Source organism: Molossus molossus, unplaced genomic scaffold (assembly GCF_014108415.1).
Source record: "Molossus molossus isolate mMolMol1 unplaced genomic scaffold, mMolMol1.p scaffold_m16_p_2, whole genome shotgun sequence".
NCBI lineage: Eukaryota > Metazoa > Chordata > Mammalia > Chiroptera > Molossidae > Molossus > Molossus molossus.
In genome coordinates, this window is record NW_023425355.1 from 10089355 (window position 1) to 10150302 (window position 60948).

General features: G+C 36.2%; 1 protein-coding gene across 3 annotated transcripts; it reads right to left on the reverse strand.

Moving 5' to 3' along the window:
• Positions 1 to 12555: 12555 nt before the first annotated feature.
• On the reverse strand, positions 12556 to 54597 carry LOC118636201 (charged multivesicular body protein 1b-2). Of its 3 annotated transcripts, XM_036271242.1 has the most exons (10): positions 41064 to 41117; positions 40192 to 40244; positions 39810 to 39907; positions 37599 to 37745; positions 37153 to 37221; positions 36966 to 37073; positions 32483 to 32526; positions 27308 to 27380; positions 26839 to 26895; positions 12556 to 12640 (listed from the first exon to the last, which is right to left on the reverse strand). In XM_036271242.1, the coding sequence occupies exons 2-9, from the start codon at positions 40223 to 40225 to the stop codon at positions 26851 to 26853; spliced, it is 618 nt and encodes a 205-aa protein (XP_036127135.1). In that variant the 5' UTR covers positions 40226 to 40244; positions 41064 to 41117; the 3' UTR covers positions 12556 to 12640; positions 26839 to 26850. The 3 variants fall into 3 exon arrangements, with proteins under 3 accessions (XP_036127135.1, XP_036127134.1, XP_036127136.1); XM_036271241.1 differs by lacking the exon at positions 12556 to 12640 and having other exon boundaries at positions 26276 to 26895; XM_036271243.1 differs by lacking the exons at positions 12556 to 12640; positions 40192 to 40244; positions 41064 to 41117 and adding an exon at positions 54453 to 54597 and having other exon boundaries at positions 26845 to 26895.
• Between the last annotated feature and the right edge of the window lie 6351 nt (positions 54598 to 60948).

The following is a 60948-nucleotide window of genomic DNA, read 5'->3' on the forward strand; positions in this document are numbered from 1 at the left end:
TCTGGAAACTAACAATAAAGCCAAGAGTAGAGTAAAATCTCTCCCAAGGTGGAAGCTGTGAGGAGTAAGGAGTGGGGATGAAGATGATGCAGGCTGGCAGGTAGAGTCAGGAAGGCAGAATGTTGATGTCAGAGAATCAGACAAAGCTGAAATGGCCACACACAGTGCTATATACTAAGAGAAATGTCAAGGAACAAAACAGAATCGAGTCCAAGGAGGTCAGATAAGGGCAAAATGATCAAACAAATCCAGAACTAAAGTAAACAGAGAAGTAGAGAGTAGGATAGTAAGACACAGAAAACAATGAGGTAAACTTTGTCTCTGAAAAAAAAGTGTTCTCTGTTTTAATCTCACAGATGCACAGGGGAACCTGGGCTCATAGATGCCTGCTGCTCCAGAGTGTCTAAGCCAGGGGTTAGAATTGGATCACTGAATTTAAAATATCTGAATTACAATTTAACAATTTAACAATTTTAAATATCTGAATTACGTAGCTTTTATTTTCCTGCAATGCACATCTTTTCTTATTTACCACATTTTTCCTCCTCTCCTCCACCAACTCCTACTTGGGCTTTTGCCTAGCCTTTACACATTATATTACCTGTTTGGGCTCCTGAAGGCATTTTATTTTGTAATCTCTGGCCTAAGGCCTGCTGGTGGAACATTCTTCTTTTGAATGAAGGCAAAAATGCTAGGCCTCCTAAAATGTTCTTAAACTCATTTCTCTGGGAAGACAATGTGTGAGCTAATATAAACCAGAGTAGACTGCATCAGGTTTTATAGTAGTTTATATCCTAGTAATTTGACGGAACATATTATTACACACATACATAAGTTATATGTATTTGAACATATATGTACAATATCAATATGTTAAGAATTCTGGGAACAGAAGGATGAGTATACGCTGAAGTCGTGAAAGAAGGTTTCTTGATGGAGATGAAATATAAATTGGGTCCTGAAGGGTAGGGAGGGTTTAGATTCGGGAAAAAGAATTGAAAGGCATTATATTAACTTGAACCATCTGAAATTGCTAGTATTGAACACTTTAGACATAAAATAAGAAGAATTTCATAATGTTCAGTCTAATGAAATAGTATTATAAAAGGCATTTAAATAGGGAATTTGCATTGCTATAGTGGAAAGGGCTTTTGGGGAAGAGAAGGGGATAAAATTAAATGGTTAGGAGGTAGTTAAATTAAGGAGAGTCCTATACATCAAGCTAAGTAGTATGGGCTTGATTATAGGAAATAGAAACTATTGTAAGCTCATTTACAGAAAAGTTACAGGATGAAAAAATGTCAGTGTTTTGATGGGGTAAGATGTTTAGTTTGAGGCCAGACAAATAGATGATCATAATCTCTCATGATACAGAGTGTTAATGTTTGCAAAAGCTCATTTGCATATATTTTGGGGCAGTGACACTCATTTACCATTACCGAGTTTTTGCCTTTCTTTAGAATCCTATTTTCCAACATCATTTACAACTCTTCAGAGGCAGTGAATGTACTTCTAAGTAATGATGACATCAAATTTTTTAACTTAAATAACAGCAAATGGAATAATTATTTAAATGTGTTTACCCTTTCAAATTAAATCACTTGACAGCATGTAAGTATATATGAAGTGAACTTACATGTTGATTAGAGGAGACCAAATGAGCATGCTTAGGTCTCAATCAAAGACCTGCTAGGCTGGTTTTGACCTTTATACATTTTTAATTGCCTAAGTGATTTTATACCCATAATTAATTATGGGTTAAAGTAGGAAAACTAGGAACATATAGCAACTTACTGAAAAGCACAAAACAGCAATTTTGAAAATATGCCTCAAGATTCTATTCACCAGATATATAAGTTGCACTCATCTGATATTCCTTTTTTTTATTGTTGAAAGTATTACAGATGTCTCCCTTTATAAAGATTCTTATACAACATATCAAGATAACTCTAATACCTCAGAAATCAATATAAGAGAGAAAGTTCGGTAAAAATCAGATATTTTATTTTTTCTTCATAGGAATAAAGACCACCTACATTATTTGGAAGTGTTGACCTAAAATCTTTCTTACCTCATTATTTACTTCATTTTATTTTATTTATTGATTTTAGAAGGAGAGGAAGAGAGAATTAGAAACATTGATGAGAGAGAACATGGATTGGCCACCTCCTGCATGCCCCCCACTGGGGATCGGGCCCACAACCTGTGCATGTGCCCAGACCAGGAATCGAACCAGTGACCTCTTGGTGCATGGGTCGATGCTCAACCACTGAGCCACACTGGCCAGGCTCAGTATTTACTTTAAAAACACCAAAATTTTCTTAATAAATCAGTTGATTAAAAAACTTAGCAATAATAAGCATCTGATGTTTGGTACATTCATTATTTATTATTCAAAGCAGTCTAAATTTATTAGACACATTGAAATTTTTATGAAGCTCCAAAAGCTAAAGAGCCCATGCTAATGTAGAAAATATAATTTTTATGTGTGCAAGAACTATTGTCAGATGCCCATTGCTATTAATGTAACAAATTCTCCAGTAATATATTTCCACAAATACATAATATTTCTGAAGGCATCATTCCATGGTTAAAGGAAGTGTGAGAAACATTACAAGATAAGAAAAGTTGTAAGATGAGACCTCTGATGGTTCTAATCTAGTATTTTACATGTATTCAATTCTAAAGCCAAAGGTATGCTAGTTTTGAATGTATTCACAAATCTTACTTTTATTTACTTAATTTACATTTATAATTATGTATCAATTTTAAAGGGAAAAAGCTAATGTTTCCTTACATAAAATATAATTGCTTTCTTTTAAATTAGCTAAAACTATATTTTATATACAAATTTTTAAATGTTTATTTTTATCATAAAATAACTCCTGATTAAAAATGAAATGATTTTTAAAATAAAAATATATTTTTTTCTAAAGAGGTTCAAGAGAGTAAATGTAATTTTAAAGTTTACATACAGGTTGCAAAACACTATTTTCAAAGTCCTTCAGTGAATTGAGAAATTGCCTTCTAAAATAAATTATTTTGATTATCCATTCTTAAGGCAGAGAACAGTTGTTGTCCTGCACACATGCTTGCAGAATTTCAGTTTATTATCCCAAGAACTGTATTGGCCACACCCAGCAGCCTGCACTGCTGCTAGGCTGTCTTCTTCAGATTCTTTTTTTGAGTGCTTTTAATGGGTGACTCATCTGGAAGCAATTATTTGAGTAAATGATAGCCATATTTCTAACTTCTGTGTACAACTAGTTTTAAGGCAAGCCTCCACTTTTTCCTTTTAAAAATTTCAGGCTAGTTATTAGTTTTTAAGAGGCCTTCAAACTTAGGGAAATAGGCTCTCTGGTAATTCACTTAGTCTACCTGCCAGGTCAAATTCCTAGTTTGCACAACTTTCCCTCACCCTGCAATGACAGAACCACAGCTGCTAAGGCATTGCCCTTTCAAAGGCATCTAAGTCACAGCTGTTTTCATGCTCATGTTTTTCTCATATATGTATCTGAAGTTTCATTGTGCCTTTTTAAAATCTCATTATTCTACATGGTCTATCCGTGTAACAGGCTAAGTGATAATCCGCAGCCTTTGAACTATACTATGTAGTAAGCTGCTTTCTCAGCTGCTATCTCACTGAAGCTTCACAAAGACCCTGCATGATAGGCAGAAGGATGATTAGTCTTACGTTACAGAAGAGAGGATGAGAGTTGAAGAAAATCACTCTTTGCTGAGTTCTTCCCATAGGCCAGGCTCTTTACCAGGTGTTTTATATACACAATCTTAGTGTGAAAGGTACAAGAAACTCCATGTCCTACTTTGTAACCTTTGAGTCTATGATTATTTCAAATAAAAAGAAAAATAAACATAAAGAAAAGCATCAATAAATTTGACTACATCATTATCAAACACTTCTGTATGACAAAAATATAACATTCTTAAGTTAAAATACAAGTGATAGTATTGAAAAATATTTGCAACATACATGATAGAAAAAGGATTAGTGTCTAGAATATATAAAGCATTTCTACAATTCAATAATAAAAAGTGAGATATTCTAATCATAAAAAGACATCTTTAAGGTTGAGGAAAATCAAATGATAAATGTCCACATGAAATAAAGTTCAACTTCATTAGTTATCAAGAAAACACAAATTAAAACTACTTTTTTCAGCAAGCAAGTTGGCAAAAACAGAGTAGACAGAAATGAGTACTCTCAAACACTTTGGGTGAGTATAAATTTGAACAACCACTTGGGAGTGCAGTGTAACAGTAATTATTACCTGTTAAAAGTATATTTACAAAGACATGTGTTACCACAACAAACAAAGTTGTACCTATGCACAGGGAGACATATGGAAAGATGTTCAGCATTATTGGCAATAATAAAAAATTTGGAGCAGCCTAAATGTCCAATAAGCAGGGGTTTGATAAATAAAAAAAAACACAATTTATCTATACTATAGACTACTATAAATCAGCTAAAAAATCTAATGATATGAAATGATTAAGATGGTTAAATAGACAATAGATTGATAAATAGCATATATATGCATACATATATACATATGTACATGAATAAAAAATAAACTACAGAATATATTTGGTATGGTATCATGCAATCACACAAATCATATGCTTTTTCTATGACTATCTAAAAGTGTATGTAAATGCATAGTAAATGGTTTGGTAAGATACAAACCAAAAAAAGAGAGAACTAGGACAAATATTGAGAAAGTAGGGATGAAAAGGAGTCTTATTGTTATGTGTAAATATATTAGTTTTCCCAGGAGAATATATGCATACATTAAATGTGGAGCTACAAAAATAATAAGCTACCCATAAAACCAGTTACACCTGGGTTTGAAAACCCAGCTATTCAACTTACTAGCTATGTGAGCTTAATCAGGTCCCTTACATTTCTGAGTCTCTACTTTTATGTCTATAAAGTAAGGTAAAAATAAGAATGACCTTGAGTTTTAGAGAGTATATAAATAAGATAATGACACATAGTAGACATTCAGTAAATATTAACTACTGATAGCACTTTCATTATTATTTCTCTAAGAACTGACCTTGGCCTCCAGTAAATGCTCTGATCTGGTGGTTTAGTCCTGTCAACCACCTCCCTGTCTGAGACTCCTCCAGCCATCCTTCCCTATGTTTGTAAAAAACCTTATAAGAAAACCAACGGAAAGCATTAATCTCTTCATGGCAGAGGGTAGGTTAAAGTTTTGTCCTGTTTTGTTTTAATAAATGAAGATATTACTGAACTCAAGGGTGATCTACTCTCTCTCCAACGCTGCTTTGCCTTTGCCTTTTTATCATCTGTGCTTCGGATGTGCTTCTCTGTAAACAACTAGGAACAAGCACTGGACTAAATTCAGATAACCTAGGTTAGATTTATTTCTCTGTAAGTAATGACTAAAAGAGATTAGACAATTGTTGAAGCTCTTTGTTTGTAAAAGGGACAAATTCCATCCCATTTTCTTTATCTGTAGTGAAAAATCAAAGAAAAATGAAATGAAAGTGCTTGTCCACTGTAAAGACCTATACAAAGGAAATATTATCATATTGATTTTATTGCCTTTTAAAAATGATTAACCAGTGGTTACTTTTAATAAATAACATATAGTTATTTAATAGATAATTTAATGTCAAAAATAATAATTTTATTTCATAATTAATTATATATGGATGGAAGAAAAATATTTGACTGGAAACATTTTCTGTATAATTTCTCCTTCACCAATATCTCTGGGAAGCTAGGTATGGTTCCATAAGGTCTCATCCCATTCACATTGTACTCAGAATTGCCAGCCATTGTATCCAGGAAAAGCTTATCAAATGTAGGTCTTAAAAAAATTATCTTTACTCTTGAGAATAGACTTTATATATTCCATTTATTCTATCCTCAAACATAGCTCCAATTGTAATGATGTTAATATTAGGCACCAAAACACACCATTTGCCTTTAAAGCTTTGTCTATTCAAATGAAATTGTCAAGAATAACTGTACTGCGGAGAACTGTTTTTCAATGTTTTCTTACCTCCCGTCACCCTGAAAGGAAATCGTTGCCAAAGTAGCAATTGGAACATAAACCACTAAATATAAAGGAACTTTCAATGTCATTTTAAGCCCTGGCCGGTTTGGCTCAGCGGTTAGAGCGGCGGCCCGCGGTCCCGAGAGACCCGGGTTCGGTTCCCACTAAGGGCACATACTTCAGTTGCAGTTTGTCCCCGGCCCTGGTTGGTCGTGCGGGTGGCAGCCACTCGATGTGTCCCTTCACGTCGATGTTTCTCTCTCTCTCTCCCTTCCTCTCTCTCCCTCCCACTCTATCTGTACAAAAAGTGGAAAAATATCCTCGGGTGAGGATAAAAAAAATAAATAAAAAAAAATCAATGTCATTTTAAGTTAACAAGCTCTGAAAATGAGTAATAGTGATAAGATTTGAGATCATCTTCTGCTTCAAAGTTAAATAGAAGAAATACTGTGCCTCAATAATGACAGAACTGATATGGGCTATGTGTGTTTATTTGGAATATTTATATAACTTTATCAAATTCTTCATGGGTGGCCAAAAACTTAGAAGCAGTAGATTATAGTTAAGTGCTTGAGCTCCAGAGCCAGTCCCCCAAAGAGTTCCACACCAAGACACATAATTAAAATGGCAAAGTTAAAAGACGAAGAGAGAATCCTAAAAGCCACAAGAGAAAGACAGTTACCTACAAGGGAGCTCCCATAAGACTGTCAGCTGATTTGTCAACAGAAACATTTCAGGCCAGAAGAGACTGACATGAAATATTCAGAGTGATGAAAAGTAAGAACCTAAAACCAAGACTACTTTATCCAGCAAATGTGTCAATTAAAATGAAAGGAGAAATATAGAGCTTCCAAGACAAGAAAAAGCTAAATGAGTTTCCACCAAACCAGTATTATAGGAAATATTAAAGGGCCTGCTTGAAGGAGAAGAAGAAAGAAGAAAGAAGGAAAAAGAAGAAGAGAAGGAAGAGGAGGAAGAGAGGAACACAGTTAAAAGAATAAAATGGCAATAAATATATACCTATCGATAATCACTTTAAATGTAAATGGTTTAAAAGCTCGAATCAAAAAAGATTGGATAGATGAATGAATGAGAAAACAGAACCCATATATATGCTGTCTATATGAAACCCAACTCAGAACAAAAGATACACACAGACTAAAAGTTAAGAAATAGAATAATATATTTCATGCAAATATAAATGAGAAAAAAGCAGGGGTAGCAATACTTATATCTGACAAAAGAGACTTTAAAACAAAGGCTATAGTAAGAGACAAATGAAGAAACTGCATAATGATAGAGGGAGCAATCTAACAAGAAGATATAACCCTTGTAAACATTTATGCACCCAACATATTTATGCAACCTAAATATGTAAATCAAATATTTATAAACCAAAAGGGAGAGATTAACAGTAATATAGTCATAGTAAGGGACTGACACCTGATTGACATCAATGGATCGATCTTCCAGACAGAAAATCAACAAGGAAACAGCAGCCTTAAAGGACGCACTAGATCAGATGGATTTAATTGATATCTTCAGAGTATTTCATCCAGAGCAGCAGAATATACATTCTTTTCAAGTGCACATGGAACATTTTTCTAGCATACACTATGTTATATGTTAGGGCACAAAACAAGTCTCAATAAATTTAAGAAGACTGAAATCATATCAAGGACTTTTCTTCAGTCTATAACTGGCCATACACACACACACACACACACACACACATTTATTGTTAATAGTATTTCAGATATCCTCCAATTCTCTCCCCTTTACTCACTTCTTCTCAGCCCCTGTTCCACCCCAGGCCTTCACCACACTATTTTCTGTGTCCATTGGCTATGCATATATGTATACAAGTTCTTTGGTTAATTTCTTCCCATCTCCCATCTGAGATATGTCAGTCTGTTCCATGCCTCTATGCCCCTGTATCTATTTTATTCATCAGTTTATTATGTTCATTATATTCCACTTATAAGTGAGATAATGAGATATTTGTCTTTCTCTGAGTGGCTTATTTCACTCACCATAATGTTCTCCAGGTCCATCCATGCTATTGCAAAGGGTAAGTAATCATTCTTTTTTACAGCTGAATAGTATTCCATTGTGTAAATGTACCACTGCTTTTTTATCCACTCATCTACTGATGGGCACTTGGGCTATTTGCAGATCTTAGCTATTGTAAATAACACTGGTATAAACATAGGGGTGAATATATTCTTTCTGGTTTGTGTTTCAGGCTTCTCATGATATATTCCTAGAAGTGGGATCACTGGGTCAAAAGCAGTAGTTCCATTTTTAATTTTCTGAGTAAATTCCATACTGTTTTCCATAATAGCTGTACCAATCTGCATTTCCACCAGCAGTGTACTAGAGTCCCTTTTATCTACATCCTTGCCAGCACTTGTTTGTTGGTTTATTGATGGTAGACATTCTGGCAGGTTTGAGGTGGTATCTCATTGTAGTTTTAATTTGCATCTAATGAACAGTGACGTTGAGCATTTTTTCATGTCTATTGGTCATCTGTATGTCCTCTTTGGAGAAGTGCCTATTCAGTCCTGTGCCCATTTTTTAATTGGGTTATTTGTCTTCCATTTGTTGAGCCATATGAGTTCTTTATATGTTTTAGAAATTAACTACTTATCAGATGTGTCACTGGCAAATATGTTCTCCCATACAGTCGGTTCCCTTTTCATTTTGTTGATGGTTTCTTTTGCTGTGCAGAAGCTTTTTAGTTTGATATAGTCCCATTTGTTTATTTTTTTACTTTGTTTCTCTTGCTCCAGAAGATGTATTAGCGAAAATTCTGCTTTGTGAGATGTCTGAGATTTTGTTGCCTACAGTTTCTTCTAGGATTTTTATGGATTCATGAGTCACATTTAAGTCTTTTACCCATTTTGAGTTTATTCAAAATGGATAAAAGAACATATTTACCAATGACACATCTGATAAGGGGTTAATATTCAAATGATCCATTTAAAAAATGGGAAAAGGACCTGAATAGACAGTTCTCTAGAGAAGACATACAGATGGCCAATAGAATTATGAAAATATGCTCAATGTCTCTAATCATCAGAGAAATGCAAATAAAAACCACAGTGAGATATCATCTCATACCTGTCAGAATGGCTACTGCCAATAAATAAATAACTGTTGGTAAGGATGTAAAGAAAAGTGAACCCTCATGCACTATTTGCAGGAACGCAGATTGTTACAGCCACTGTGGAAAGCAGTACAGAGTTACCTCAAAAATTTTAAAATGGGTCCTAGCCGGTTTGGTTCAGTAGTAGAGTGTCAGCCCGTGGACCAAAGAGTCAGGGGTTCGATTCCAGTCAAGGGCACGTACCTCAGACTGACCCTGGTCAGAGTCATAAGGGAGGCAGCCAATCCGTGTGTCTCTCTCACATCAATGTCTTTCTCTTTCTCTCTCACCCCTCCCTCCCTCCCACTCTGTCTGGAGATAAATGGAAAAATATACCCGGGTGAGGATTTTTAAAAAGGTGTTTATTTTTTAAATGGAACTGACTTATGGCCTCATGATTCCACTTCCAGGAATTTATCTGAAGAAACCCGAAACACTAATTCAAAGGAATATATGCACAACATATAATTATTGCAGCATTATTTACAACAGTCAAGATTTGGAAGAAGCCCAATTGTCCATCAGTAGATGAGTGGATCAAAAAAATCAGTGGCACATTTACACAATGGAATACTACTCGGCTGTAAAAAAATAAGAAAAGCTTACGCTTTGTGGCAGCATGGAGGGACCTAGAAAGCATTATGCTAAGCAAAATAAGCCAATCAGAGAAAGACAAGTACCATATGATTACACTCATATGTACAATTTAATGAACAAACTGATCCACCAAGCAATCAGAGACACACTCATAGATAGAGAGCATGCAGATAGCTGTCAGGAAGGGGCTGGGTAGGCAGTGTGGAGGGATTGAGCAAAAACAGAAATAAATAAGAAGAAACTCATGGCCATGGACAACAGTGTAGTGATTGCCAGTGGGAGGGGGAGGTTGGAAAGTGGAGGAGCATATAGGGGAGATAAATGCTGATGGAAGGAGACTTGACTTGGGGTGATGATCACACAATACAGTGTACAGATTCTGTATGATAGAATTGTGCCCCTGAAACCTGTATCATTTTGTTTACCAATATTACCCCAATAAATTCAATAAAAAGGAAAAACATGAAGATGTGACTAGGGAAGAATGGTCAGAGATACAATACTGCTGGCTTTGAAGATGGGAGAAGGGGTCCTGACCCAAGGAATGAAGTTGGCCTCTAGAATCTGGAGTAGAAAAGGAAGTGGAATTTCCCCTAGATTCTCCAGAAAGGAACAGAGCCCTTGATGTTAGCCTGGTGAGACCTATGTCCTACTTCTGACCTACAGAAATTTGCAGTTGCTAAGACAGAATATTTGGGTAAAAATTTCTCTTAACATCTCTGAACTCCTGATCCTCCCATCTCTATTCACAAAGATAGATCCAATGTTTACCTGAAGATACTCCGACTGCACCAAAAGGAGTAGAATGAATTTAGATTCTCAAACAAAAAAGGCAAGATGGTCTTTTACCTCCTTTCTTCCCTTACTTATCTTTAGTCCTGCAATTCCCTATCCATTACTAGACCACAGCCAATATCCAGCTTTGGGCATTTTCATGACTAATTCTTCGTTTGGAGACAGTCTCCTCCTGGATTTCGAAAGGCCAGCTTGACTAGAATCTCCCTTTTTGTTTAGACTTAGTAAATACCCCCAGTAATATATTTAGAAGTTATTTGTTTCAACTTTGCTCTTCCTCTGGTAGGAGTTTCCATTTAACTAGTAAGAAAGAGGCACCCAGGGAACAGAATAGTTACATTTCTCACTACCCAAGGTCAAATGCCTGTGCAGCACTTTTCAAACACAGCCATTTCCTCTCTTTACTAAACTCGGGGAGATAACGGAATAAGAACATTCTCTTTTTCAATATCTGCCTGGAAGCCAATACAACCCCTTCCCAACAGGGCTAGCTGCAAGGTTAACTGCTGGAAAGCAGCTATGAACTAAGGGAGACTTTTGAACTGTTAGCATAGTTTCTGTCCCTCTACCAACCTCCATTCCTTCCCCGCCAGCCAACCCTGCCCTTCCATTCACACATTTTCTCTTCTCTCTTATCCCTCTTTGGCTTCCTTTCTTCTATCCTAGGAGTTAAAAGCTACTTGTTTTTGTCTAGATGAAAGTTTACAATCGCCATCTACTGGTTATAGGATTTAAGTACAGGTTATGGCTGTGTATTCATGAGTATTTGCATGCTTGATTATTGTCCATCTCTATGAGGTGATTATTTTCTTTGATTGCACAGTTCAAATTGTTTCCTACAAAAGTAAACTTCTGTTTATCAAGTCTCCTTTCCCATAGAATGTGCTTCTAAGAGATTTTAAAGGTACAATTAGTAAATTATAATTTACTAAACCCCTTCAAGTAGAGAGACTCTGTTCATCTCACCAAGTGCCTGGCCCACAGTAGGAATTTAGTGAGTATATTTTGAACAAATATATGTCGACTTAGTCCCTTGACACAGAAAAAAATCCTCTCTTTCTCTGTGTGTGTCAGTATCAACTGGCTTTTGCAATATGTAGCCGCCTAACTAGATTCTTTTCCTTTATTCCCTTCCCCTCTAATTCATCCTACGTTTGTTGTTAGATTATTTTTCCTAATATTGAGCTCTTTATTCATGGCAAATCATTTTTATGTCTCCAATTACTCTTCATTTCCCACAGAATGAGGTTCAAAGTTATTACACTGACATTCAAATCCCCCATTCCTCAAATCTGATCTCATTTTAATTTGCTGGGCTCATGTCTTACAGCCTCCTTCAAAACCAAAATGAATTACCTGTCATTCAAAAAACATACTGTGCATTTGACTGTCTCTGTATCTTCTGTTAGAATGTGATTTCTCTTCCTGCTCTGCATTTTACAACCCATTCCCTCTCTTCAAGTTCCTCCTTGTAAATGGCTATATCTTTTAAACCTTCTTTATCAGTGGCACATATATTCCTACCCCAGAACTGCCCTCTCTTGCTTCTGAACTCCCTGATCACTTTATCCTAATTTTTCTTGTCACTTTGCATTTTGTACATTGTTTTCTAATTATTTGTGCATATATTGCATTACTCCTACTAGATTGTGACCTTCTTAATCATGATAGAAAATATTAGTACTTAGTAATGCTTATTGAATACTTATAACTCAGAATTACTGAGAGGTAATACAGGACCTAGTATGTAGTAAAGGCTGAATAAGTGTTATCTATCATTAATGTTATTGTTGTTCTTGCTAATTTTTAAATAAATACTCCAAATGTATCCACTGCTTTTTCAAAAATACCTTCAGAAGTCAAAATAATCCTGAATGTTTTCATCATTCCAAAGTTTTAGTTGTGTTCTTGTTTTTTTTTTTCTTTTACAGACCTGTCTTCTTTTGAAAATTCTTACTGGTAGGCAGCAATCTGCGAGCCACTCTGCTTATTAGAATCCTGGTTTGCCACTTCATAGTTGAGTGACCACTCTGTGCTTCAGTTTCCTCAACTATAAAATAAGGACAATAATAGTGCCTACTTTACAATTATAATTATATAAGTTAATGTAAATAAGGGCTTATAACAATGTTTGCAACATAGTACATACTATATAACTACTAGCTATTATTGTTCTGTTTGGAGTAATAGTATGACACAGGCACTTTGAAATACATTGTCTCACTGAATCCTCAAAATGACTGTTAGGTAATAAAAATCATTATTTTTTTTTTGCACATGGGGAGACCTGAACTCAAGAAAGTTAAATATTCTTCTAAGGACAGTAAGAGCCAGAGAAGGATTTAAGCCCAGGTGTGTTTGCTGCACCCTAGAAAGCTAAGCAAACATGGCTATTAATGTTCTGAAGAATTAAGAACATTTGTCAAAGTAGACAAAGGGGGCAATTGTCCACTTAGTTCAATACTACAAGGTCTTTAATACCATGGTTATTACTTCATTGTATGAGTTAAGCATTGTCCTCTCTACATTCTTGGAAGGATTAGTACCTCAGCATGAATTATTTTATCACATTCATTAATACTTACAGGGATGCTTGAAAGCATGAATTCCCAAAGGGGAAACATTTTCTTTAGGCCAACTCTTATATGGTGGACCTCATTCAGAAAGCCTCTTTTAAACTCATTTCTCCATCTCAATTTGGAAGCAGCAATTTTGGGGGTAACTGGGACAGGCCCTGTGTTCAAATCCCAGGTTTGCCACTTGCAAGCTGTATGAACTTGGACAAATCATTGAACCTGTTTCATTATCTGTAAAATGAGGACAACCACTTTTACTTTAGAAAGTTGTAGGATTAGATGAAAATACACAAAAGGGCTTCGTGCAGTTCTTGGCACATGTCAACTACTTAAACATTAGCTATCTTATTCTAGTTTTTGTTGGCTCAGTGCAGGGCAAGCCCTAGCCTTTGGCTCTAACAAAAGCAGCCTTAATAGCTACTCAAGTATGGTAAAATAATAATAATCAGAAGCATAACCTGAAGATTTATATGTATTTAAGTTTTCAGTAAAGTGTTCATAAATAGTTTGGGTCTTGCACAATTAAGATAAAAATATATTATTATTCTCACTTTACATATAAAGAAACTGAGGCCCTTTTAAAAAGGTTTAGTGACTTATCCAAGGTCACACATTCATTGAGCAACAAAGCAGATGAGACCAGGGTCTCCTGGCTGGTGTGTTTTTCTCTCAACCAAATTAACTCTAAAGGACTTGGATAGAACCTCAAAGTTGTTTAGTTCCTCTGCTTGCTGCCTTTGCCTCTCAGGTACTTTTTCATCCTGTCAATGGCCTTTCCTTTTGTTTCCTTAACAAAATTTTCTTGTCTTTTCTAATTTCAGGGAAAATATGAATGAACTAATTTTGTCAGTAACTTTTTTTTTAATGTTCAACATAATGTACAACCACAAATATGGTTCAATTCATTGTTATCCATTTTTTATTCATTTTTAAGTCCTTGAGAGAGAGCATGCACAGCATCCACACCAAAGTATCTCTCGATAGTGTAGAAATAGGAAGAATGTCCAGGAAGAAAATTGCCTGTGACTTTCAGTAGATAAAACTGAGTAGCAGAAAATGACTAAAAAATAAAGGTTTTTACTTTTTGGTGCTTTTTTTGTTTGTTTGTTTGTTTTGTTTTTTTGGATATTTTGTTCAGATAGAGTGGGAGGGAAAGAGAGAGAGAGAAACATCGACGTGAAAGGGACACATCGAGTGGTTGCCACCCGCACGACCCAACCAGGGCCGGGGGCAAACTGCAACCAAGGTACGTGCCCTTAGCGGGAACCAAACCCGGGTCCCTCTGGACCGCAGGCTGACGCTCTAACCGCTGAGCCAAACCGGCCAGGGCTTTGGTGCTTTTCTTTTTCACCTTCACCTGTTTTCACATTATTTCATTTGTACTTTCTACTGTCCAAACATTAGAGAGGGAAGAAAATCATCCCAAACCTTGAGTTTCCTCACTTTTTCCATTAAAGCACAACCTTAAATTCCTTAAACATTATCTAGACTTTATACAGGGTGTTCAATTGTCCCATTAATAGCATCTGGGGCTTGTTACATGGTTTTCCTCTTTGGCACATGAAATCATGTTGCAATGAAACAGAGATCACACAGAATCTTTTCCTTCCTTTTTAAACATTTTGGAGGTGAGGTCAAGGGGTGGTGATAACTAATTCACATAGGAAATAGCCAGCAAATAATAATTTTCAAATGATCAGTTATCCAGAGGGAGAGGAGTAGAGAAGATATGCAATATTAAGATCATTTTCTTTTCCCTACTAGTAAATGCATCAATGAAATTAAACAAGCAAATATCAGTCATCATGCTAGACAGGCTTCATTACTGTCCTTCTACTTCACTGTGTCTCATTTTAATCTACTACCCAACATTTATCAAACATTTGGAAGCCTCCTCTAGCAGTGCTGCATAATCCAGCTCTGTGATTTACTGTCTAATTCCTTCATCTCCCGTTTGCCTCTTGTCTTTCATGTGGGGTAGCAGAGGTCAATCACCTTAGGAGCTGAATGTAGTCCCTCCAGCTTCCGTTTGTGCTGTCAGTCTACCCTGCTCCCTTTCCCCCACAGACCTACAACGTGTGTCCTTGCTCACCAACGTTGAGATGACAATTGATTTGCAGGAGCTCATTCTTCAGTTTCATTTAGGAGGTCACCTACTATGTTTGCTGCTCATTGTCAAAGGAAATTCAATTCGCATACCTTAAGTGTAGCAAACTCTCTAATGTTCAATATAGTTACCAGCTGTCTTGAAGTTTCTTGAACATCCAGTTCTTGGCTATCCAGAGAGGCCCAAGAATAATAGAACTCTTCCAAGTTGTTTCTTTTTCTCCTTTTCTATCAATTTCGTTTTTTCACTAGCCTGATGAAAAATGGTTCAATTTGTGCATCTGAGAACCACATTAATATGATCAAAGGAAGAAATGACTGAGTTCCTATTTAAAGCAAAAGCAAACTCAGAACAACCTAATGAACACCACACTATTACCAAATTGTGGACTAAACAGTGTGTCTGAACATTGGTCAACATACTTTATGTTGTTTGCTGCCACAAGCATTTTATAAATCTGTAGCATTTCCTGACTCCCAAGGTTCCTTGCAGAGAACTAAGGTGATGTACATTTGTAATGCGTTCAATTGGATTTTCAAATATTATATTTGGAAAACATTCCCAAGTTAAATATATACTCCATCCATGTCTGAGATTCTCAATGTCCCCTTTTTGGACATGGTTCAAACAACAGTCAGTACATTCTATGTGAGGGTGAATGTAATAATGTCTCTTAAAAGAAAAAGAAAGAATAAATAAGTTGTGACTCACTGAGTTCACTGAAAGAGACACACCATATTTTGACAGTTCGTGTCAGGCAACATATGGCATTGCATTTATACTAGAGAGTAGTTAAGATGCATTGTGAATTAGCTTAAGCAGAAAACTGTATTCACTTCATTTGCTTGAAACATTTAGAAAAGCCATCATCTAAATTATTTTGTCAACAAAATTTGAGTTTAAAGGAAAATATATCAACAGTATTTTCACCTCAATTTTAGGATTCACTTTCCATACGTCGCAAGTCAAAAAAATGTTTTAAGATTAGATAATATCACACACACTTTTAAACAATAGAATCAGAATCAGAAGCCACAGGGTTTAGTCCCAGTTCTAGTTTTCGGCTGCATGGCCCTGGGACAAGAAAAGGTGAGCTGTTGCTACAGCCTGCTGCTTCAGTTGAAGGAAAAACACTGATGTTGTTTTCTTTTTTCAGATTAAAAAATGCTTTTTAAATTTTTTCTCTCTTTGGTTTTCCTACTGAAACATTTGAGGGCAAGTTTCAAAAATGTAACTCTTCACCCCTAAATATCTCACTGTGTATTTCCAAAGAACAAATACAATATCACATAAAACAATACTACAATGATCAAATTCAGGACATTTAACATTGATGAAATTCTAGTATCCTATGTATAGTCCATATTCAAATGTTGCTAGTTGTATGAAAGATGGTTTAAATGATTTAAATAGAAGCTCTAGCCGGTTTGGCTCAGCGGTTAGAATGTTGGCCTTCGAACTGAGGGGTCACAAGTTCAATTCCCAATCAAGGGCATGTACCTAGGTTGCAGGTTTGATTCCCCAGCCCCGGTGTGGGTCATGCAGGAGGCAACCAATGGATGTGCCTCTCTCAAATCGATATTTCTCTCTCTCTCTCTCCCTTCCACTCTATCTAAAAAGCAATAGAAAAATATCCTTGGGTGAGGATTTAAAAAATTATTTTTAAAAAAAGAAGTGAAATGATTAGGTCAGAGAACAAGGTAATATCAAAAGAATTGTGTGAATCTGAAAAGCTTCAGTTTGTCTGAATTTACCCTCATTTAAAATGTTCCCCACAGTATGATGACCTTCTTTCCCCTTTTCAGTTTCTTTCATCTTCTTTCCCATAAGCTTGAGTGATATTCTGTAGCAAGGAAAGGGGCAACTGCCAATTGTAAAGGCATCAAATAAAACCATTATTGTTGAAACCTTAATTTTATTTTTATTTTTAATTTTTAACTGTAGTTACAATTATATATCATTAAATTTACCATCTGTAGTTAGCACTCTGGACTTATAAAAAAATGTTAAAGTTAACCACATGGGTATTAAAAATTCACAGAAACAGAGCAATTGAAGAACCATATTTTTTTAAAAAAACAATACAGATTTCTACTTGGATCAACAACAAAATAAATGCTTGAACTTCAAAGTACACCACTGCCTTTTCAATCACTTCCACTTCTTTATTCAACGTTAAGGAGATACACAATCTAAATTCTGATGTTAGTTAGGGTAGAAGCCCAAACAACCTGGCAGATGCCCGATATCTTTGCACAATGCACTGACATGCCAAAGAGAGGGCATCATTGCCTCAGGCATCCTATAAATGCAACTCACTAGAAAGGAACATAAAAGGGAAGACTATCTATGCATTAAACATGGCTCCTAAAATCTCTCAAGTCTCCAGGGGTCAATACTGTCTGGATCCTACCCCAAAGATTAGGATAAAAAAGATTGTGGTAGGGTAACTGTCAATCATACATAACATCTTTAGCGTCTAGTCATGTTGGGAAAGTCTCTGAATGATTTCTGGGAATGGCTGTAAGCCAAAGAGAATAAAATAAAATCATAGCCTGGATGCATGTGTTCTTATGGGGGCTACATATCCAGCATATTCTGCAGTGCAGTTAAACATGTGGATTGTAAAGTCAAAATTGCCTGGGTACAAATCTTCACTCCACACTTTACTAGCTGTTTAATAATGTTGAGCAAATTACTTAGTATTTCCATGCCCCAGTTTCCTTGTCTGAAAAATGGAAATAATAGCATAGCCTTATCTCATAAAGTCATTATGAGAATTAAATAAGCAACCATAGGATTGATTTTTAAATAACAGATGCTCTTTGATCTGAATTCTTTAAAGTAAATGTTGATATAATGATTGTTACAAATATGATAAATATACCTTAGAGGATGCCAAGTAAAAGCAAAACTATGAGGCACATAAAGAAGTTAGCAAAAGGTGACATCTGTTTTGTGTATTAGCTCCTTCACCAATCAATGGTAAGGGCCCTGCCTCTCTCAAACTCTGCCTGGATGACAATCAAACAAAACCTCAATAAAGTGATAAAGAAACAAAGCTGCTGAGGATAGACTAGAATAGAAAGAATAGATGAAGAAAGAATTCATCAGCCACAGAGGGACCAGAGTATATGCCACCAGAAAGTTCGCCCTGGCCAGTTTGGCTCAGCGGTTGGAGTGTCTGCCTGCGGTCTGGAGAGACCCGGGTTCGTTCCCGCTAAGGGCATGTACCTCAGTTGCAGTTTGTCCCCGGCCCTGGTTGGTCGTGCGGGTGGCAGCCACTCGATGTGTCCCTTTCACATCGATGTTTCCCTCTCTCTCTCTTCCTCTCTCTTCCTCCCACTCTGTCTGTACAAAAAATGGAAAAATGTCTTCGGGTGAGGATAAAAAAAAAAAAAAGTTCAAGAGCTTGGTCTTAGAGTACCAGGCAGACTTTTCACTCATTTCCTATTCCTCCCCCTGTAAACGCAGTCATCCCCAAGCCTGCTCTTGTCCTTATTGCTACCTGAAATACCCACCTTTTCTTCCAGCAGCCACCATCCAAGGTCCATTTTCTTCACGCATTCTTCTCAGCTTCACAGATTTCCCAACACCACATAGCAACCCACGATGCTTGAGGGGCTGACTGTCCCCCCCTGGGTTCTCTTTTCCTACTGGAGAAATCAGAGGCTCAGGGGAGACCTCTCTGCATGGTGCTGACATGGGTAATGGGTAATGTGGTCAACACAGAGCCACTTCTCTTACCCTTCTAATGCAGTCTGTCTTGGTCTCTGTGGTGAGGGCTGGAGGAGTGCTTCAGCCTCACACCTGTGTTCTAGAATTCTCTCAGTGGTGTCTTGTTATTCTTCTGAGGGGGCACAAAGTTGGGGACAACCTATGTTTCCATCTTCGTAATATCACTCTCCCATTACATCATTCATTTAATCTCAATAGTTCTTACACTTTATGTTTGGTTGGATCTAAAGAAGAAATGATTAAAAGTCCATATAGAAAGGCCTTGCTAATTATTGCGTTACTTCAGCACCAAAACCCCTTTATGGAAGTGACATAAAATCACTGTGTGATAACGTTGTTTTCCAAAAATTTTAAGTAGTTTCCTCCCAATAATTTCATATTATTTTTTATAAAGCAAAAACTAAATATTTCAAATGCTGGCATGATCAAGTTTAAGTAAGATTTCTAACAAATAAACAGAGTTCATTTTATGACCTTTTATTTGCAACATGGGACCCAACTTCATTTTAATGATCAAATGATATATAAAAAGACTTTTTCCTTCAGCATTCTATTTGGACTTTTCTACCTGAAGGTTGGAAGGCTTTTAGCTATCTGGCAAACAAAATAACTCATGAGTCAATGGTTAATATACACTTATTAAGTACCACAGGCACATTAGTCATTTATTTGTAGTAAGGCATTTTCAAAAACTTTGTACCTGCTACTACAGTAGGACAGTAGTATATTTACAAGAATATAAATGGTATCACCAGTTGGCTGGAAAGACTTTATTTTTGCAATTTCAGTCTATTGATTTTTACCAATTTATCTTTTTGCTTGGAAGCATTTTCCAGTGTGGAAAATGAAAAGCTTGAGTATGAATACAACTTAGCTGACTTTGTAACAAATTAATTCCATTTGTTAACTTATGGAAAATGGCTGTGATTTCTAAATTGAAGAAAGTAACATTTTTTTTCTGATCGTTCAGATGGCTCAGGGAAAAAGAACCAATCCTTGCCTGGAACACTCTGTTAAACACCTGCTTGTCTCAAGATGAACTAACCCTCGTCAAGAATTGATTAATATCTGTCTCAGTAATAAAATCAGAAAATTATATAGTGGGGATAAAATGTGGATAAGGCATAACAAGACTTGTTTTGTAATTCCAGTTAGAATCCAAATGTAGTACAGTGCCATGAGCACTGGATTTGAAGTGAGACACAGTTGTAATAAAATCCTAGCTCTGCTTTTTAGTAACTGTATAAACCTTGACAATTTATTCAATCTATTTCCTTTTCTGTAAACATCAGGATAACAATAATCCATTAGTTTACACAATTTTTTTGAGGGTTAAATAAACCACAGTATATCGAAGTACCCAGAACCATTCTTAACACATAGTAAATGGTCAACAAATGTAGTGGATCTAAATTTCTCTAGTCTCTTTTTCTTTAAAACGGGTGATGGGGCAGAACTTATATGCATTTATGTATGAACAATGGACATGGACAACAAAGGTGGGGACAGGGTGGGGAGGGAGGGGGAGGGGGGAATCAGTGGGGGAAAAAGGAGAAACATCTGTAACAAAAATAAATTAATTAATTTTAAAAAAAAAAGGGTGATGGGGTTCTCTAGATCTCCTGAGACAAAAGATTCTAAGACCTATAACACCTTAATAAGTCATTTGGAATTCTTTTAGGAGAATGGTAGAAAACAGAGAATAGAGGGAATGTACCATACTACAGCAACTCACTTCAATTTACACAACCAATATATAGCATGTTCTCAAATAATGTTTGTTCAACGTCACTTCATTATATTGATACAATGCTATTTTAAACCTTTTTCATCTCATGGCACATATAAACTAATTACTAAAATTCTGTGGCACACCAAAAAAATATTTCCGCTGTTCTGACAAAAAAATATAGGTATAATTTTGATTCATTCACACTGGACGGCTATTGTTGTGTTGGCTGTTGTAATTTTTTTTTTTTTTCCATTTTTTGTATAGATAGAGTGGGAGGGAGAGAGAGGAAGGGAGAGAGAGTGAGAAACATCGACATGAAGGGACACATCGAGTGGCTGCCACCCGCACGACCAACCAGGGCCGGGGACAAACTGCAACCGAAGTACGTGCCCTTAGCGGGAACCGAACCCGGGTCTCTCCGGACCGCAGGCCGACGCTCTAACCGCTGAGCCAAACTGGCCAGGGCTGTTGTCATTTTTTTAATTTGACAATCTAAGGGAAAAAAGGTCAATGCCCCTGACTAAACAGTCAGGTATTGCATGTTTTAAAAATTCTTGTGGCACACCGGTTGAAAATCACTGGCCTAGAGTAAAATAGGTTTCATTACATGTCATTTCACTGAAAATTACAGAAAGTATTTATGATTTTAAATAAAAACCTATTGTACTCTGAAAAGATTTACAGAAAGAGAATCAAGACCCAGAATGGAGTAAGAGAATTATCCAACTTAGAAGTTAATATCCGAGCTAGGGCTAGAAACCCACATCAATCACCGTAGACTGGAACCATGGCTTTTTTCCTCCACCGTCTACACTAGAGCCAATTTAAAACTTGAGTTTTATCTATGAACTTGAGTAAATCCATAAAACATTAGGCTATTTGTCTTTGGCATCCTATCAATCATTATGTTATTTTCTTTAGATACAGTACCCTTAGATACAGTACTCTTAGATTCTGTTCAGATAGTCTTTCCAGATGTTCCATTCCCATAACTTTCTAAATTATAAAAACAAATCATCTCTTATCATAATTTACCTGTTCTATATGCTGTCCTTGTTTCCTCTCTGTAGTAATGACCAGTGATAAACTAACCAGATTAAATAATAAAGTCCATAATGCTTACCTAAGTTGGTTCACAGGAAGATGATTAATTTTAGGCATCAGGGAATAGAATCAGGGATATAATTTTTGTCAAGGGCTCTCTTTAAGAATTCTTTAAATAATATCCAGATTGTCTATAGGGTGAAAGTGCAGTAAAATGTTTCAGAGCATTTGACCTTATATATTCTACCAAATTATACAGTCAAATACTTAGAAAAAAATCAGGAGAAAATTAGATAAGGAACTAAAACTGAAAGTAAATGAAAGGTGCTAATGTCCACATCTCAAGATAGTATAATCTGGAATGTGTTACTTTTTTCTTATTTTTTATTGTTGAAAGTATTACAGATGTCCCTCTCCTACCCACTCCTGCCCAGCCCCACCTTCACCACACTCTCGTCTGTGTCCATCGGTTATACATATATGTATATAAGTTCTTTCGTTTATCTCTTCCCGCCCTTCCACTCTCCTTTCCTCTGAGGTTTGTTAGTCTGTTGCATACTTGATGACTCTGGATCTATTTTGTTCATCAGCTTATTTTGCTCATGACATTCCACAAATAAGTGAGATCGTGTGATATTGGTCTTTCTCTGATTGGCTTATTTCACTTAGCATAATGCTCTCTAGGTTTCTCTATGTTGTCTCAAAGGGGAAGAGATTTCTTACAGCAGCATAGTACTCCATTGTGTAAATATACCACAGCTTTTTTATCTACGAATCTACTAATGGACACTTGGGCTGTTTGCAGATCTTAGCTATTGTAAATAGTGCTGCTATGAACACAGGGGTGCATATATTCTTTCTGATTGGTATTTCAGGATTCTTAGGATACATTCCTAGAAGTGGGATCAATGGGGGAAGGGGCAGTTCAATTTTTAATTTTTTGAGGAAACACTGTTTTCCATAGTGACTGCACCAGTCTGCATTCCCACCAGCAGTGTACTAGAGTCCCCTTTTCTCCACACCCTCGCCAGCACTTGTTGTTTGATGATTTGTTGATGGCAGTCATTCTGGCAGGTGTGTCGTTTTAGTTTGTATCTTTCTGATCATTAGTGACATTGAGCATTTTTTCATGTCTCTTGGTCATTTTTATGTCCTGTTTGGAGAGGTGCCTATTTACGTCCTCTGCCCATTTTTTAATTGGATTGTTTGTCTTCCTTTTGTTGAGATGTATTAGTACTCTTTATCTTTTGGAAATTAACCCCTTTTCTGATGTATCATTGACAATTATGCTCTCCCATATAGTGGGTTCCCTTTTCATTTTGATGCTTCTTTTGCTGTGCAGAAGCTTTTTAGTTTGATGTAATCCCATTTATTAAATTTTTCCTGTTTTTCTTGCCCTAGGCAATGTATCAGCAAAAATTCTGCTACGTGTGATGTCTCAGATTTTGCTGCCTACATTTTCTTCTAGGATTTTTATGAGGAAACCAAGAGTTTTCTGTCAGTCAGGTCCCTGAGACAGTGGGACAGATGGTCCTACCCCTAAGCCAGTCACGGACACTCGCTGAGCCTGTTCAAACCCAAGGTTTGGCCCCCTACTGCTATCTCCCCTGCAAGATCTACGGTGTGTGGGAGGCAGTGTTCCTGAGGGTGCGGTTTTCTCACATACCTGAGCTGTGGCTTCTGGGAGGGCTAGGGCCTCTCAGGAGAAATGGCTGCTTTTGTTTGGAGGAGGCACAATCAGATTCAGGTCACCCAGTGGCCACTTTCCCCCATCCTTCCATAATGCTTTCCACCCCAGCCTCTCCTCAGGCACCTCCAGTCTGTACCACCCTCCCTCCATGGAAGCCTCAGGTGAGTAGCTGTAAATAAAAACCTGTGCTCTGGGTTTAAAAAACAAACAAACATAAAAATAATAATAATAATAAAAAAAAAAACCTGTGGCTTTATCTCCGACTAGCTTGGTCTTCTTGGTGGCCAGAACCCTTTTGCCTTTCACGGCTGGATGTTACATGGGCGTAGTTTGCGGCTCTGGTGCTCTGGACTGAGGTGCCTAGCCCGGGGACCAGGCCTCGATCCTCTCAGGGAAACGCCCCCCACCCAGGCTGAAGCTGAGAGATTCCTCCTCTCTCTCAGCCTGCCAGACCCTCTTGCACTCTTGCCCCTCCTACCAGACTCTAGGTGTTTTCTGTTCTTCCTTTTTATGTCTCCTCTTCAGCTGAACCTCAGCTGGTAATTCTGAGTGAATGTTCCCCTATTTAGTTTTATTTCCAGTCTGGCCCTGGGAAGACATGCAAGACAGGTCTGCCTATATGGCTGCCATCTTCCACCAACCCTGCCTGGCTAACCTGGCATGTGTTACTTTTCAATTATTGAATCACTCATCAAACTAAAACTAGAAATGCAATTTATACTAACAAGGTAAGAGTTCACAGGTTGTGCAGCTCTTAGTCTAAGAGAGACAGAAACATCGATGTGATAAATACACCAACTGGTTGCCTCCCCGAATGACCCTGACCACGAGGCTGCAACCTAGGTAAGTGCCCATGACCAGGAATCAGACCTGACACCCTTGGATCCGAGGGCCCATGCTCTAACCACTGAGACAAACCAGTCAGGGCTGAACATTTATTTTTAGATCAGAACCATTTACATTTCTAGATTTAAGTAGGCCATATTCACAATTAACAATTTTTATTGAATTTAAAAGAACAAAAGCTACGATTCCCACCAATGGAAAATGAGATAACTCTATTCCATAGATATTTTAGTCAGTAATACTCTCTTCTATGCCTCTCTAGGATGTTCGAATATAATCCAAGTTACCCTTTCAGTAAAAGGACAAAGCATCAATTATAAACAAAATGGAAGATTACCACACCGAGGTCATACCATATAGTCAAGTACCAAGAAAGTTAAATAGGTTTAACTGAAACTTAGCAATAGAGTGATTTCTCACTTCATTAACCAGTGAAAATAATCTTCATTTACACACATCCTCATTTACAATAGAAAACAGATGAATGGTGAATACTTAGCAAAAAAGTCTCCATAATTGCACTTTGAATGCCTTTATGACTTAACAATGGAAAGATTTTCTAAACAGATCTGCTCTTCAGTAGAAGTTAATGAAATATTAACACTCTTTCATGGATCAATCATGCAGTAAGTATCGAAAAAACACTTTACCTACTTAACATAGATTAGTAGTATACTAGCTAAAATATAACTTGGTCATTTCTCCACATTTGAGACTGGCATAGCAGAAAATTGCAAGCATTTGTTCATTTTAGTTGGGTAAAACAGAGCTATTTCTGGGGAGATGGAAAGTTGTACAGTTGGCCATCAAATGCTTTTCCCCAAGGTTTTTGGCCTTCTAGTCTTTTTTTGACCTGAGGACTTTTTTGTGTCCCTACCTCCTATGTTATATACCCAACTTCCACTGTTCTGGAAGTTATTTGCGTTGGCTAGGCAAAACATTTTATTCCAACATTTATTTCTACTTTATTTCTTTCTGTTATTAAAGAGTTTTTGCTTAAGATAAAAGGACAAATATATTTAACTAGGGCTTATGGTATTTGTAATGAGTTGATTCCATTTTGTTTTGTTATTTTTTTTGTAAGTTACTTTTAAACTGTAGGCTAAGATTCTCAAAAAGCAATCAACAATCCTATGAAAAATATAAATGATATTAAGGCCATGTAAAGTAATATTTTAAAATACAGTGCACCAAGGGTAGAGTAGAAATAGGAGAATCGTTTAAAATATGTTTCACGCCCTGGCCAGTTTGGCTCAGCGGTTAGAGCTTGGCCTGCGGACCTGGCAGTTCTGAGTTCGATTGCTGCTAAATGAACGTACCTTGGTTGCAGTCATCCCCCGTCCTGGTTGGGGTTGTACGGGTGGCAACCAATCGATATGTCTCTCTCACGTCGATGTTTTTCCTCTCTCTCTTCCTCCTTCTTTCCCTCCCGCTCTATCTGAAGATAAATGCAAAAATATCCTCGGGTGAGGATAAAAATAATAAAAGAAAATAAAATGTATTCAATTTCATTTGAAGTATGAAAGGTTAAATGTCTCTGAGTCTTAACAACAGTGATCTAGCAAAGAAAAAATTTTAAAACTGAACAAACCTAATTTCTTTAATGTTGTTATTTTTTCTAGTTATATTGGAAAATTATTAATTTTTTTTAATTTCAGGAATTCGAATAATAGTGATTAAATTACTGGGTAAAAATTCCAACAACAACCTAAATTTAAAAACTGATGAATGCAGAATAAAAGTTAACTGCATCTGTGCTTGAACAGCAAAAACAAACACAAAACATAAAAATGCACTGTCACCCTGCCAGTATGGCTCAGTTGGTTGAGCACTGTCCCATGTACCAAAAGGTTGCTGGTTTGATTCCTGGTCAGAGCACATGCCCAGGTTGTGGGCTTGATCGTGGATGAGGGGGCATGCAGGAGGCGGCCAATCAATGTTTTCTCTCACATCAATTTCTCTCTCTCTGTTTCCCCTTCACCCTTCCTCTCTCTCTAAAAATAATATATATATATATTAAAAAAATAACATTGTCCATTGTATGACACTAAATGAGGTGTTTTGGCTATGGAAGCATGTTAAGTAAACATCATGTTTTACCTGCTTTTATTTTTATGCATCACATGTGAATGCAGAGATTTAAAACAACTTTGAGTTAAAAAGAAACCAAAACCTTTATTCTATACTTTCTTCTGTAGTACTTTGTTGCTAGATTGTATTTTTGAGGAAAATGTTTCATATACAACAAGCTAATGCTAGCTTGGTCAAAGTCATCTACAAAAAAAAGTGTCCCTGAATACTTTTCAACATAATATACAAAACTGTAAAATATGTCACGGTGGAAACTCTCTGGATTCTTAAAGTGTTAGAAAATATAGCATGGCAAAAGAAAGCATTATATATAAATAGCATTTAAGCATTTTGTAATATATAGTGTTCTTCATGTGACTGGAGTGCAAATTATCTACATATACACATGAAAATTTTCAGAAGCACGTGAAGTAAACAAAAGCACCTGTTCCTTATATTACACTTGATCACGTAGACGAGCAAGTCTCTGTGATAGTTCATCCTGAAGAAAGAAAATTTTAAGTCAGAAGGCTGTGACAAATATAAATCACTAATACTTTAAATAGCTCACATTTTAAATAAGATTAAAATACTGTCTCAAAAATTCACACAAAAACCAACATTAACAATATACTTTTTTAAACATTTCAGAATAAATGAAGAACTAAATAAAGCAGAAGCTATGAATGAGAGCAAATTCAATCTTTAAATGAAATGTGCATGCAGCAAATAGAAAATGTGCATCACTGAGTAAAGACTAATCACAATTTTCTAATTTATGATGTCATATAGTAAAAGTATTCTTTATAAAAGAAAAAAGTATATATACACTTACTTATATATAAATATACATACAATATATGTTTAATTCACACATCAAGTTCATACCAATGAAGATAAAATACAACTTCTACCTGTTCCGTGGAAGCAACACTGGTGCCAACAGATCCTGTCTGACCCTGTGGTAATTCCATATTGAGATCAAGGCTACAATTTAAAAATGAATGTTAATATAGGCATTTTGCTCCTTATGTAATTATAAAAGCAATAAAATAGATTTATTCGAAATTTGAATATTCCACCTGGCATTTTGCCTTAATTTAAATAAAAATAAAACTGGTAAATTTTATAAATGTAAATAGAAAAGCAAATAAAAGGCAAGAAAATGATTAGTCATCTGAACAAAAGACCAAAATAAAAATCATACAATGTATTCAATTTACTGGGGTTACTATATGACTCCTACTATAAAGGAAATTTAATATGCCAAAAAACAGACAAAACAGAGTAGATAAATGTAGCCTCAGGATTCATATCTAATATTTGAGCTAACATTTAGTTCACTGTGTCTAACTCCTGAGCTACCCGTAGCAGGAATCATTACTTGCATCCACCTTATACAACTGAATTTTAGAAAAATTAAGTTCATTTGCCCAAGATCCACCCTAGTGATAAATAGGATTTGAACCCAGAATTTTCTACCTCCAAGGCCTGTGATTTTAATCTATATTGTACCTACTCCTCTAGGATATAAACTAGCCTTTCTGCCTGTATCTAGACTAGTGTATGCCAACTTCATTTTGAAAACACTACAGGGAATATAGTAACTTTAAAAGCCATTAGCAGAGTCTCAATGGGCAAAAACTAAAAGCATTTCCCTTAAGAACAGGAACAAGACAGGGATGCCCACTTTCCCCACTCTTATTTAACATAGTACTGGAAGTCTTAGCCACACCAATTAGACAAGAAGGAAAAATAAAAGGGATCCAAATTGAAAAGGAAGAAGTGAAACTATCATTATTCACAGATGACATATTGTACATAGAAAACCCTAAAGACTCCAAATCAAAAATCTACTAGACCTAATAAATCAATTTGGCAAAGCAGCAGGATACTACAAAATTAACATCAAGAAATTGATGGCACTCTTATGCACCAATAATGAACTCACAGAAAGAAAAACTAAAAAAAAATCCCATTTAACATTACAGCAAAAAAAACTAAGATACCTAGGAATAAACTTAACTCAAGAAGGACCTGTTCTCAGAAAACTACAGGACATTGAAAAAAGAAATAGAGGAAGATATAAAAAAGTGGAAGCATATACCTTGTTCATGGATTGGAACAATTAACATCATTAAATGTTCATACTACCCAAAGCAATCAATAGATTCAATGCAATCCCCATTAAAATACCAATGACATATTTCACAGGACTAGAACAAATACTCGTTCATATGGAACCAAAAAAGACTCCGAATAGCCACAGAAATCTTGCAAAAGAAGAACAAAGTAGGAGGGATCACAATATCGGATATCAGGTTATACTACAAAGCCACTGTAATCAAAACAGCCTGGTACAGGCACAAGAACAGGCATATAAATCAATGGAACAGAACAGAGAACCCAGAAATTGACCCAAGACATTATACTCAATATTTGACAAAGGTGGCAAGAGCATACAGTGGAGTAAAGACAGCCTCTTCAATAAATGGTGTTGGGAAAAATGGACAGCTACACACAAAAAAATGAAGCTAGACCACCAACTTACACCATACACAAGAATAAACTCAAAATTGATAAAAGACTTAAACGTGATTCGTGAATCCATACAAATCCTAGAAGAAAATGTAGGGAACAAAGTTTCAGACATCACACACAACAGAATTTTCACTGATACAACACCTAGGGCAAAAGAAACAAAGAGAAAAATGAATAAAAGAGACTACATCAAACTAAAAAGCTTCTGCACAGCAAAAGAAACAACCATCAAAAAAGAAAGGGAACCCACTATATGGGAGAGCACAATTGCCAATGATACATCAGATAAGGGGTTAATTTCCAAAATATACAGAGTGCTCATACAACTCAACAAAAGGAAGACAAAGAACCCAATTAAAAAAATGGGCAGAGGACCTAAATAGACCCCTCTCCAAACAGGACATACAAATGGCCAAGAGACATATGAAAAAATGCTCAATGTCACTAATCAGAGAGATACAAATTAAAACGACTATGAAATATCACCTCACACCTGCCAGTATGGCTGCTGTCAACAAATCATCAAACAAGTGTTGGCGAGGGTGTGGAGAAAAGGGGACTCTAGTACACCGCTGGTGGAAATGCAGACTGGTGCAGCCACTGTGAAAAACAGTGTGGTGTTACCTCAATAAATTAAAAATTGAACTGTCATTTGACCCAATGATCCCACTTCTAGGAATATAGCCTAAGAAGCCTGAAACACCAATCAGAAAGAATATATGCACCCCTATGTTCATAGCAGCACTGTTTACAATTGCTAAGATCTGGAAACAGCTCAAGTGTCCATCAATAGATGAGTGGATCAAAAAGCTCTGGTACATTTACACAATGGAATACTATGCAGCTGTAAGAAAGATCTCATCCTTTGAGATGACATGGAGGGACCTGGAGAGTATTATGCTAAGCGAAATAAGCCAATCAGAGAAGGACAGGTATCACGTGGTCTCACTTATTTGTGGAATATAATAAACAAAGTAAGCTGATGAACAAAATAGACCCAGAGACATAGTAGTGGGGTACAGACTGACAACCCTCAGAAGAGGAGGGAAGAGGGAAGAGATGAATCAAAGAATTTATATGCATGTATGAGTAACCAACGGACATAGACAACAATGCTGGGGTGGGGGTGGGATCGGGAGAAGGGTGTCAATTGGGGAAAAAGGAGAAACATCTGCAACAAAAATAAATTAATAAAATATATATACATTAAATTTTTTTAAAAGTCAACAGCAGAGTCTATAAATGGTTACTTAAAAGGTAAAGAAATGCTATACTAAAATTTTGTTCAGAGAATCATGAACTCAAACAGAATTTGGATACTTAAAAATCTTTAAAGATGGGAATCAGTATTTCTACATCAGCTATGCTACCTATTTCTACTGCTCCAGTTACTATCCATTATTGACATAACTAATTGCTCTTGATTTTGACCCCCAACCTCCCCCCCCCCATTGATGCTTCCCCAGAAACACTCCACAATGTCTGGATGCACTTTTGACTGTCACAGTGGGGTAGGGACATTATCTTATGGGTATAAGCCAGGGGTGCTGTTAAACATACTACAATGCATCGGACAGCCCCCAGGATTACGTAGCCCAAAATGTCAATAGTGTCGAGGTTGAGAAATCCTGCTCTAAATTTTCTCAAAAAGTTATCTACTGAACTTGATTTCCACTGAGGGTCAGCAAGACTGTAACATGGCAATCTTCATTTTACAAGACCTCCTATGCTATACTTTCAAGCCCAATCTTCTTTAGTTTTGATAAGAACAGAAACACGTCCTTAGCTTCATATTATTAAGATGGGATTGTCTGACACACAATGCTTTGGTTTCTTAACTACTTAACAAAAATCACTTTTCTTCCTAATTTCACTGTTGGTACATGGACTACATCAGGATGCTAACAAAACAAAATAGTACCACCTAACTGCCAGTCCTATTCTCAATATTGTAAACCTGATTTATTACCTTGGGTTTTAATTCACTATTGACAAATTAGTTATCTAAACAGCTGATAAACTTAACTGTTCATTGTAATCAGGTATTAGCTTAGACACTAAAATAATATTCACCAACTCTATTTTCTAGGTGTCTTCAATTCTTCTCTTTCCAGGAGAAAAGGATAGAGTACATAAACCCTATTTCAATCTATTATTCTACCTTTAAGCATAAAGTATAAAACTTCAGTATCACCCAGTTTGAATCTTTATTTTTGAAAAAATATATTTTTATTCTTCACATAAAATGGTCTCTTGTACTAAATACAGTGGAACCTCGGTTCTCAAACTTCATTCATTTTGGAAGGCTGTTCCAGAAGTGATGTTTGAAAACCAAATCATTTTTTCCCATTAGAAAGAATGTAAATTGAATTAATCCATACCTGACCCCCAAATGATCCCCCAATTTAACCTTTCTCAATTGCCTGTGATTGTTGTTTCATGAGCACTTTCACACCCTTAACAACATTAGCACTCTCGATGGCCTCTTTCTATCATACTTTGCAATTATTTTTTTAAGCTCTACTGTTGTTTTCACAACTTTTCTTTTCACTTTGCTGCTTTCACTAACCTTCTTAGGACTCATGGTGACTTACTGTAAGTATTTAATAATAATAAGCAACAACAAAAGCAAAGAAAAAAAACAACACAAAAACATTCACAGCAAAATTTCCTGAGATATTGCAAGGTTTAGCAGTAGACTCACACTCGTGCATTCTCTCCTTTGTCACTCGAGAGACGTGTAACTCATCATACAGGTATCAGCATGAAAGGGTTGTTGGGTTGAGAACTGAAGTTTTGTTCATCAACTGAGACTTTTTTTTGTCTGTGAAAAACTTGGTCAAGAACTGAACTGTTCGAGATGGGAGACGTTCAAGAACTGAGGTTTGATTGTAATGTACTAGAGAATACTGACATAACATGATTTCTATAGCAGATATCATTTTCAAATCATTCCTCTCAAACATGAAGGGCCCAAAATAAACAGCCTATTAACAGATACCCTATTTCTAATAACAGTATGACAAAGGGTGTCAATTATTTACTTAAAAAAATATATATGACCATTTGCAATGATGCCATCTTTTAGAACCTTGGACATTTTGCACATACCACTCAGTTTGCAGAATTCAAAATAGGTTTAACACTTAATGGCCTAATCACAGAATTCTTATGGAAGATATGTTTTATAAAAAGAATGCAAATATTTTCTATATGCTATATTTGATATTTATAGAAGGTATTGAGAAAATGTTTAAACTTGCCTGCATCTCTCAATTACCTTCCTCCATTTCTTATCACATAATAAATGGATGTATTGCCAGATATTTTTAAGAAAATATTAGAATGATCTGAACAAAGTCACATTTTTATGAACATGCCAAAGAGATGGATGATATTTTAAAGGCCCTTCCAACACTAACTTCTAGGGTCAAAAACCTAACTCTGACCATTGGTGGTAATGACAAATATTTTTATCCACATTAGATAATTTTAGGATCTCCAGATATTAAATCAAGATTAACTAAAACCCCTGAATAACTTCTTACCCGGCTTCATCTGCCATTTCTTGAAGCAGCATATCCACCTGGCCCTAGAACAAGAATATGAGAATTTATATTTTAATGATATTTGCTTTTTGGGTGCTTTCTGTTTCTGATTTTGCTATAAAAGGGGGAAACTGGTCCACAGTTTTTAAAAGAAAACATTTTAAAAATATTTACCACCAGAGGAAGCGAACTTATTTAAAAAAGATTTATTTCTGAAGAATGTTAAATAATAAAGCCTTAAACTATGAGGTTATGTTAAAAATATCAACATGGATGGCCCTGGAGAACATTATGGTAAGTGAAATAAGCCAGTGAGAGAAAGACAAATAGCATATGATTTCACTTATATGTGGAATTTAATAAACAGACTGAACTACCAAGCAAAACAGAGACAGACTCATAGATAGAGATCAGTCACACAGCTCTGGTGGGGGAGGGCAGGTGTTGGGTTGGGGACGGTGGAGGGATTGAGCAAAAAGAGAGAGAACTCATGGACATGGATAACAGTGTGGTTATTGTGGAGTGGAGGGGGCAGTGAAGGTGGAAGAAGGCATAGAGGGGATAAATGGTGATGGAAAAAATAAAATAAAATAAGTTGAGCTCCCAGGCACTTATATACTATATATATATATACTTTTATATATATATATATTAGCAGTGATGTTCACATATAATTTGAAATTTGGGCAATGCAGCTTTTTTAACAAGGTGAACCAATTTACAAAGCTCTTTCCTAACCCACTTTGCTTGTATTTGAAGTGTAATATATTTGAATTTTATATTAATCATAATTGTTCTTTCTGCTAGTTTATACAACTTTGATATTAAGGATTACCCTTTAAAAATATTTAGACATGAAGGTGATGGAAAAATAAACTTTAATTTAAAAAACAAAACAAAAATATTTTTATGAAAAAAATATTTAGAGATTAATAAAATATAAGTATATTGAGATATTTACCACAGTAGAGGAGTTTTCAGGAAATAGAGTCTGATTAATCAAAACAACTCTTATTTTTAACTTAGTTGTTAAAAAATATTTTGGACATACTGATGGGAGTTCTAAGATGTAGTCCCAGCTCTACCATTAACAAGGTATATAATTTTAAGCAACTCACTAATCTTGCTGTTGGGCCTTAGTTTCTCTTGTTGACTTCCATTCACTTTTTAATTTTTATTTATTTTTTTCCTTTTTATTGAATTTATTTGGGTGATTCCAAAATAGATTACTTACGTGCATTTACATTTTGTTGTCTTTATTTTGTTTTTAAAATGGCATTATTTGTTTTAAAATTTACTTAACAGTATTATACTGCATACTACTTTATATCTAAAATGGCATTATTTGTTTTTAAAATTTTCTTAGTATTATACTATGCATACTACTTTCTATCTAAAATAGTATTGTGTTTTTAAATGTTATTTAATAGAATTATACTATGCATTCTATTCTGCAACTTGCTTTTCTTATTCAACCTGGTAAGATCTAATTATGTTGAGATCTACTTCATTCATGTTCACTCCTATATGACACAGTATAGAAATACAGACTTTTCCCTTCTAATTTCTCCCAATTATAGACTATGGCACCATGAACATTCTTATGTATAAGTATCTTTGTACACACATAGGGGTTTCTTTATGTATGAATCTAGAAATAGAAGTACTAGCTTATAAGTTACATGTATTTTCACATACTCTGATTTACTCAACAAATACTGGGAATCTATTTTATATCAGATATCATCTTAAGTGCTAGGAATGTACCACTGAACAAAAATGATAAAAATCTCTGCCTTTTGAGAAAGAGAAAGGAAGAGGGAGACAGGATTGGGGGGAGAAGGAAAGAGGGGAGAGGGTGAAAGAGAGAAGTATCGATTTGATGTTCCACTTCCTTATGCATTCATCCATTGATTCTTGTATGTGCCCTGACAAGAGATTGAACCCACAACCTTGGCATATCGAGACGATGCTCTTACCAACTGATCTACCCAGTTAGGGCTATCTCTACCTTCTTTAAGCTTATATTCTAGTGTGTGCATGTGAAGTGGAGAAAACAAAAAGTTTTAAAAATTATATGGTATATTAGAAGGTGTACTATGAAGAAAAATAAAGCAGGGGTGTAGGGAGTATACGGAATAATGGGTGTGCTGTTGATGTACTCTGAAGTTGGATGGTTAGGAAGACCTCACTGAGAAAAATGACAAAAGAACTGAAAAAGGTGGGGGAGTAAGCAATGAGGATATCTGCTAGATGGAGGAAGAACTTTCAGGCAAAGGAAACTACAAGAGGAACGGCTTTGAGGCAGAAATAAATATACTTGGTGTGTTTGAGAATTAACAAGGAAGCCAAGTGCCTGAGTAGAGTGCTAAGCAGTAATAGGAGATGAAGTCAGAGAAGCAGGGAGAGGCAGATCCTATAGGGCATTACAGGCCATTGTAAAGATTGAGCTTTATTTTTAGGGAGATGTGGAGCCACTACAGCAGCAGTTCTCAACCTGTGGGTCGCGACCCCTTTGGGGGTCAAACAACACTTTCACAGGGGTCACCTAAGACATAACAGTAGTAAAATTAGTTATGAAGTAGCAACTAAAATAATTTTATGGTTGGTGGTCACCACAATATGAGGAACTGTATTAAAGGGTCACAGCATTAGGAAGGTTGAGAACCACTGCACTAGAAGATTTTGAGCAGAAAAGCAGCATGATATGACATGTTTTAACAGGATCACTCTGGCTGTTATGTTAAAGACAGACTATAGATAATTTTACCAAATTACTTTTACAAAGTGGATATGCCAATTTAAATTCTAACTGCTCATTAGCAGGGTATGAAAATTTAGACAACTTAATGTGTTCAACCAGATGCCTTTCCATTTCTGTTATAAATTTTAGTTGAGTTTTTATTAAGAATGTTTTGTATATATTTGACTATCCTTAGCAATTAGCACAATACCTGAAACACAAGGCATTCAGCAAATGTTGGGTGAATAAATCTGAAGATTTTTTCAGAGGTCAAAAGCATTTTAGATATCACTGGATCAAACCCTTACATTTTACAGCTAAATATACTGAGGTCCAGGGTAGTAAATATCTTACAGTCCCAAAGTTAATTAGTGTTAAAGTGGGGATTAGAAATCCAAGTGTCCTGACTTCAAGTCACTTTTTCAATTCACTTGTGTTTCCTAAACTTAACTGATCATATAATATCCTGGGGATCACCTATGTGCTTGAATAAGAATCAGAAAGTTCAAGAGAGTGCTTCCCAAATTAGTACATAAAAATCACCTGGGAATCTTGTTAAAATGATTCTTATTCAATACGTCTGTGGATGGGGGTCTAAATTTCAGCATTCCTAATGAGCTTCTTCGTACAGGTGATAAAAACATTCTTGCTTCCTGAACCACATTTTGGGGATTGAGGCTCTAAAGAAGCTATAAAAGTAATGGCTAAATATATATGCTCGCTACAAGATATACACATGAATTCTTTCTTTCTTTACTATAAAATCTAAATATAAACTTGCTCTATTATTTACCTTTTTGAGAAAAAATTAAAATATTGATGGACAGTTGCTAATTTCCTCTTAACCTATTCTGTAAATGACATTGTCTCCACATTAGTAAAGTAGTAATAAGTTCTTTGTTCATTTGATTAACCATGTGATAGGTGCTGGGATCAAAGAGTGACAATGAAAGAAACCTTCTATGTAAAGATTTAAATTTCACAAAACTTTATTTCTAGCTCGTGTCACATGCAAACTATTTTCAAATTTTAATTTTCTCTGCAGCACATCTCTAAATTGTAGGATTAGAAAACATCATAGTTTTCTGAAACATAACTGATCTTGTAATTTACTATTTGTTCACCTGTGACTTGTGCATAAATAACACAAGCTAAAGAGAAGGAAGGAAACAAAAAAATAATTACACTGAGATGAATTAGCTGAGGCTTAGGATAATACCTAACACCCACTGCAATGCCTTTATCAGTAAGGAACACTGGCACCCAAGCAGAACCAAGTTCCAATCTCTCTAGACATGTGACCTAGTGTAATTCTTAGAACTTCACAGTAAGATAGGGAATGGCATCTTACAACATGTCCTCGGGAATCCAGAGGCAGAGCATAACTTCCTACTTGCATTTTGCGAATACAACATGTTTACTTCACATTCTAGAGATGATTTTGGCTCACAAAGATTATATTTTGAACTCAGGTAATTTTAAAAAGTTATTCTAGCCCGGCTGGTGTGGTTCAGTGTATGGGCATCAACCCATGCACCAGGAGGTCACCAGTTCAATTCCCAGTCAGGGCACATGCCCAGATTGTGGGCCAAATCCCCAGTGGGGGGCATGCAGGAGGCGGCCAGTCGATGTTCTCTCTCATCAATGTTTCTCTCTCTCTCCCTCCCTCTCCTTTCCTCTAAAATCAATAAAGGAAAAAAAAAATGTTTAAGTTATTCTAAGTAAAGAAACTATTCTTACTTGTGGGGTTGTTAGGGTTGTAGTGCTACTCATTGTGTCTTCCATTTGTTGTGTTTGAACATCCAGTGTTTCAAACTGGTGTTCAAATTTGTCCATCAGGGCAGAAATCTGTAAAAAGAAATATGGCCATAAGAAAAACTTACATTGAAAAGATGCTATCTGAAACATCAAATTTTTTTTTTCTTACCTTTTCAAGGTTCATACTCCTCAATGTAGCATCCATAGATTTAACTACACCTGCCATGGACTTGGTTACCTATTGGGAGTATGAAAAAAAAAAAAAAAAAAAGATTGAGCATGCTGTAAGTAATCTCAAAATTTGGGTAGTCTCTTAAATATATTCCTTATAGACCAACTTATAAAATTTGTCTACCCTTTCCTTAACAGTCAAAATACAATATGTATTTCTGCTCTTTGACTCTTCATTGGAAGATAACTCACAGACCTTAGTTTAAAGGCCATTGCCAAAACCATTTTCCTCACTAAGTGTTCTGACTATGTCTCTCTTGCCCATTAAAGGCCTTTACTAGCACCCTACAGCACCTTGCAATGGTTTCAGATTTCTGGCAACTCCTAATAATCTCATTAAACTTAAATCAAGAGTTCCTCCTGTTTACAGATATTAAGCCTTACCTTGCCCATTGTTACAGCAGTTTGAACTCTGGCTGCCACAGCATCAACCCTAGCACTCATTCTCAAGAAATTAATTGCTTGGTTCTTCTGGCGGATTGCATTTTCAGCATGTATTCTTGCAACTTCTGTATTGCCTTTCTGAATAGCCTGTTTTACACAAAGCAAGAGTACATGGTGATGAAGAGAAAGAGCAAAAGTAAATATCGGCAAAAATAAAGGGAGCAAAAGATATTTTAAAAAGAGGAAAACAACTCCAAATTAACTTATTTTAATAATATTTAAAAGCTTTCATAATTAGTTTTTAAGGAAATAAAATGGGAATTTATAGTTCTTTAATTTTAAAATTATATTTTTAAAATTCTCCATAATGCCATCACTGAGGCACTACCACTGCTACTATTTTAGTGTATAGTATTCCAAGTACGTAAGCCTACTTATGACAATATAAATTTATTACACAGTAAATGTATAGAGCATACTGTTTTCCCACCTAATTAAGAAAAAAACCTCATCTTTTTAAGTCAAATATACAACCACACCATCATTTGTAAAGGGTGGTAGTATGAATGTGCCACTAACCAGGGCTTTCCTTGTGGTTGGTACACACTCTACAGAGAGTACATAAAACGACTTTGGATGTTAGACAGACAAGCATCTTCACTTTAATTATGTATTTATTTAACTATACTATTTTAAATGAATATAACTAACACAGACCCATGCCTTCTTGCTCTAATAGCTTTTGGCCAAGTTAAAAGTCAATTTGGAAGAAAATATTAAATAGCTCAGATGGACCTCCAAAAAAGCAAAATGGAGAAGTTATAGAAATGACAGAAATTTGAGAACATGTATCAATGAAGAACCTGGAAGGCACACAGTACAATATACAGATCTTGTATCATAGAATTGTACACTTGATTTTTTTTTATCCTCACCCGAGGACATTTTTTGTTCAGACAGAGTGGGAGGGAGAGAGGAAGAGAGAGACAGAAACATCGACATGAAAAGGACATATCACATATCGAGTGGCTGCCACCCGCACGACCAACCAGGGCCGGGGACAAACTGCAACTGAGGTACGCGCCCTTAGCAGGAACCGAACCCGGGTCTCTCTGGACTGCAGGCCAACACTCTAACAGCTGAGCCAAACCGACCAGGGCTAGAAACCTATATGTACACTTGAAACCTATATGATCCTATTAACCAATGTCACTTCAATAAACTTAATAAAACATTTTTTAAAAAGATCCCTTAATTCTGGGAATTTAGTTTGTTTCTAATTCTTCAATAATACAAAAAGCAATGTAATAGAGATACTAAGACATGCAACTTCACACTTTCCAATTTTTTTACTAGTTAACATGCATCACCACAGTTATTTTTCTTGTAATGAGAACTTTAAAGATCTTAATTTTCATAAATACAGTACAGTATTACTAACTATAGTCACCATGTTGTATATTACATCCCAGAACTTATTTATAACCAGAAGTTTGTATCTGTTGACCACTTTCACCCATTTCACTCATCTCCCATCTCTCTCCTCTGGACTCCACCAATCTGTTCTTTTTGTCTATGAGCTGATTTTTTTAAGATTACACATAAGTGAGATGATATGTATTTGCCTTTCTATGTTTGAATTATTTTCACTTAGCATAAGGCCCTCAAGGTCTATCCACACTATTGCAAATGGAAGGATTTCCTTCTTTATTTAATGGCTTTTTTATTGTTGATTTTGCTTTGATCCTTTTAGTGTAATACATCATAGCCATGGGCACAACTATGCTGATCCTGTTAACTCTCCTAGCAAACACACAAACACAATAGACATTAATGCTATGCACTGTTTAGATATAAAACTTCAGAGACTATAGAAATTAAAACGAGCCAAAAAACATTAAATATTATTCTTATATATAGGCTTTATACTTCTAAATAAGAGTAGTTTGGGTTACAAACCAAAGGGCAGTCTTTAGATGTAGGTAACCCAACAGTTATACTCTGTATGTAAGCCATACTTGAACATACAAGTCATAATAAACAAAAAAGGGCCATTATTAACTATGTCAGATAATAAATAATTTATTTAAATACATATTTGGTTTAGAATGCTAAAGCCAGTAATCTTTCTTCAATGTAAATAAACTGAAACATCCACTCTTTCATGATTGTGTTCGTATCATGAGTTTAAAAATATTAAAAATAGCTTACCTTTTTAATCTTGGCCTTTTCAGCCTTTTCTTCTTTATCACATTTCTTGGCATTCCTATTAAGCTCTTTTGCAGCAAACTTTAAGTTAAATAGGTGTTCTGTAAATATATGTTAAGGCTACTCAAAAAAGTAATTTCCTAATAATTAGATGTTAAATTTATAAAACTTATCAGATAACATTACGCTATTTAAACCAACTATTCAGAAAGCATTTGAGACAACAGAAAACTATTATTAGTCCACATTTTAATTTAAAAACTTTATTAAATTAAAAGCAAGAAAATAATTATTAAAAGTAGCAACTTTATAGTAGAGAAACCTGACAGACACAACTTCACCTTCGAAAAAACCACCAGTGAAAAGACATTTCAACATCATTTACCTTCTAAAATGATGAACTGAGAAGGGTACAGCATCACTTGTATGGTGTTGTTGCTAAAAACAAAACCTTTATCTACATGAGAAAACATCAGACAATCCTGAACTAAGACATTCTATGATATAACCGATCAGTGTACTCTTCAAGTGTAAAGTTCATGAAAAGCAAAGAAAGACTTAGGAACTGGCACAGAGTGGTGAAGACTAAGGATGCAGACTCACTAAATAGAATGTGGGATCGTGCATTGGATTTTGGAACAGAAAAAAAGACATTACTGGAAAACCTGATGAAATCCAAGAGTTGTAGTTAATAATACTGTACTGATGTTGACTTATTTTTCTTGATAATTACACCATGGTTTTGTGAGATATTAACATTAGAAGATTGGTAAAAGGAATAAAATAACTGTGCACTATTTTTGCAATATTAAGTCTAGAACTATTTTAAGATTAAAATTTTAAATTAAAAAAATAACAATAGAAAGAAAAGTGCTCTGTTTCAATGAGCGAAACCACAAATCTTTCATTTTTATGACAAAAACAAATATGAAGTATATGCACATGAATATGACAATGCAACAAGTTTGTGTCATGATTAAATCCCTGGTTAGAAGTGTTTTCTGTGCTTTAGAAAATGGTAAAATCTACTTTCTCTTTAACCTTGATTCTATATTTCTTCAGGACATGTATAGACATGAGGTTCATCTAAGTTTTTTGAAAGATACACATATAGCACCTAGCTTAAAGGGCTGACTTTTGCACTGATTATACCACTATCAGAAAACAAGGATTTGCCCTGGTCAGTTTTTCTCAGTGGTTAGAGCATCGACCCATGGACCAGAGAGTCCTGGGTTCAGTTCCCGCTAAGGCACATACCTCAGTTGCAGTTTGTATCCGGCCCTGGCAGGGGTTGTGAGGATGGCAGCCAGTTGATGTGTCTCACATCAATGTTTCTCTCTCTTCCTCCCTCTCTCCCTCCAGCTCTATCTGAAGATAAATGCAAAAATGTCCTTGGGTGAAGATTAAAAAAAAAAAAAGAAAAGAATTATTTTACAGTTTTTATTTACCAAAGCTAAGTCATAAATTAAGTTACCTTGTTCATCTCTCAGTGGCTTCATGGTTCTTATTTAACACCTTATTTATGAATAATAAGAGGGATAACTTTGCTACTGTATTTTTCATCAATGACAGATATAACTAGAACTGTTAAGAAAATTAGTATATGTGCATGAATTTCTGGATAATCTTAATGTAAAATATACTTTACATTTATAAGTAAGATTTGTCTATTTCAGCTACATGACTGAAAGTTATGCTCCTTTAATAAATCGGGTTTCTCAACCTAAGCACTATTGGTATTTTGGGTCAGAAAATACTTTGCTGTAGGGCCGTCCTGTGAACTCTAGGAAGTTTATGAGCATCCCTGGCTTATATCCTCTAGATAACATAAGCACCCTATACCCTCCAGCTGGAATAATAAAAATGTCTCCAAACGTTGTCAAATGTTACCTGGAGAAGGGGGCGAAATCAAACCCTGTTGAAAACCTGAATCAATAATATAATGGAAATAAAAAAAGAAAAAGAAATGAAATTTTCATTTCCCAAATCATCTCCCAAATAGAATCACTGTCTCTGTAGAACAAGTCACTATAAACACTGACTTCAGTAGCAAATTATTTTAGATCAATTTCTGTAATTAATATATTCTTCATTGTTTCTAAAAAATAATTTCAACTCCCTTAAACCTGAAATTTACTATGAACTGCAAATACTGAGGACTGTCTGAATTATTTAATATTAATAGATAAGATTGATCATGGTACAAAATATTGACCCAAAAAACAAATCCATTACAAAAGTCCATTCAGTATAAAAAAAACTTTTCCCCCTTCATTCTAAGAAGACATGAACCATTCCCACAAATATGGAAGCTTAGAGATTTAGAAAAACACCTGGAAATACTGGATAAACTACAACAAATGTCCTTTTAAATACAGAACTGAGCTTACAAAATAGGAAAGGAAATCCTCAGGATACAAAACCAAAAAGGAAATAGTAGTAGTAGTAGGTAGGCAATGAAGCCCTTGAAACCAAAGTTTCCTATTGGGCCTACACAAGATGAAATGCCAGAACTGAACTTTCTGAGCAAAGCTAGAACCCCTGAAGGTTCAACATTAGCATAAGGGTAGGATAGAAAAATGTCTTATGAGCCTAGTAAAGGAGATAAGAGGGTTAACTGTTATTATCAGCCTTGGTTCATAGAAGGGGTGGAGCAAAGGAGATAAAAGAAAATTAGATAAAACTAAAGAGAAAATTAGCAAACTGAATACACATCTGAACTGAAGCCTTCCCAAGGCGAGTGGAGTAAAACTTAGACACCATGGCCTTGGAGAGGAACCTGAAACAGGCCCTTTTGGATCTGCATACCCTGGGTTCCACTCTCGCAGACCCTCATCTCTGTAACTTCCTGGAGAGCCACTTCCTGGATGAGGAGGTGAAACTCGTCAAGAAGGTGGACAACTACCTCATTAACCTCCGCAGGCTGGCTGGCCCCCAAGATGGGCTGGGGGAGTGTCTCTTCAAAAGGCTCACTCACCCCCAAGCAGGACTAGGAGCCTCTGGAGCCCAGAGGAGGGGCCCTGTGCATTCCCCTGGTGTCTGGCTTTTGCCTGAGCCTCGCACCGAAACCACTAGCTGTTCTTTTAAACACTCTGGAGCCCTCTCCCATGCATTGGATCAGATGGAAACAATAAACCTTTTTGCAGCCAAAAAAATTAAAATTGACAGTGAAATGAGTAGAATGTGGCTTGTGGGATGTAGAGCTAATACCATTCTCAGATGGAATTCTCTAGTCTTAAAATTTCACATTAGAAAGGAAGGCAGACTAAAAATTAACACAATAAGCATTCATCTCACAAAATGAGAAAAACTACAGAATAAACTCAAAAGCAGCATAAAGAAGGGGAAAAAATTTTCAGAAAAAAAAAAAACAGAAACAAAGATTTAATAGAAAAGATAAAAAAGGTAAGTTCTCTGTAAAGACTAATAACATTAGCATAGCTGATCAATAAAGAAGAGAAGGGCCCTGCCGGTTGGCTCAACGGATTGAGAGTTGCCCCATAGACTGAGAAGTCCCAGTTTGATTCCCCATCAGGGCACATGCCCAGGTTTCAGGCTTGAGCCTGAAGGCAGCCAATCAATGTATCTCTCTCACATCGATGTTTCTATCTCTCCCTTCCTTTCTCTCTAAAAAATATCAATAAAAACATTTTAAAAAATAAATAATAAAGAAGAGACGGTATAAACAGTGTAGGAACGAAAAAGAAGAAACAACTGAAGATAAAATAAAGATATTTGAAAACAACAAATTATGAACATAATGGCAATACACTCAAAGTCTGACAAAATGGACAACCCTAGAATTGTAACGAAGAACTAATAAATAAATAAATCTAAATTCCTGATTCAATGTTAAACTACTTTAATGTAAATTATTTAATTAACAACAGACACAGCCTACATCGTTTTACTGGTGCATTACATCAATCGTTTTAGAAAAAAGCAATTCCTACCTCATACAAACTCTTCCAAAAAACAGAAAAAAGAAGTAACACATCTCAAATCTGATATCCAAATCAAAATAGAATACTATATGTTGGACAATTACAGACTAAACTCATGAACATGGATGCAAAAATATTAAAAATATTAGAAATCAAACAATGTATTAAATCTACCTCATATTCATGATGGGTTTATCCTAGAAATAAAAGGGTAATTTAGTATTTAAAAAAAATCTATCCACGTATTTTTAACCACATTTGGAGATTAAAGAAGAAAAATAATAAACATTAAATAAAACCCAACATTTAATGGATTCAGCAAACTAACATTCAGATGAATGATTCATGACCACAATCCTAGCAAACAATGAATGGAGAAAAATCTCCTTAACCTGAAAAAAAAAAGCATATATATCAAAAATCTAGCCCTGTCTGGTGGGGTTCAGTTGGTTGGAGTGTCATCCCTTGCACCAAAAGGTTTCGGGTTTGAGCCCTGGCCGGTTTGGCTCAGCGGTTGGAACATCGGCCTGCGGTACAGAGAGACCCGGGTTCGGTTCCCGCTAAGGGCACGTGCCTCGGTTGCAGTTTGTCCCCGGCCCTGGTTGGTCGTGCGGGTGGCAGCCACTCGATGTGTCCCTTTCACATAGATGTTTCTCTCTCTCTCTCTCTTCCTCTCTCTCCCTCCCGCTCTATCTGAACAAAAAATGGAAAAATGTCCTCTGGTGAGGATAAAAAAAAAAAAAAAAATGGTTTCGGGTTTGATACCCAGTCAGGGCACATACCTAGGTTGTGGGTTTGATCTCCAGTGGGGACGCATATGGGAGGCAACCAATGGATGTTTCTCTCATACATAGATGTCCCATTCTCTATCTCTCTCTCCTGCCTGCCTGTCTGCCTTCCTTCCCTTTCTCCTTCTCTCTCTCTAAAATCAATAAACATGACTGAGAATGCCAGAGGGAAGGGGGGTGCGGGAAGAGATTAACCAAAGAACTTATGCATATATGCATTACCCGTGGACACAGACATAGGTGGTGAAGGCCTGGGGTGGGGCAGAAACTGGGTGGAGGGGGGCAATGGGGGAATAAGAGGGGGACATCTGTAATACTCTCAACAATAAATATTTTTTAAAATCAATAAGCAAATCCTCAAGTGAGGATTAAAAAGAAAAATCTACAGCAAACATTATCCTTAATAGTGAATACTTACAATTCCTTTTTAAATCAGTTAAAAGATAATCCTGCTATAACTTTTTTTTTTTTTAAATTAAGCTCTGGAGTCCTAGCAAGCATGATAATAAATAAAAGGTATATGAATTACTTTGAAAATCATCAAAGCATCATTACTTTCAGATGATACAAAGATCTACATAGAAAAGTCAAAGTACACATATTCTTCCACCTAGAAATCTCACTCCTTGGCATATACCCTAGACATATTGTACACTCTTTTTTGTACAGTTTTGGGGGGCAAGGGTTAGTGTTACATGATTTTTGTACAAAATTCATTTCACATGAAAGGTTAGGTTAATTAAGAATATATAGATACCATGAGATGGTACCTTTAAATTTTAAAAACAAGGGTTGTTTGAAAACCAAAAGAAAAAAATACCCAAAGCATGTATTATATAACATTACTATATGGGCAACACCGTTAAGGGTGTGTAGCAATTGTAACTTGGATATGTTGAACCTGTTTGTGCTTAACATAAATTTAATATACAATAACTGCTCCCCAAGACTGTTTTCAAACCTTCTGTTCCTAAACTTTAAGTATACACCTCAGAGATACTGTGAATTCGGTTCCAGAGTACCACAATAAAGCATGTTTCACAATAAAGCAAGTCATAATCTCTTTGCTGGTAGAGGATCTTTGCCTTCAATTTTTTTTAAATGCGGCATCTGTGAAGCACAGTAAAGTGAAGCACAATTAAACGAGGTATGCCTGTACTCTGTGGAAACATAATTTGAAGTGTGCAGTGTCAGTAGCTACTTACTCTGCATTCCCATGCTACTTTATATATCATGATGAGTATTTTTCTGTACTTCATTAGAATTCCATGTCTGATTTTTCACCTAGACTATGGACACCCTGAGAGTAAGAATGAGTCCCAATCATCTATATATCATGAGTTTAATGCAGTGTCTAACAGAAGTACGCACTAGCTTTAAGTAAATAAATAGTAGAAAAGTATTTTGCAGGGGTACATGACATACTGGGACAAAAGCACTGCTGATGTTGGGCAAGAGGACTCAATTACCCATTTACAGTTATAAATAAGTTTATATTAATACAATACGGTTTATAGTATTAGGATTCCACATAAAAAGGGGGGGGGGCTCTGCTGCTAAAAGAGTCAGAAAACCAATGTCACAACAGATGCCAGACTTTTTTTATGGTATAATTAAAAGGGAATATATCAACACCAAAAATTTAGGAAGGAGAGTCTCAGAATAAAGGACAGCATTTAAAAACTGAATTTTAAAATTACATTTAGTTTTGCCCTGGCCGGTTTGGCTCAGCGGTTAGAGCGTTGGCCCGCAGACCAGAGTGTCCCAGGTTTTCACGCTAAGGGCACGTACCTCGTACCTCGGTTGCAGTTTGTCCCCAGCCTGGTTGGGGTCATGTGGGTGACAACCAGTAGATATGTCTCTCTCACACGGATGTTTCTCTCTCTCTCCCTTCCTCCCTCCCTCGCTATCTGAAGATAAATGAAAAAATAAAATAAAATTACATTTAGTTTTGGAAAATGCTTTTTACACTGCATTTTAGTTTTCCCATTTTGACTTGATCTTGAAATCTCATCACAGACCAACAATATAACAATTACCAATACAGCTCTTTAAAAATGGAGTTCTGAACCCAACCTCTGGAATGTTCAATTTGGTAGATCTGGCATGGGTCTCAGACATCTGCAGTTTTTAAAAGCTCACCAGGTGAGCCCTGGCCGGTTTGGCTCAGCGGTTAGAGCGTCGGCCTGAGGTCCAGAGAGATCCGGGTTGGTTTCTGCTAAGGGCATGTACCTCGGTTGTAGTTTGTCCCCAGCCCTGGTTGGTCGTGCGGGTGGCAGCCACTCGATGTGCCCCTTTCACGTCAATGTTTCTCTCTCTCTCTCTTCCTCTCTCTCCCTCCTGCTCTATCTGAACAAAAAAATGGAAAAATGTCCTCGGGTGAGGATAAAAAAAAATAATAATAAAAAAATAATAAAAGCTCACCAGGTGATTTTCATGAACATCTAGGTATAGAACATACTGATTCAGTATCCTCTTCCACAAGAATAGCTGAAATATTGTAATGTTTCTGTTTCTATCATAAGCAACATGATATGAGATCATGAATCTCTATTTGATTCTTATGATATACATATACAGTCTTATAAATACATAGATATATACTAAAATGCTTCTGTTGCTCCTTCTTTTTATCTGTTTATCTCCATGGTCACTTATCCACAATTCCAAAATTCAAAAAATCTGAAAAATGAAAGTTATACATGATATTTGGTAGCAAAACATGACCTGACTAGAAAAATTTGATGACAAGTTCTAATCTCAACAAGTTAGTCTTTAATTTATCACACATTTCCAAAGCAACCAAGATATAATGCAGTATGTGGCATATGTGTCTTATAGCCATTCTAAAATGTAAAGTAGTATACATTCTGGTTTGAATATTAGAACACATGGCAACTCATATCAAAACCTCTCTCTGTATATGGTAATTTTATCAATTATTCATTATATGGAATGGTTATTGTCTAAAATGTTCAAACCTTAAAAGTATAAAAGTAACTGCCCTGGCTGGTTTGGCTCAGCGGTTAGAGCATCGGCCTGCGGTCCGGAGAGACCCGGGTTCGGTTCCCGCTAAGGCATGTACCTCGGTTGCAGTTTGTCCCCGGCCCTGGTTGGTCGTGCGGGTGGCAGCCACTCAATGTGTCCCTTTCACGTCGATGTTTCTCTCTCTCTCTCTTCCTCTCTCTCCCTCCCACTCTATCTGTGCAAAAAAATGGAAAAATGTCCTCGGGTGAGGATAAAAAAAAAAAAAAGTATAAAAGTATCTAAGAATGAGGAATAAGACAATTACTTTCTTGCACAATCAAATTATTTATATGTTCCTACCAGAAATATTTTCTCTTTTGAAAACATATGGGGCTTAGTAAATATTCTAAAGCTTAATATTCTTGAATATTTTTATAAGTTAAATTTTAAAATGCAATTTACTTTTAGTTGCCAGGAGGGATATGTTAACTATTAAAAGTCCTCCATACAATGCAACAATGATTAGAGAAATAAAGCATGAGATTTGATTCTATCATAATTACTAGCAGTTCTGAAAACTACAGCCCTATTATTACACATGTAATAAATTCCGAGTTAACAATTCATTCCCACAAAAGCAGAAAATGCATGTGCATACACATTCATTTATTCATTCATCCCTCCCTCTCCCTCTCTCCTGCTCTCCCTCCCTACTCCCTCCCCCCCATCTCTAGCCAAGTTCTTTCCAATTTAATAGGAACTATCATGAGGCTAGATGTACATTAAGGGCATGAGAATTTTTACCAGGTCCTATTCCAAACAGTTCTATACATTCAGAAATGAGTAAGGGGATGAATTCCCTGACCTCAACCTTACAAAAGAATATGGCAGAGACAATATTTCCAACAGTTTTAGTACAGTTTAGGTAGAAATAAGTATAATCACATGAATAAACAGAGGACTACATATGCTAGACTATCACCTGTCAAATATATTCATGTGTGTCTATGTAGTCCAGATGACGTGCAACACCATTGTTTTTCTGATAACAAATACTTTGCCCCAGGCCAGAAATCAAACATTCCTGCGTCTAAAACCTTGCCTGTAACTCTTGGGTACTTTTTACTAGCAGAATCTTAAATGCAGGTGTCTGCTATTCAAAGTATCACCCTTGCCCTGGCCAGTTTGGCTCAGCGGTTAGAGCGTCGGCCTGCGGTCCCGAGAGACCCAGGTTCGGTTCCCGCTAAGGGCATGTACCTCGGTTGCAGTTTGTCCCTGGCCCTGGTTGGTCATGCGGGTGGCAGCCACTCGATGTGTCCCTTTCACATCGATGTTTCCCTCTCTCTCTCTTCCTCTCTCTCCCTCCCACACTGTCTGTACAAAAAATGGAAAAATGTCCTCGGATGAGGATTAAAAAAAAAAAAAAGAAGTATCACCCTTTGTGTATACCACAGTAAGTGAACATTCTCTATACGGAGGTGGGGGAATGGATTGCCGATTTGGAAAATAATGGAATCAATTCAACTACTAAATTGAGCTATGAACCAGACTTGATATACTGAGCAATACTTTAGACATTTTAGTTAGCTATAAATACCTGGAATGTTTGTTTTTTTTTTTTAATTTGGAAAAAGAACACTGGCAGAATAATCTCCTTCACTGACTAATCATAAATTCAACTTGGCAAAATGGTTGCTATTAAGACAGTATGAAAAGGCAATGGCTGAAATACTTCATTACCGATGGACTGACAGTTTAGAAAGACTGACAGTAACATTTATTAACATGTATAGAAAGATGCATAAGGCCCTAAACTAGGTTTTGAGTTATCCCAGTATCCAGCATCCTGTACATCAGTGAGGCTGGCCTCCAACAGTTACCTGATGCTGTGGCTCTCTCATATACAGTTCCTTGGGCTAATGTACCCTTCTTTTTCCCCCTCCCTACCACCCTCCTCTTCATTCCTGAGACATTTAGCACATATCACCATGCTTGCTTTTTGGCTAACATAAATAATACCACTAACTCTGAGAAACTGGTCTCAAACACCTCCATTAATGGCAATAGCTTTCCCTCTCCCTGTCAAAATCAATGTAAAAGCAAAAAACTAATTTACCTGGTCCTTGGGATTGATAAGGAAATAATAAGGAAATCAAATACATCATCTGAACATTTCAATTATTTCGAATTTTCTGAAAGTATTAATTCCCCACCTTCCAATTCTACAAATTAAAATTTAAAAACATTCCACCAAGATGTACCTTTGAATAGGATATATCTATGATCCAGACTTGTCTTCATGAGAATGTAAGGTAGACTATCTCTAAAGTGATTATTGAGATTCATGGTTTTCCACACTCTTTTCAACAAAATCTCAAGTGGAATGTCAATGTATAGAAAAAGCAGCTCTAAACCCTAGGACTCCATCAAATATAACAGAAGCACTCTAAGTTGTGGAGTCACTGTGCAAAAGAGAACATAGCAGAGACTTTGGAGCCCAAACCAGATCCTTTACAGTATGCTTACAAGCTTTGTGGCTTTCTTAGCTCTAATGTCTTCTTTTATAAAATGAGGATACCGCCACCTGTATCCCAGTGTTGTTTTGAGAGTTGACATAATGTATACAAAATCCTCATCACAAAGTTTAATATATAGTAGGTATTCAATAAATTGTCATTACCACTCATGTCTTCGCTAAGTCATCGATGTTAATTGGGCAATGTGGTTAGTCAGGGAATAAAAAGTCCCATTATTTGTTTAAAACATTCTATGTGGTTTCATTTATTTGCAATTACACTACTAAAAGGCAAAGGATGGAAATCAGCTCTGTCTTAATAGAATATTGCTTCAAATTTTTTTAAAAAAAGAATCATTAGGGTTCATCATATTCATTATGTATACAGAAGGAAGCCTTGCTTTGGGATTTCAATCTACTTCCTCAAGATTCCTGGAAGACATTCTCAGTAGAAATCTCAGGCCCTGCCTGCCTGTCTGAAGTGGGTGGAGCGACGGAAGGGAAAGAAAGTTATTCAAACACAGTAGGGCAGAAAGCACTTTGATTCCAAGCATCAAAAGTAGGATTATGTAATCCTTTGGGCACAGGGAAGTAGAGGATGAATAAAAAAAAGAGGAGGTAAGAGGAAGGAAATAAAAAAGTTCCACTAGCAACTGCCTGCTCCAGAATAAAGCAGCGGTACCAATATCACAGAATGTTTAGGTATACAGTCATCCCTCCCCACTTCGCGCTTCAACTTTCTCGGCTTCACGCAGTTAAAGAATCCTACTTCGTGGAAATTCATTTATCCCGGCAGAGTCTGGAACTGATTAATGGCAATAAATGAGGGCCAACTGTACATTTGATGGGAAGAAGTGCTATGATGCATCCAACTTTCCCCTTTTCAACTACCTGCATCTTGATCTTCCCTGTGTGTTTCTGGGAGGTAGAGCTGAGGATCACAGAAACACAGGGAGATCATCAGAACTGAAAGGGACCCTAGAGATCATTTAACTTTCCTCATTTTACAGATGGAAAAAAAACTGAAGCTTAAAGATTGTTAATTGAGGAGTAATTGCTGAATAAAAGAATAAAAGGAACACAAATCCAGCTCAACTTATATTTCTGTTTGCATTTTAACTTTCATAGTGAATTGCTCAGAATTGGTACTCAAATGGCATTAAATGATGAACCATAAGTAATCCTTACTTGCAATACTTCTTGTAAGACACAATTCTACTAGCCAGCCAGTCCACAAAGACTACTGTAGTTAAAAGATAAAATATTGTTAATATCTTGGCCGAAAAATCACAATACGTTTGTCAACACTAGGAAAGCCTCAGAGACTCAGTAATTAGTTCTGCTTTCAGATATAAAGCCATTCATAGTGTTTAACAGACATTTTTAAGATAGCTAGCAGTATTTGTCTGAAACACAGTCAATTTCCTCTGTCTGGGAGACTACAAAAGGAGACAATGATGCCAGTCCAGTACACATACCTTTCTGTACTCTCTGAACAGTATGCAGTTCCTATTATCTACTTCATTACTTCTCATCCTTTTTCAGGTTAGAATCTCTCAGAGAAACAGATGTCATTTATAGATATATCCCCCAGGAAAAAGACACATACTAACAGAAAATTCTGCATACAATTTTAAGGCCTTTAGTCAATCCACACATGGGATCAAGAATTGCTGTGGTAGTATTTAGGTTAGTATGTGCTATCTTATATTGTTATTTATCCCCACCCAAGTGTGTTCTGGTTCCGTTAGATCAAAAGTTGCTCAGAGTTGGGAATGGCTTTTATAACCCTCTGTGTATAACAGCCTGGGTACATTGCTCAGCCTATAGAAGAGACTGAATATATGTTAAAAATTAATTTTAATAGGTCATTTACCCACTTTGTGCCCACTAATGGATGAGTGCTGTGCAAGGAAATGAGGATTCAAAGACTAAATAAGGACCCATCCTCAAGGAATTCAGTCGAATGTAACAGATAAGTAAACATCTAATCACATCAGTGGAAAAAAATGGCTAAAATGAAAGAGAAAAGATATGGGGAAAGGAGCACAGAGTAGGAACTGGTGGGAACTGGTGCTCTCCGATTTCTAGTTTGTTGGGGATGGTGGGTTAGATTAGAAAGATGACATGGAAAGCTTCCCGAAAGTGAAGCATGCTTGAGCCAACAAAACAGCAAAATGCCAGAAGAGGGGTAAAAACAGAGAGAAGCAAAAAAAATAAAAAGAGCATGGAGTAGAGGAGTAGGAAAGCATCTTTAATTAGTCCTCCTCAATTGTATAATTCCTTTAGTTAACCAAACACTACTCCTGAAACATATTAATACTGCACACATATTGCTATTAATTCTATACTTGTAAAACACCTATATGAACATGTTACAACGAATTTGGTCATACCACCCAGTTCTTTAAAGTGGGATTTGATCTAATCCACCATGATAAATTCAGTGTTTTAACTATCCACACATAGACATAACAATATCATGCTAATTCAATTTTTAGCACATTTAATATTCTTATATACTGTAACAATGAGATTTTTGCATTATATATAGATAACAAATAAACATTACTCAAGTTTCCGTTCAAATTACTTATGTATGGAAGACAGGTCTGAGTCAGTATGTCCTTTTCCTCCTCTATACTATAAGGAAACCGTCTGGAATCTACAAACTGGAACCAAGGGAAGTAATCACTGACAGATGGTATGAACCAAGTTAAACCTCCTTACTTCTTCTGACAGACTGAAAGGTAGTTAATACTTCATTTTTAAGGTATAAACTATTGATAACAGTACCATTAATTTTAATTATGGTCAGGCATACATAAATTTCAGCAAAATAAATTAGTAACCAATTATCTTGTTGTTGGAAATCACACAGGGTAGGCTTAGGTAGAGAAAAATTAATTTGCATTATTAGAGTAGAAAAAAGCAATTTTAGAGTTATTACCTCAAATCCTTCCAAAAGTTCTGGGGAATGAGATAGCAATTAGTACTCTATTTAATATTTAACAGCATGTTCAAAACTTTACGATTTAGTATGCCCTTCCATTTCATTTTATCTTCATAAGAGCTTTATAAGGTTGGCAGTTTGGATAATATGTTTACAGATGAGTCAACTTTGCCTGCAGAGGCTATATCACTTGTTCTCACTCACATGTTTCTTAAGAAGCAAAACTGGGATTAGAAATTGATCTTTTAACCCATAGTTCAGTGGTCTTTCCTTTATGACACTGCTTTAAAAAACCATCTAACCAGCCTACACTTTCATAAATCATATCCTTTCTTTTTTATTTTTCCTTTGGTAGGTGCCCCTGGCGGGAACCGAACCCAGGTCCACAGGCCAACGCTCCAACCGTTGAGTCAAAGCGGCCAGGGCCATAAATCATATCCTTTAACCTGCAGTGATAACCGGGCTTTTTAGTCATCTACTCTGTTCATAAAACGACCTATTAAGCACCTCCTTACATTTTATTCTTGGTTTACCTTGGATAATTCGGCACAGTATGTTAGCAATATTCCCAGTATGGCCCACATAATGTAATCCTCTCACCAAACGTCTTTCTATATTTAATACTTACAAACTAACGAAACCAAACAGCCTCAAAATAAGCTATCAAACAAATAGTATTACCCACATCTTGTCATTTTGCCAATTTTCGTTCAATGGCAAGATACCAACCTACTCTATTTTCTATAATGCCAACTGCTGGAACAGAGGCGGAATTACGGCGACAAGGAAAACCCGTGATGGTATCTCAGTTGTGAAAAGCAATTTCATCCTTTTCCAGTTCAGGGCCTCACGCAGCTTGGTCCCCAACCCCGTTGACGAAGTGGGAACGCAGGTGCACCTGATGACTTTCTACAGCTTCAGGTCACTGTGCGTTTCCTCGTGTGCTAAACCAGGTTAGTAACACACACGCACTCAGCTTACTTCGGAGAGCTGACATGAAGCACTTTATCTTATTACCAGTCGCCTCCATCCAGAAAAAGGAAGAAGTTCCACGGAAGCCACTGCATTCAAAACCTCCACCTCCGCCCCAGACCTCTGGCAAACTCCTGCCGCCGGTTTCCACACCATCCTCCCAGATTTCTTTGTAAGAAGCAGATAAATCCACTGAAAGAACAGGTGACAGAAGCGCGCAACGAGGGAGGGTTCACGCTCGAGAATGTTCTCAAACCAGTCCAACTACTGTGCCTCTTACCAAAGCAGTCCCAAGTCCCCTGGTTCCAGGATGGCGGCGGCTACCAGAAAACAATAACAAACAAAACCAGCGGCCGGCGCTTCCCAATGGACGTCAGTGCCCTCGCCCCTCCGCAACTGGAGCGCAAAGATCACCGGCACCGGGCTCTTCCCAGGGCCCGGGCCCCAGCCCCTCCCCCACCCCTTCCCCTACGTCCAAGCAGCAGCTTTTCAGACGCGAAAGGATACTCTCCATATTCGACATGATCCCACGACTTCTTTTTTTTTGGAAGGCGACAGCCCGGGCAGCGGCAGGGGTTGCTGTGAGGGCGCTCAGAATGCCCGTCTCGGTTCCAATCTGCTGCCGGCCCGGAACCTAGGTGTCAGACCCCACTTCCTGTTTCGGCGCAAGACCGGCTGGGAGGCGGGGCTGCCTGCGCTCCAGAGGCGGAGCTGGGGCGAAGCCAAAATGGCGGCCGCCCGCTGAGGCGGTTAGGTGGGCTGCTGTCGCTGGGGGGCGTGGGAACTCCAGGGCGAGAGGTTACGCCCCGCCCCCTAGAGTACCTTACAGTACCCAGCTCTTAACGGTTTTCGGCAGTCAGCTAACCTAGTTCCGAACTCTTCTTAATCTTCCGCCCCACATCTTACCTCAGATTTCATACTATCTTTGGCCCCTCAGTTTTGTTCTCAGCTTAAATCTTACGGATGGAGGAAAAAGGTATAGGGCTTTTAAGTACTTTTTTAAACAAAGTTATAATCATGTGAAGTAAGAACCTAAGGGATATGCGGGGTTGGCAGTTTTGAAGTGTGATGTTCATTCAGTTGAAGTTCTAAGAAGGATCGTGATCCTTCAACTTTCACGCTGGAAGGGCAGAACAAAAAAGTGGACTTAGTTTTAAGAGGTAAAGTTGCTGTGAGATATGTATTCGTAATCCATAATTCGATTTTTACAATAGATGGTGTAAAATACGAAAATTACTACTAAATCTCTCTAAACTATAGTGGGCGGGAGGTTCATCGAAATACTAAGTCGGGGTTGGTGTTTTATATGGGATTTATGAAACCACCTAAGATAATTAATAAGACGCCGTCTCTAGGTTTGTGGCAAGGAAGGGGATCTTGGACGCTGGCGTCACCGCATTTCAATCCAGAATTCTTGGAATTCAAAGGAAGAACTAACAGATATTACTTTGGGGAAAATAGCTAGGATAGATAGTCACTTACTGAGGAATTTTATAAGTTTGGCTTTAAATTTTTCCTCATCTTCAAAATTTCAAAATGTGGGGAAAATAATGAGTTCGAAATAGGCTGATTTGTAGTCTTCAGACTGTTATCTAATTATAAACTCTTGATGTTGGAAAAACAAACCTTTTTGAATATAAGGTTAGTCCAGAAACCACTTCCATAGATTAAACAATATAAATATTATTTTTTTTTTATCTGTGTGTGTGTGTGTGTGTGTGAGCGTGTGTTTGAGAGGATATATTTCCAAAGAGACGCAAAACTTGGTAGATTTCATTGTTTCATCTCTTTCCATGCTAAACAAGACATTTCACTGTTTGAGAACCCTTTTTGGTACAAAGGTAAAAAAAAAAAAAATTTTAAGATTTTCCCTAGGAGTTTCATATGTATTAATACAGCTCTTTCAATAAATCCACATGTAGAACAGAACAATTCACTAAAGCTTAAGCATTTACACATTTTATGTAAAGATTTTTTAGTTATAATTAGGTAACCAATAGCAAGCCTTCTAAAAAAATATTTTAGAAGTGTTTTTGTGTGTGGCTGAATTTCTTGAGAGAGGCCTCCTTAGGACAGAATTAGGTTTTTAGTAAAATCAAGATCTGAAGATATTTCTTGAGTTAGGAAATTTGTTGCTTATTTTCATCTTAATTGAAAAATACATACACATAGCCTATATCTTAAAAGATTAAGAAATTTTTCTTTTTATGAGTTCTGAATTAATTTTGACTCCAAAACTTGTCCTAATTTTTATTGGATATCTTATTTCTTAAAGTTAGATTTAGATTTTTATCTTTGGCATAGTAATAGAACAAAAGTATATGTATATTCAATAACTGCTGTTCTTAAAAACAAGGAATTGAAATTTGTTAAAATCATAATTTGTTTTATTACAAGTGTAAAAAGAAAACATCACATTTTAATTGTTTTGTTAAATATTGAATACCTATAAAATATTATTTGCAAAGCATGACTACAGAATAAATAAATGCAATACAGCAATCACCAGAGAACTGTCACCCAATATAAGAAAAGAAAATGAGCATTCTCCTTTTTTTTAAATTTATCTTTATTGTTGAAAGTATTACAGATGTCCCCGACTTTTCCCCACGACCCTGATCCCTCCAACAACTAGGCTTTCACCACACTATTGTCTGTGTGGTGGGTTATGCATATATGTATATAAATTATTTGGTTCATCTCTTCCCACCCCCACCCTTTTCCTCTGAGATTTGTCCATCTGTTCCATGCTTCCATGTCTCTGAATCTATTTGGTTTGTAAATTTATTGTGTACATTAATTAGATTCCACAAATAAGTGAGATTATGTGATACTTGTCTCTCTGACTGGCTTATTTCACTCACCATAATGTTCTCCAGGTCCCTCCATGCTGTCTCAAAGGGTAAGCGGCCTTTCTTTTTTATAGCTGCATAGTATCCCATTGAGTAAATGTACCACAGCATTTTTATCCACTCATCTACTGATGAGCAGTCCTTTTAAATTCCCTTGTATAGCCCTTTTCCTAATCATATTCCTTTTCGTCCCACTTTACAGGCAATGCTGTCTCAAATTTATAATTTTCCCATTTTTCTTCATTGTTTTACCATAGTATTTGCATCCATAAATATTTTTTTTAGTGTTGCATGTTTGTGAACTTTGTGTAAATGAAACTATACTGCATTTTCTTCTTGACTTGCTTTTGTAACTCATCATGATGTTCTTTATCTGTTATTGCATGTAACCATAGTTCATCTCAGTGTATGAATATATCATAATTTATTCATCCAATCTGCTGATGAATATCTGGGTTGTTTTCAGGTTAATATAGTCTCTGAGAATATATTGTATTATTATTATATACTCTGATTAAACACTTAAGATCAATAACTTTATTCTCCTAAACATGTTAGGATGAAATCTGGAAATTTATTTATATTTCTTATTGTTTTCAGTGATTTTGGATCTTAGTTTTGTTTCTTCCACTTGACCAGATTTAGTAATAATTCCTACCTTGACTCACCTAAACAGACAACTACTTTCCTCTCCTTTCACCCTTATAACAGGGCTATAATGATAAAGATGAGAGGTATAGGACCTGCCAAATTGTTCTTTTGGGACTTAGTTAACTCTCAACATTAAGGTTTAACCGAAGCAACATTAGTCACATATTGATAAACTCAAATTACCTATGGATACTTAGAAAGATGTGTTTTAAAATATCTGTGAGTTTTTACTGGAATACAGATGGCTTGCCTCACCTCTATAGATTCTGCTAGAATAAGTTTGAAATTGAGCCCAGAAGTCTATATTTTGCCTATGTTTGTGTAATGGAACATTCTAATATAGAGTAATATACATTCTAATATAGCTCAATTTGGATGGAATTTCATAGTTTACAAAATGCTTCTTATACATCATTTCATTTAAAAGTTACAATAATCTGAGGCAACCTGGGCAGGCATTATCCTCTTTTCACCAATTCAAAAAAAAAGGAAAAACAATGCACAGATAAATAATATGATTTGCTCAAGGAGGTTTTGAGAAAATGGAGTCTGTATTCAGGTCAGACCCCCTTGATTCCTAATCCAGTACTTTTGAATGTGTATAGCAGATTGGAAAGGAGGAATCATAAATAAGGCCACTTCTGCTTCTTGCTTTCTATAGTTCAGGTGCCCATTTAGTATAAAAATAAGAGGAAGAATTATTCCAGCTAGCAGACTTCCTGGTTTCCATAAGAAAATTCAGTTTCCTAGAAATTCTAGAGTGTTAAAAACTGAGGGTCTTTCTTGTTCATGATGGAAAAATTGTTTAACTAGGCAGGCAGAGAAAAACTTCCTGATTTCATTGTTCTGTTTTGTATTTAATTTGCAAATTTTTCTAGCCTAGAACTCTTCAAGTGACAAGTAAAAGAGATAAGAGCTGCAGAAGAGATAAAACTCTATTAGCTGAGGCAAATAGAAGATGAGGCAGGAACAGATGTTTAAAGACAAGAAGAATGGGTTTGAGTGCCTTCCATAGGTGACCAGAAAAAAATTATTCAGTTTATAATTAGGAAGTGAGAGAGGAACATGAGACAAGATAAGAAGCTGAATGAAAAATTCAAGTGAATAGGGAAAAAAAAAAAGTAGTCTTGGATAGTTAGGAAAAATATATCCACATATTTACCATTTCTATCATGATTTCTAAGAAAACGCAAACACATACGCCATATACATGTCTGTTTGTTCCCCTCCTATTCCTGTCCCTCACTGCCTGGTCTCTGTTTCCTCCTCCACAGATAGGTAATATATTATTTTTGTTACTTTTAAATATCATTCCAGAGATTATATTTGGAAATATATATTTATACTTTATTTTCAAGAAAGTTCCCTCCCTCGCCCTCTCCCTTCCTTCCTTCCTTCCTTCCTTCCTTCCTTCCTTCCTTCCTTCCTTCCTTCCTTCCTTCCTTCCTTCCTTCCTTCCTGATGGCAAATCCTGTGTGTGAACTCATTGGTAAGGTCCTCACTTCTATTTTTTATTATCTTTCTTATTGAGAGTATTACAGATGCCCCCCTTGCCCCCCCCCCATTCATCCGGCTCCTGCCCTGGTAAGGTCTTCATTTCTTTAAGCCACTGTTCTTTATCAGTAAGTCTTTGGTACCTTCTTTCAGCCTGGTCTCACTTATTCTATATCAAACAGATATTCCTCAAAATTTTTTTCTGCTATATAGATATTACTCCAGAGATCTGTAATGATGACATTTTTTCCCCTCTTTACATATTTCTTTGGCTATTTTTATGAAAATTTGGGAATATGGCTCTTATAAGCTGGTACTCAAATTTGGTCTTAGCAAAACATTGTAGAGTATACTTGATAACTAAAAATTTTTATGGGATCATAAAAGGATTACCAGCAATGATATTTCCAGGCTTTCAAAGTACTTTGTTTTTTAATGATTCAATTAAATTAGTAGTGTAGCTAATATTAAGGAAATTTGCCTGATACAGATAAGTAGTGTGCTCATTTTTATGTAAAAAATATTGGAGTCATCCACTGTATACATTGGCAATGTCATTATTTATAACACTAGATAGCTCCAGTGGTGGGGGAGAGTATATGTGTATATTCCTTATGGAATTTATCCCACAAATGTATTATGAAGCCTTGATAATGGAATAAGTGTTACTATTGAGAAAATAGTAAAATGTTGTATTTTTCTAGCACTTTGGTTTTAATATACATTTTAATATTAGTTACTGTACAGGGTGGGGCAAAAGTCAGTTTATGGTTGTGAGTACACAAAACAGTTTATTCTTGTATTATTGTTTATTAATTACTGTATTATTTCTCATACAAACAACTGTAAACCTACTTTTCCCCCACCCTGTATAAACTACCTTTAGAATTTTGCCCTTTTATTACAATGCACTTAAAGTAGTAATACTTTCCAAAAAAAGTGAAAAATAGTATTTGGCTGTAGTTTATTATTTCATGTGTTTGATAAGCACTTGCTCAGTTATCCTTTGTCTCACAAAGGACACAGGAGCTGAGTGTTTTTATGGTGTTATACCATCTATACATTTTTTAGAAAAGATAAGATTTATATATATATTCCATTTGATTTTTAGGCAAGGGTAAGAGAATAGATGTTTTATTGAATGTTCACTGTGCATTTTCTCTTAATCATCAAATAGCCATTGAAGTGGATTACTATTAATCCCATTTTAGAGTTGGAAAAACTAGGTTACAAAGACTAAGTAATTTATTCATAGTAATGCAGTTTATAAATTACAAATATTCTAGCCCTGGTATGTTAGGATTCTGTGTCTATCATATTATTTTTCTACTGTATCATGCTACGCTCAGTATTTATTGAAGATACTATAATGTTTGAGGTACTCATGCTGGGCGTATTACATAGTATATTTTCCCATTTTAATTTTTGTTGCATCCATGTGGATAGAAATTATATGCATTTTACTAATAAATGGTGCGAGACTTTAAGAATTTAAGTAATTTAGCCCTGGCCAGTTTGGCTCAGCGGTTAGAGCGTCGGCCTGCGGTCCGGAGAGACCCGGGTTCGGTTCCCGCTAAGGGCACGTACCTCGGTTGCAGTTTGTCCCCGGCCCTGGTTGGTTGTGCGGGTGGCAGCCACTCGATGTGTCCCTTCACGTCGATGTTTCTCTCTCTCTCTCCGTTCCTCTCTCTCCCTCCCACTCTACCTGAACAAAAAAATGGAAAAATGTCCTTGGGTGAGGATAAAAAAAAAAAAAGAATTTAAGTAATTTACCCATGACTCCATAGCTATTCAGTGGCAGAACTGGAATTTGAATCTATCAGTCTAGCAATTCCAGAGCCTAAAACCTATCACACTTTTTAGCCTAGATAGCTAATGAAAAACAACCACAATCCAATAATTCTTTATGTGTTGTTAATCATAAACAATTATGATTATGATCCCTTTTATTGTGAATTTTATTTTATTTTTATTTTTTTATTTTTTTATCCTCACCCGAGGACAGT

Bases quoted from the DNA above. Each gene is read 5' to 3' on its own strand.
- LOC118636201 (XM_036271242.1), bottom strand. From the start codon at position 40,225: ATGCTGTACCCTTCTCAGTTCATCATTTTAGAAG. The intron at 37,746-39,809 runs GTAAGCTATTTT...TGTGTAAAACAG, and splicing joins AAAAGGCCAAGATTAAAAAG to GCTATTCAGAAAGGCAATAC. The intron at 27,381-32,482 runs GTAAGAAGTTAT...TTTAAATTGTAG, and splicing joins GAAATGGCAGATGAAGCCGG to CCTTGATCTCAATATGGAAT.